Raw genomic sequence first — 69,824 nt, 5'->3', positions numbered from 1 at the left:
ATCGACAAGGAGGTCGCCCGCCTCTTACATCCGGTGGCGCTGACACTGACGCGAAGGCCGTTGGCCATCTGGGACCTGGCAGAGGGAGAAGGAGGAGAAGGAGGAGGAGGAAGAGGAGGAGGAGGAGGAGGAGGAGGAGGAGGAGGAAGAGGAGGAGGAAGAGGAGGAGGAGAAGGAGGAGGAGAAGGAGGAGGAGAAGGAAGAGGAGAAGGAAGAGGAAGAGGAGGAGGGGAAGGAGCAGGAGGAGGAGCAGAAGGAGGAGAAGGAGGAGGAGGAAGAAGAGGAGGAGGAGGAGGAAGAGGAGGAGGGGGAAGAGGAGGAGGAGAAGGAGAAGGAGGAGGAAGTGGAGGAGGAAGAGGAGGAGGAGGAGAAGGAGCAGGAGGAGGAGCAGAAGGAGGAGAAGGAGGAGGAGGAAGAAGAGGAGGAGGAGGAGGAGGAGGGGGAAGAGGAGGAGGAGAAGGAGAAGGAGGAGGAAGAGGAGGAGGAAGAGGAGGAGGAGGAGGAGGAGGAGAAGGAGGAGGAGGAGGGGGAAGAGATGAAAACACAGCGACACGGAAGGCGCTCGGGGTCCCTGCGGAGGAAACCTTCTAACGCTGGGCGGACGGGCGGACGGGAGACGCCCCTAATCAGGGCAGCTGCCCCTCCGTCCCGACACCAGTAAGTCCCCGATCCTGTCGCGAGTTCACTGTGTCGCTCACGGGCACCTCCTACTGGATTCCACGCTTTTGATTTCCTCATGTCGGTTCATTTCTCTTTAGAGTAAAAAAAAAAAGACGGCCGAGATCCTGTCTCCCTGTTCTGTGAGGAGCTATAATTAGCTCCAAAAATAACTACCCCTCAGCCGCTCTGGCTTTGGCAGCCACCGGGCGACCATCGGCGCTGTGCGATAGATCTGCCTTAAATCCCAGTGAGAGAGTGTGATTTGGTGACAAGTTTTAAGCAGCAAGCTTGTGTGTGTGTATATATATATATATATATATTTTTTTTTAATTGGTTTCAGAGAGGAAGGGAGAGGGAGGGACAGAAACGCCAACGATGAGAGAGACTCATGCATCGGCTGCCTCCCGCAAGCCCCCCACTGGGGATGGAGCCCGCAACCCGGGCCTGTGTCCTTGACCGGGAATCGAACCGTGACCTCCTGGTTCCTGGGTCGTCGCTCAATCACTGAGCCCCGCGGGTCTGGCCGGCCCGTGTTCTGAGGGTGTCGCTAGGTGAGGCTCAGATATCTCCTCTTCACTGGAACTCCCTCCCCCACACCCCCCGCCCGGGCAGCCATGGCGTCGTTTAAACCAGCTCAGCCACTGTGACCACCGCCCGGGGTCTGGGGGTGCGTTCCTGATGGGGGTGAAGGGCGAGCCCGATGGTTCACAGGTGCCGACGGTACGCGCTGCCCACCGCTGTCTGTGTGTCTCCCCTCAGACAGGACAGTGAATGGTGGTCAGTCTGGCTGCAAGGACACTTCTGACACAGCGTCCACTACAGGGAGACGGACACACGCGTGCACTGGGCACTGCGTGGGAGGGGTCCGCACGCCGGCCGGAGTCCTGCTCCCAGCGACTCTCTCTCCAATTTGCAGGGGGCCGGGCGGGGGGAGGCCGTCCTACCTTACGCCCAAGCACAACTTCAACTCTTCAAATCACCCTCCAGTCGATCCCGACCAATTCCAAAGGGTCACTTCGCTGGCTTCCTGAAATGTCCCGAAGAAACCGCCTCGTGTGGGTCCCGGCCCCCGACCCCCAGGGCAGGTGGCTCTGTCCTTACCCCCCCCCCCTCCGCCCCCCAGCGGAGCCCGGGTCCTGCTCCCAGGTTTTGATTTCCGGGGCGAGGGAGAGCGCAGGTGTGTTTATTAGTATGAAATGCAGGCCCATCGCCAGGGCGGCATCAGAAATCACCGCTGGGACCCGGCGGTCGGGGGAGATTTGGTGCAGAATTTCCAACCGGATCCAATTCAACCGAGACTTCAGGGGTCTTAGCCGAGCCCAGCCCCGCGCTGCAGCGGCAGAAACGCCAGAACCACGGGATCCAGGTGACGGGCCCAGGTTCAGATCCGGTCTGGAGTTTTGAATAAAATCGAAAGAGAACAGCCCTAGGTGGTGTGCTCAGTGGATAGCGCGTCGGCCTGCGGACTGAAGGGTCCCGGGTTTGATTCCAGTCAAGGGCACAGGCCCAGATTGTGGGCTCAGTCCCCAGTGGGGGGCGTGCAGGAGGCACCCGATCCATGGTTCTCTCTCATCATTGCTGTTTCTATCTCTCCCTCCCTCTCCCTTCTTCTCTGAAATCAATAAAAATATATTTTAAAGAGAGAGAACAAAGAAGAGGGTGTGAATGTCTGTTTGCAGAGGGCTTTGCGGATTTAGACAGTGACTCCAAAGCCAGGCACGTTTGCATAATTAAAATACCTAATTCCATGATTAGGGATTATCGATTGTGACAGCATGTAATACATTATCCCCTTCCTTGCTCTCGCTGAGCGATCTTTGAAGTCATCTGTCTAAATGACAGGGAGCAACAATTAACCTACGCAGGACAGAAGTGAGAGGGGATTTGATGGAATTAACAGAGAGAGGTGTACTCCGTTTATAGAAGAAACCCAATGCGATCGTCACCAAACAGTGCCTCTCTCATTGGGGTTTTTTAAGTACTTTGTGTGCCTGACTTCGTGCTGACTCTTTGCATTTTTTTTTTAAGAATTGCTTACCACACAAATCATTGCTAAGAAACTATAGAAAGTAGAAAAATGGAATCAAATGCAATAATGTGACATTTCTACTTGGCAGACAGTTGGCTTTTTATTTGCTGGGGGATTTTTTTTAATTAAAAAAAAACTTCTAAAGTGAGCAAAAAAAGGGTTTCTTGGAAAAATGCCCACGGAAAACTGAGAAGTTCTTCCAGGCCCTTGGGAAGTGATGTGGATGGTGGATGGATGGTGGATGGATGGTGGATGGATGGTGGATGGATGGTGGATGGATGGTGGATGGTGGATGGATGGATGATGGATGGATGGATGGATGGGTGGTGGGTGGATGGATAGGTGAACAATGGATGGATGGTGGATGGTGGATGATGGGTGGGTGGTGGCCGGGGTGTGTCTGTGTGTCTGTGTGTCCGTGGGTACATGGGTACATGGGCTGGCACGCAGATGTATGCTCCCAGCTCCCGCTCACGAGTGGGCTCAGGAGCAGTGATGCCTCCGTAGCAGCCAGCCGCCTGGTGCTGAGCCTGAGAGATGAGCCACGCTAGACAGCATCCCCCGAAGCCCTGGTGCCGCAGGAGAAAACTCTCCATGTGTCGCGCGTGGGCGCACAGGCAGCCAGGCCTGAGGGCGAACCTCGGGTTCCCCTGAGGGTGCGGAGCAGATCGGACCTTCTCAGTTACCCTTACACCCTGCATGAGCCTCACACACACAGGGAAACCAAAGGAAACACACGTCCTCCGTGCCTGTTCACTACGATTGGCCTGTTGGCGCCTCCTGCAGACGGGTTTACGGGAAGTTCAAGGCCGACAGTGTCCTCTCTCGGGGACTGAGGCTCGGCTCCCAGGGAGTCCCGGGCTGATGCTTCCGTGTCACCAAACCTCAAGCGAAACGCAGGACGGATCTTGCCTGAACGTTTATAAGGAAAGTCAAACGTCGGCCGGCAGGGCGGCATTTTGTCCTCGAACCAACGGACCGAACTGCCATCTCAGGATCTCGGCGCGTGTGAGGAGCCACGGGGACCTGTCCGGGTAAACGCCTCGTGCCCGGACGAGCCGTCATCCCTGTTTAACCTCGACGCTCAGGGTGGCGGCCGTCTTTCTCCATCGGTCGGGGTCCTGCCGGTGTCCCTGGGCGGGAGGAGCGGTGAAGCTGTATCGGGGCCCATGTGTCCCGAGGTGGCTTTCACCTCCCACGGCCCCACGCTGTCCCCAGAGGAGCCCGCCCTCAGGACACCCAGCTCCCCGTGGGCTCGTGTCACCACAGTCCTTGGGAGCCAGGTTGGGAGCCACGGAGAGAGCCGAGACCGGAGTTCCTGTGAGAGAACCGGAGCCCATGACGTCCACAGACGGAGCAGCGTCCAAACAACGCCACTCTGAGCAGTCCCGGGCAGGGTCTAGGTCAGCGATGGTGAACCTATGACACGCGTGTCAGAGGTGACACGCGAACTCATTTTTTTTTTGGTTGATTTTTCTATGTTAAATGGCATTTAAATATATAAAATAAATATAAAAAATATAAGTGTTTTACGATGGTTGCAAATATCAAAAAATTTCTCTATGTGACACGGCACCAGAGTTAAGTTAGGGATTTTCAAAATGCTGACACGCCGAGCTCGAAGGTCCGCCACCACTGGGCTAGTTGGACCTGCGCTTCCCTCTCTCTGGGGCCAGTGCCCAGGGCGCCCTTGCTGGCCGGCGTGGTGCCCGTGTGGGAATCGGCGAGGTACTGCCCGCCTGCGCTCTGACAGTTTGAACGTGTGGGCACAAGCCAAGCAGGTTCATCAACTTTAAACAAAGACAACGGTTCCCAACCTTCCGGCCCTTTCAATACGGTTCCTCGTGTTGTGACCCAACCATAACATTATTTTCGTGGCTACTTCATAACTGTCATGCTGCTACTGTGATGACTCATCATGTAAATATCTGATATGCAGGATGGTCTTAGGCGACCCCTGTGAAAGGGTCGTTCGACCGCCAAAGGGGTCGCGACCCACAGGTTGAGAACCGCCGCCCTAAGAGGCCATTCGAGGTGGGAGACTCCTGTAGGAAATATCCCCCTTAGAAGCTCGGGCTGCTCCTGAGGCGGGGAAGGAGCGAGAGGAATTCGATTATTGTTACTTTTTTTATTCCGTGGAAATTTCCGCGCAGATCTGCTCTGAGAAGACACGCCAATCACAGGGCCGCTTCCTTATCGCGTATCCCGGTCCCTCGAGGGAATGTCGTGGGGTTGTGAGTTTTAATGCAACAGACTTGAAACCAAGGGCCGATAAGAAAGCATCTTTTCTCTCCAAAGCTCTCAAAAAAGGAGAGACATCTGCAGCCGAAACACTGGTAATTGGGTTCGCATGGCCGCCGGGGAGTGTAGTCCTCTTCTGAGATCAAAGAGGAGAGAGGCTGCTAATGATTCACACCCCAGAGACACTAGTTCGAAATCTCCAAACGTTTTTCTCGTAAACGCAGGGGTCAGGCTCTGAGTCACCGACACTCACCCTCCTTTTAACATCTTTAAAAGGAATGAGAAGTTATCCCATCCATCCAGAACCCCCCGGGCCTTCGGGCGTCTTTCCTGTATCCACTCACCAGCCGCTCGGGGCCGGGCCGCGTCCCCCGGTAATTACCCTTGAGTTACGGGTGTCCAGCTGGGGAGCGAGCTTACGGGCAATGAGATGACTCACACCCCAGCTGGGTCCAACGCCGAGAGGACGTGAAGTGTCCGCGCTTGCCCTTGGAGAGGGAACGCATTCCCGGCGAGATCCCCTCTCCCGCCGTAACCGTTGGCTCTCCTGTTCCCCACGTCGTATTGTGTTTGCTGACGGATCGGGAGCTATGCCAGCCGAGCCCAGGCCGCCGCCGCCCACGCTGTCGGAGTGGGATTTGGAAGCTGGGTTAGGCAGGCACAGGAGCCGAGAAGCTAAATGTCAGGTTTGCCTTGGAGATTAAAAGACGAGGGTGACATTTCATGTTAACGTGGAGAAGGGGGAGAGGGATGATCACACGGGCCTCCCGGGGCCGCCGGGTGTGCCTGTGGCATTCAGTGACCCGGGCTCCTTGATTGAAAGGAAAACAGAAATTAAAGGGATGGACGCCCGTCCCCCAGGCACTCCTTTGGGTGGTTGTTTTTGGCCCCAAGAAAAATGGAGGAGTGGGCGGTGAGCGCGGGGGCCGAGGAGCCACGGACACAGCACAGGGGTCCCTCCACACTCCCCTCCCCTCCGTCCCTTCCTGCCTCCCTCCCTTTCCTCTGAGGCTCGCTTGGCCGAGGACTGGCCAGGCCAAATTTGGGCCGGTCCGAAGCAGAAGTCTCAGAACCTGCTCTCATTGTTCTGGCCTTTTCTTTCTTTTCAAAGTTCTGTTTACTCACTAGAGTCCCGGTGCACGAATTCGTGCACACATGGGGTCCCTGGGCCTGGCTGGCGATCCGGGCCGATCAGGGCCATCTCACCCAGTCCCAATCGGGGCCGATCAGGGCCGGCCTCCCGCGGGAGGTTGGCTATGGGAGCACACTGACCACCAGGGGGCAGCTCCTGCATTGAGCATCTGCCCGCTGGTGGTTATAGCTACTGGCCGGTCATCCGGTCGTCTGGTTGACCGGTCGTAACAGTCGCTTAGGCTTTTATATATATAGATTTGTTTTAAATATATTTTTATTGATTTCAGAGAGAAAGGGGGAGAGAGAGAAACATCAGTGATGGGAGAGAATCGCGGATCAGCTGCCTCCTGCACGCCCCCCACTGGTGGGGATGGACTCTGCCCTGACCTGGAGTCCACCACGGCCTCCTGGTTCATAGTCCACGCTCAACCCCTGAGCCGCGCCGAGCGGGCTGTTCCGGGCCCTCCTGCGCGTGGAAGGCGGTGAGCGGCAGCAGGACGGTCTCCAGGTTCTCCTCTGCCGCTTTCCAAACGGGCTGCCCTCGGGGAAGCAGAACATGAGGAACAGGCTCCCCCAAGAGCAGCGACTGCCCGGCCGTCACCTCCCTGCAGCACCCAGCCGTTCCTGCGACGCCTCAGTAGGCAGCAGCTAATTCGAAACACACAATTAGCAATCACGTTAATTACAATCTGCTCTCCCCAAAGGGACTTGGAAATACCGTCACCCGGGAGGCAGCTCGGCAGCGGGATTTCCGGGAAACACAAAGGAACGGAGAAGGGGCTCTCGTCCAAAGTCGGGGTACGGATGGGTCTGCAGGTCACGAAGGACAAGTGGGTGTTTCTGCTCGGGGGCTTTGCTGCCAAGAGGCGTATGCTTCTTTTGTCTTTGTTTTTATTTTTTTGTTAATCCTGACCCGAGGATACTTTTCCATTGACTTTTAGAGGGAGCGGAAGGGAGGGGGAGAGACAGGGAGAGGGAAACATGGATGTGAGAGAGAACCATCGATGGGTTGCCTCCCACACGCACCCGGACCAGGGCCAGGGGTAGAGCCCACAACCGAGGTCCGTGCCCTTAACTGGAATCGAACCTGCTCAGTGGTTGAATGTCAACCCATGGACCAGGAAGCCAATAAAAACATATTTTCTTTAAAAAAAAATAGCCCATCAAAATTGGATTCTGGTGTGTCAGCTCTGAAGAGGGCACGGGAAGGTGTATATTCAAGCCTATATTTAATCATACACGGAGTGACTCACAGCTAGCTTCCGACGCCATACTTTTATATTGTTTTGACATATTTATTGTTGCCTGGAAGGATTTTTTGGACACATAACCCATTTATTGGGTCAGAAAATATTGATGGGACCTAAATTTTACATACGGTTTTGTTACGTCTGTGGTTGGTGCAAGATATTGGAATAATTTAAGGTCCTGCTGGGTGGGAAAATCCAGAGGAAAATGACAGGAAGGATGGCTGCCTCTTTTTTTAATTCTAACTAAATAATTCAAGGGAGTTTGGGTAAAATGTATGATACAAAATGAAACGCCCCGGAACACGCTCGAGGCCGTCCATCATCGAAGACCAACGTACGTGACTCAGAGCGTCAGTGAGCTGGTGCCAGGCGGGATCTGCTCCCACGGGGTCACCAAAGGCGCCGAGTCCCGAATGAATAAATCCTTCGCCAGACATTCTCGTCCGGACCGCCCTCTTCTCAGAGGCAGAGCAGGGCCCGAGGAGCCTGAGGTGAGGGGAGACGCCCGCTGGGAGCCTGGCTTCCGCCTTCACTTCTTGTAGCTGCGAACGTGCTAAATAAGCGTCATTGAAAAAGCAAACAAAGCCAAGAACACATATTAGAATTTTCTCCCCATTTCTGTATTTCTCGTGTCTTCTCAGGCTCTTGGAAACCTTAAAAGTAATTAGGGCTAGAGGTAGGGTTAGGGTTAGGGTTAGGGCTAAGATTAGGGTTAGGGTTAGGGCTAGTGTTAGGGTTAGGGTTAGGGTTAGGGCTAAGATTAGGGTTAGGGTTAGGGTTAGGGTTAGGGCTAGTGTTAGGGTTAGGGTTAGGGTTAGGATTAGGGTTAGGGTTAGGGTTAGGGTTAGGGCTACGGCTGGGGTTAGGGTTAGGCATTGTCTGTGGTCACAGGAGAGCAGGTGTTTGAATGCCCTGTGGTGGGGAGTGGCACAGCATGAAGATGCCTTCATGGGTTGGTGGACGTGATGATGCGAATGCCTACCCAGATCAACACCAGAGAAGCAGGGCCAGCCACAGACACGAGTTCGAATCAAGGAGATCGTGGAAAATGGTTTCAGATGCCGCTCTGCAGCTTCTGACCATGGGAGGCTAATGCCACAGCACAGAGATTCCTTACAGACAGAAACGTGTGGCCCAGTGGTCGGCCCAGGAACCAGGCGGTCACGGTTGGACTCCCAGTCGGACTCCCGGTCGGACTCCCGGTCGGACTCCCAGTCAGGGCACACGCCCAGGTTTCAGGCTCGATCCCCAGTGTGGGGTGTGCAAGAGGCAGCCAGTCCATGACTCTCTCTCATCATGGATGCTTCTATCTCTCTCTCCCCCTCCCTTCCTTTCTGAGATCAATAAAATATTTATATCTACGTTAAAAATATATAGTTTTTAACAAAACCAAGGGGGAGGAGGGGTCGGCTGGCACGCAGCTTACAGAAAGTGAGGGCTTTGCCAAAGCCCATCCGTCATCACAGGCCAACTGCGTGTCCCCCCCCCCCCCCCCCCACAATAACCTGCGACGGGAGCCCCAAGCCGGGAGCCTAATCTCCGTCTACAAAGTGCCTGCGGTTAATAAAAGATGCGCATTTTCACGCAGCCGCTCGGCCGTCCAAACACTCATGACAGGTCTCCCTTTGTGTTCACGCAGAGGTTTTCCATCGGAACATCACGGGCTCAGTAAACCCGCGGCCGCGTGTGGGACAGGGACGGTGTGGGTCCCACCTCCCCTCAGACTCGCAAAGCCTCCCATTAACCCGGTGCCCCGCCCACCTTCCCCCGCCTCCACCCCCGTCCCAGGCGGCTGGGCGGACGCTGCGCCCTGAAATGAAATGTGGGGTGTCCAGGCCCTGGCGCCGCCTAAATCCCTCGTGAGCGGCTGTAATACACCTGCCGCCGTGGCATTTCCTGGTTTCAGACTTTATCGGACTGGCTGCTTCCCTAGTTCACCTGCTAAGCTGTGTGTGTTGTCTTGATATTTTGCCTGAGCTTTTGGACAAGGAAGGATTACCTGGCCCTTGAATCTGGGTGAAGGACTGAAGTTCCCTGGTCTCAGTTGTAATTAAATTACAGGAGGATTTTGTTCGTTCTTTTTATTTTCAAAATTACTTCGCTTTAAAAATGACATTTCTGACAGCGAGTGTGCCCCTTAATAATTCTTTCGTAAGCACCGTCGGGAATGAGGTGTCCTATTCGGACAGAGGACTCGCACAGAGAACCCATAGAAGGAGAACAGAACACGTGGAAGACGCCGCTACTCGAATCAGTCTTACGATTAGCCAAATCCCTGTGTTTTTTCAATTACCTTTTCCCTATTCACCCTTCGTGTGCCATGAGCGTCCATGGCGTGTGGAGATGGTTTCCGTTTTGGACGCATGGCAGTTAACTGGTTAAATAAATAGATAAATAAAACATTTAAAAATCAATGCTGTTTTTAAATTATTTACCACGGCTGTGAGAAAATAATAAATGTGATAATAATGGCCAGATAAATCCCTTATAAGGTCCTGGGCTCTTTTTTTTAATATATTTTATTGATTTTTGCAGAGAGGAAGGGAGAGGGATAGAGAGTTAGAAACATCGATGAGAGAGAAACATCGATCAGCTGCCTCCTGCACACCCCCTACTGGGGATGTGCCCGCAACCAAGGTACATGCCCTTGACCAGAATCGAACCCGGGACCCTTCCGTCCGCAGGCCGACGCTCTATCCACTGAGCCACACCGGTCAGGGCGGGTTCTGGGCTCTTCCCTGCACTCTGAGCTCTCTCTGCAGTCACTCCCTTCACCTGAGCCGCCGTCCAGTGAGAACCCGGGCTGGCCTTAGCCTGGGCGCCCGTTTGTGTGAGCGACGCGCGAGCTGCTCTCTGCATCTCGGGCGTCCGGGTGCTCCTTGTCCTGAAACTTAAAAACGCCGCCCGTCATGGGGAGTGGGGCCGTCCAGGGAGAGGTCACCCCGCTGTCGCCTGGAGGACGGTCCGCTAACACTCCAAGGAGAGGCCGCGGCTACCTCCCCGCGTGTCACCGCATCCGGGTCTCACACGTTCCTGTAACCAGCAGGGCTGAGAAAGTTGTAAAGGCTTTTAAAATATTATTGGTCAATATCAAACCCTGTCATCAATTGGCCCTGACTTTGGGAGGAAGCCCGGGAGCTAATTTTGCCTCCCTCCCTGCCAGCGACCCATAATTCATGGTTACCGTCGCCTTCCCAAAACAAGGTAATCAGTCCTGTTAAGCGCAAGTTGGTTGGAATAAAAAATGATTCCCCTTTAATTATAAGCGTTGATTAAGCTAATTTCACTGTGCCGTTCGCAGATTGCCGCGGCGTCGGCTGCAACGCTTTTTTTTTTTAATGAATGTGGGTGAGGAGGGCCTTTTATTTTTTTTATCCTCACCTGAAGATATCTTTCCATTGATTTTTAGAGAGTGGAAGAGAGAGGGAGAGACAGAGAGAAACATCGATGTGAGAGAAACACATCGATTGGCTGCCTCCTGCACGAGCCCTGACCAGGGCCCTGGCCGGGGAGGAGCCTGCAACCGAGGTGCCCTTGGCCGGAATCGAACCCGGGACCCTTCAGTCCGCAGACCGACGCGCTATCCACTGAGCAAACCAGCCAGGGCTCTCTTTCTTCTTTCTTTTTTTTTTAAAGAGAAATACCAAGGCAAGTCGGCAGAAACTGTGGAGTATTGATTGTAAATATTGACATTCTCTAAGTAAATATTGTCAACACTTGCAATAACACTGTGATGTAATGGTCCCAGTCACGAGATAATGACAGCGTTTTTTCAAAATGTTGCTTGACAGCAAGTGCAGACTTAATATTGGAGTCATGAGCCCTGACCGGTTTGGCTCAGTGGATAGAGCGTCGGCCTGCGGACTCCAGGGTCCCCGGTTCGATTCTGGTCAGGGGCATGTACCTTGGTTTCGGGCACATCCCCGGTGGGGGGTGTGCAGGAGGCACCTGATCGATGTTTCTAACTCTCTATCCCTCTCCCTTTCTCTCTGTAAAAAATCAATAAAATATATTTTTAAAAAATATTGGAGTCATGAGAGACGGAAGCTTAAAGCCACTTAATGACCATCTGTCCTCTTCCCATCGTTCGCTGGGCTCTTCCATGGTGTCACAGCTTCCCTGACCTTAAAGATAAAAGTTACCTTACCAGCCAAAACGGGCTTATTCAGGACGAGGAAAGACTCCGAGCTGGGAACATGGGAACTAAGGCAAAACCAGGCAAGTCCAGAGGCCCAAGGGGAGGAGCTTGGTTTTATAGAAGAAAGCGGGGAGCTGGGGGGAGCAGTTGTAAACAAGGAGTCCAGCGGGGGAAACTGGGAGTTCACAGAACAGCGGCTTTTCATTGGCTGGGCTGTGGCAGTCTCTCATTGGCTGGGCTGTTGCCAGGGGAGGAGAAAATCTTCCTCCTACTGGATGAGCAGACAGGCGCGAGAGCTCCCCCTGCAGGCCCTCCACACTGCAGCCCCGGTTGAGGTCTCCTTTATTTATTTTTCCCAACGATGCTGACGGTAGACACCTGAGGCCCTTGTGAGATGAAGGGGGGAGACAAAATGGACCTGCCGCTCCCACGCTCCCCCTCACACCCACACTCACCCCCATCCCATGGGAAGACCCCGTGGTGCGTCCTCCGGGTGACCAGCAGGCCCTTCCGGTCAGAGGACCGAGTCTCATTCCTGACTCTGAGCCTCTCCAGGGAAACGCTTATGTCCTGGAGGATGCCTTGGAGATGTCAGTCCCTGGTCCGGCGGGTTGTCGGGAGAATATAGGAGGTTCGGAAGGTGATTAGCGCCACCCGTGTCTCTTCAGTATACTTCTCGGTAACCGCCCTCATTGCTATGAAACGGTAGTATCGGGTGTCCCAAAATTCACGCGAGATTTGAATTTTGCGTGAGCATTAACAACAACAACATAAAATACAAGCCTAATTTTACTTGGTTTATTGGATCAGATTCTAATACCTGTTGCCCTTTGATGTCAATCCCTTCAATTTGATCAGCATGACCAAGTACCAATGATGGCCCAGGAGCAGGGACAAGGAAGACCCATGAAGACCGCGGCTTCGCGTCTGTGCCAGCAAAGCCGTGGAGGCCATTGACCCGATGTGCTATTCCATACATAACCCTAGACTGTCTACTTTATGAATCAATAAAAAAAGTTGCAATTTTTAATTATAAACCTGTGTTTTCTATCAAAATTACTTCTTGCGTGAATTTTGGGACACCCTATGTTAAAACTGTTCCAACAGTCAGAGTTATTATTAAGAACTAGAGGCCGGGTGCACGAAGTTCGTGCACAGGTAGGGTTCCTAGGCCTGGCGGGCTATCAGGGCTGATCGGGACTTCCGGCTGCCAGCCGGGGCCTTCCCTCGTTTCGCACCGCCCCCTGGCGGTCAGCACACGTCATAGCAAGCGATCGCACTCCCAGTCTCTGAGTTGAACTCCTGGGGGGACACTTTGCGAATTAGCCTTTTATATATATTATAGGTGACTTCTACTCTGCGCTTTGGCTGTGAGTGTCTGAGGATAGAGGGCTGGCTTTGTCTTCACTGCTGGTCCCGGCCCTGCACTGTTGGTGGTATCGGAAACTTGCGATCCGAGAGCAAAACATACCAGCACACCCACCGTATTATGTCTCTAAAAATAGTTAGGTGGCAGACAAAAATCTTCTAATTATCTAATCAAAATATGTACGAAAATGTAAGTAACTTCCCACCCCAAACTGAACTCATGCGGTAGTTACGGCTGACGGCAGAGCGGGAAAACCGTTATTATTTTATTGTCAACGATAATGCTTCTCACTTTGTTCAACCACAGAGGCGATAATCACTCCTATAGGTTTGTTTTTTTATTTTTATTGATTTCAGAGAAGAAGGGAGAGGGAGAGAGAGAGAGAAAAACATCAATGATGAGGATCGATCGGCTGCCTCCTGAACGGCCCACACTGGGATGGAGCCCGCAACCCAGGCACGTGCCCCGACTGGGATTCAAACTGTGACCTGGTTCGTAGGTTGACGCTCAACCACTGAGCCACGCTGGCCGGGCTATGGATCTTTTTTTAAAACTAGAGAACGTTGTAATTCTTTAGTGTTTTTTTGGGGGGGGAGGGGGGCGTTAAGTCTGGGGAGGATGCCATTGCAGTGGGCCAGTTCGAAGGAGGAAAAAGGGGCCGTATTCTGGGCTTTATCCTTCGTAACAGAGCCCATTGAGCAGAATGGTCTCTGCACCCCCAGCTCCCACGCCGGCTAACCGTGCAGGGGAACGCGGCGGAGCTGGGCCGACCGAGGCCTACGCCCCTCCCTCCGTGTCTCGGGTCTCGTTCAAAGCAGAGAACACTCGGGCTGCAAATGCTGAGGCTGGAAACGAAAGGCTAGATGTGGGAGTTTAGGCGTGTCGTAGGCTCCGACGCACCACAGTTCCTGTGTGAGTTTGTCTCAAATATCGCTTTGGGTGAGCTCTCATTAAAAGGATCGATTCTTGCCCGGCTGGCGTGGCTCAGTGCTTGAGTGTCAGCGTATGAACCAGGAGGTCAGGGGTTCGATTCCTGGTCAGGGCACATGCCCGGGTTGCCATCAGTGATTCTCATCATCGATGTTGCTATCTCTTTTCCTCTCCCTTCCTCTCTGAAATCAATAAAATATATATTTTTTAAAAAAATTATTGATTCTTTATCTGACATTTAAAGTGATTGATTACTGATCTGATATTTACATTTCACGGGGGCCCTGCATTGTTCCTGGGTAAATTCCACCTACTCACAACCCACCTCTCCTCCCTCCTCCTCCCCCTCCTCTGCCCTCCTTCTTCTCCTCCTCCTCCCCCTCCCCCTCCTCCCCCCCCTCCCCTTCCTCCTCCTCTCCCTCCTCCTCCCCCTCTTCTGCCCTCCTCCCCCTCCCCCTCCTCTGCCCTTCTTCTTCTCCTCCTCCTCCCCCTCCCCTCCTCCTCTCCCTCCTCCTCCCCCTCTTCTGCCCTCCTTCTTCTCCTCCTCCCCCTCCTCTGGCCCTCCTTCTTCTCCTCCTCCTCCCCCCTCCCCCTCCTCCTCTCCCTCCTCCTCCCCCCTCCTCCTCCTCCTCAGAGAGGCCTGCATAGCATCTACATAATTATCCTCATTTTACAAACTGATACGGGAATGAAAAGCTGGGGGAAGGTTTTAAATAATTTCTTACTCACGCCGCCAGTCCCAACAGGGAAAGAACGATCAGACTGTGCTGTTACCGCTTATTCAAACGCCCGACGCAGAACCGCGCTGGCTTCCTCTCACAAAGGCCACTGGAGAGAACGGGATCTGGGGGGGGGGGGGGGGGGGGGGGGGGGGCTGAAGGCCCTGAGAGGCCGGCGCAGGGCTTGAGGCTCCCGTCTCCAGAAATGAAGTTGGGGACGGAAAAGACAAAGGCAGCCGCCCACTGTGAGCGACAGAACAGGACGCGTCTCATACAAGTGCCTCCGGGCCGCTCCGCAGCGTCTGCAGGACAGAGACGGTGGGGACGGGGAAACACGGGGCCTATCAGCGCCCCCCAGCCCCTTAATCGTCCTAAACGGCTTCTAAAGCCGCTCATCACATTGAGGGGAAATAATGAGATTGTGGCGGGCGCCGTGGGGGCGGGGCGGCCTTCCCCTCCAGAGGAAATACAACGGGGAGGGGAGGGCCGGCTCATCTCCATCAGAAGATTAAGAACTTGAAGGTGAGTTATTTTCCTGCTGAAGGAACGGAAATACAAACCGTTGTGCCTCTCACCGCCCGCCCTACAGGGGTGGGAGGAAAGATAAGCGATGGGGTGGGTGGCGGGGGGGAGCCCAGCCCTTACACTGACTCTTAAACCAACACCCCCATGGCCACAGGCCCCCACTTCACTGGGGGGGTCCCCTGGCCTTGCTGGACTGGAGATGTCTGATTGGGTGTGAGCAGCTGTCAGTCACGCACCCGGCCAGCCCTCGGGGACCTTCCCCAGGAGGGGGGTCCGAAGAGACCAGAAGGAGCTGCAGGAGCAGAGATGGGGCATTATTGTGGGTTAATCCTCACCCTCCGGTATTTCCCCCATTGATTTTTTTTCTTTTTTTAGAGAGAGTGGAAGGGAGGGAGGGGGAGAGAGAGAAACGTCCATGAGAGAGAGCCATGTGGCCTCCCACACGTGCCCCCACCCGGCGGGAATGGAGCCCTGCAGCCCAGGTAAGTGCCCTTGACCAGGCATCGAACCCACCACCCTTTGGTGCGGGGGGGGCAATGCTCTAACCACTGAGATCACCAGCCAGGGCTGGGGTCCTCCTTTTTTGGAAAGCTTTGTCCTCCTAGTCTGTCCGCACAGTAAAACCCAACACCCTGAAGCATCCGAACCTTCCAGGTAGTTGTGAAGCCCAGGCGGGGGTGGCTCAGGGGCTGAGCATCCACCTAGGAACCAGGAGGTCAGGGATCGATTCCCGGTCGGGGCACAGACCCGGGTTGTAGGCTTGACCCCCTGTAGGGGGCGTGCAGGAGGCACCTGACCGGCGATTCTCTCTCCTCATCGATGTCTCTCCCTCTCCTTCTCCCTTCCTCTCTGAAATCAGTAAAGATATATGTATATATTTTTTAAAGTGTTCCTTCTGTGACGGAAAATGCGTGTCAAGTTGTTGGGTGACATTTCTCTGCAGACGGATGGGCAGGCAAATGCACCGCGTGGGGAGGGGGCTGGCCTCAGGGCGGCGCCTCCTGGGAGCCCACGTGGGGACGCGGAAGCGAGGGTTCCCGTGTCCCACAGCCCCCCCACCCCCACCCCCCCTACCCCCCGCCCCCTGGCACCCCCCGTGGGACCAGGCTGCACGCGCCTGTGTTTGTGCAGGAAAAAGAAGAGAATTCAGTTCAGACGCTGCAGGGCCGTCCGAGCTCACAGGACCTCCCTTCTCCCGGCCCTCGGAGGAGGGGAGAGCAATCAGGCAGGTGATGGATGCCCTCAGCGATCGGCAGGCACCGATGGAAGCACACGCCTGGCGTTTTGACTCATCATCGGCTTTGATCCCTGGTCTCCACGGTAGCAAGTGGCGGTTCTCAGAGGAAGGCGCCGCCCGTCTCTTGCAGGCGGTTCCGCGGGCTTTCCACCCACTTGAGCTGGTTGGGCTCCTGCATTAAAGCCTTTTAATAACACCCGCCGAGCGCCTCTCCCCTGCGGCACAGCGACGAGACGTCATCGCACCGCCGGCCAGCCGAGCCCGGCCCAGGGCAGCTGTGCAGGGCTGCGAAGCGCGCAGACACTGCAAACCCAGGAGGCCCCCGGCTCTGGCAACGTTACTTTCCCTGCCCCCGACATCAGATGCAAGAGCAAAGGCAGGCCTGGCTGGTGTGGCTCAGTGCATAGAGCCTCGGCCTGCGGGCTGAAGGGTCCCGGGTTCGATTTCCGCTCAGGGCACAGGCCCGGGTTGCGGGCTCGATCCCCAGTGTGGGGCGTGCAGGAGGCAGCCGGTCCATGACTCTCTCTCGTCGTTGATGGGTTTTTCTCTCTCTCCCTCTCCCTTCCTCTCTGAAATAAAAAATATTTCTTTTAAAAAAAAGAAAAGGCAGAATAGTGCCTACAGGTGACTCTCATTAGGAGGGTGTTTTTCTATTGCACGTGGGCCGTGAGGGAGCGGAGATGAATGGAGTCGTTTAACCGATGGGCTTCCCGTGGCTGCTCGTTCTCCGGCTCCGGCGTGGCCTGTGCTGGGAGCAGCAGGGGCGCGGGAACCTTCCGGTGGTAAAAGCTCGGCGCTGAGCCCCTGGGCCGTGTGCTCGCTGGTTTCCCCGCGTCCCCCGAGCTGCCTCTCCGGGCGCCGAGCCTCCCGCCAACGTCCTGAAATGGCTCATCCCCCACATACACTGGCTTTGATCAGAGCGTTTGGTTCCTAAACCTTCTCCTTCTGACGGGGCCCACTGACCCCCCACCCCCACCCCTTCCCCAGCTCGCTTCCCAGGGCCCCTGGTTCGGCTCTACCGACCCACAGCTGTGTGTCAGCAGCAGGGAGCCCGCGGGCCGCGTGGGAGGGAGGCGGCGCCCTAAGGTCACTCCATCCACACCCCCAGCGTCTCACCGCATCCGGACCTTCATTTCCCCGAACACTGGCGATGCTGCAACACAGTAGAACCTGCTTTTTATTTATTTATCCTCACCTGGGGATATTTTTTATTAATTTTTAGAGAGAATAGAAGGGAGGGATGGAAGGGGAGAGAAAGAGAGAGAGAGAGAGAGAGAGAGAGAGAGAGAGAGAGAGAAACATCGATGTGAGAGACATATATTCATTGCCTCCCACACACCCCCCAGCCGGGGCCAGGGATGGAACCTGCAGCCCAGGCACGTGCCCCTGTCGGTACCAGGTGACCTGGGCAGTGATCGAACCAGCGGCCCTTCGGTGCTCGGCCAGAGGCTCTCACCACCTGGACGCCCGGGCCAGAGCCTGACCTGCATTTGTAACGGGCCTCACCCGCCGCCCTCCAGGTGCGCGACGAGGTGCGTTAGGGCCTCCATCGGTGGGAGACAGAAATAAGCGAATAATGAGATAATAAAGAATTCATTCATTGCCCCGGCCGGCGGGGCTCAGGGTGTGAGCATTGACCTGTGAACCCAGAGGTCACGGTTCGATTCCCGGTCAGGGCACAGGCCCGGGTTGGGGGCTGGATCCCCAGTGGGGGGCGTGCGGGAGGCGGCCGGTCCGTGATTCTCTCTCATCATGGATGTTTCTCTCTCTCTCCCTCTCCCTTCCTCTCTGAAGTCAATAAAATTATGTATTTTTTTAAAGGTAAAGTGTTTTGTTTGTTTTGTTTGTTTGTTTTCAACTTTGGAGCAACGTTTTCCTTTGGTTCCCGTGCGCTGCTGTACCCGAAGGACTTGAAATCTCGGCTAAAAAGAAAAAAGAAATAGATCCCCGAGCCCGTCCCACAGACGCCGAGCTTGAGAAGGGAACGCGGGTAAAGCCAGGCCACCAGAGGAAGGTCTCAGTGTTTATTCCGTGTTAAAAAGGGGCGCTACCCTGTGGTTAGAATATACTTGATGCTGGAAGATGGAGTCACTTTATTTCTGAAATCATCCCAGAAAAAAAGAAAAGGAAACGGGAAAAACAATCCAGAAGTCGTGACGCGTGAGATTAAAGTGTCCCCGCGACCGTCCACGCGCGCCCCCCCTCCCCGCACCTTCCGGACCCCGCGGCCCTCGCGGCGCTGCCCGTGTCGGCTCCGGCTCTGCACGCGCGTGTGTTGGAAGGTGCGCGTGTGTTGGAAGGTGCGCGTGTGTTGGAAGGTGCGCGTGTGTTGGAAGGTGCGCGTGTGTTGGAAGGTGCGCGTGTGTTGGAAGGTGCGCGTGCCCACACGCCCAGAGCGTCCGCGTGCTGCTGACAGGACAGACAGACATCTCTGCGGCCCCTCCCACACCTGGGAACACGGTCGCCCCACACGCGTGTGCGTTGTCGGGGGACGGCTGCGGGGCGCGCAGGCCACCTGGGACGCGGTGGACAGAGACCAGAACGGAGAATGGAGACCGTTTTTGAGGTGATCGGAGCAGAAAACCCGGGGGGGGGGGGCGACGACGACAGGGGGGACCCACCGAGGGCAGCCGGGGTGTCCCCGCCGACAGACAGACAGACAGACGGAGCCTGGGCGGGGGCCGGCACCCCGACATCGGAGGCGCCGCTCTAACACAGCGGACGGGACAGCGGAGGACACCCACAGAAACGGACTTGGTGACACTGACACGGAGCCAGGCGCCTCCTGCGGTGGACGGTGTCGGGGGGCAGACGCGAACCCCACTTCCCCGCGCGGGGGTCTGTGCATAGACACCCCGTCCGTGTGGAGGGGTCATCCCAGCCGGCCCGGGGGGTGAGATGCCACAGCCGGGAGGTCGGGGTCCCCTCCTGGGCCGGAGCTGGGGGACCCCCGCCTCCCCCGTAGCTGCTCCTGCTTCTCTCACGGCCGCTCCCCCGGCGTCTGGGAACCGGGTCACCTCCCGGCTGTCAGGTCACCTGGGCCTCGGGGAGCACGTACCCCCCTCCCCACCCCCGACTCAGAGTCCACAGCCCGAGGCCCCTCCCGAGCCGCTGGCGTCTGGGTTTGGGGGGATGTGGGGGGCGGAGGGAGGGGGGGGGCCGAGGGAGGGACTCGCCCATCGCGGGCGCCTGGGCCGCAAACCCCGGACCCCGGGCCCGGCCGCTGTGCTTCCGGCTTCACGGGCGGGGCCGGCTTCCCGTCGGTGAAACGGCGCCGCTGGGACCCCCGCGGGGCGGACGTGGCTTCCGGTCACCGTCACCGGGACCTGAGCGCAGGGAGGGCTGCGGGGCCCCCCGCTCGGCGCGGTCACTGTTGCCCCCCCGCCCCCCCCCCACGTCCCCGTCCGCGCGCACCTGGGGGCTCGCAGGTCCCCCCCGCGGTGGGTCAGGGGACCCCCCTCCTCTCGCTTTTGACCTTTATTTGTACCATCTCGGCCTCGAGGTGAAGCAGGCGGTGAGGCACGGCCCGCGTCCCGTGGGGGGGTGGGGGGTGGGGGGTGGGGGGGCCCTCGCGGGCCCTGGGCGTCTTCCCCACGTGGCGGGGCGCCCTGCTCCGCCCCTGACAGCCCAGCGGGATTCTGGGGGTTCCATGAGCACGTGACCTTCCCCGCCCCTCCCGCCGAGGAGCAGGGCCCCCCTTCGCTCCGGAGCAGCTGGTCCGGCCTGGGGTGTCCCGGCTGTCTCCTCCCAACCCCGCTTCGCTCCCTCACCCCCATTTCCAACGCAAGACTGCCGGCCCCGGGACGCAGGTGACGTCATCCGTGACGTCATCGGTGACCTCTGCCCCGAGTCCCGTGGGCAGAACCCAGTGGCCGCTGTGTCGCGAGTGGGTGGGCCGTGCGGTCACCTGCCGACCTCAAGCCAGCGCCGCCCTTTTGAACAGTCGGTCCTCGGCCTCCCGGGGTCCAGGCCCCGCCCCAGGGCCCCCCCCCCCGGAGGTGCGCCCCCCGCAGGTGCGAGCTGCTCCCGCCTCTGCACGTCCATCTCCCCGGGAGGCACCCCCTCTCCGCCTGGACTTCGCAGTGACTGGGTTCCACCGTGGCTGCTCCCGAGCTCTGAAGTCGCCACTTGTTTGCATGAATTTGGGGGGACCCCCTGCTGTTCCCCGCAGGGCGCACCCTGTGGGCTCTGCTCTCCACCGGAGTCATGGCTGGGGACATGCTGGGGGAGGGCGGTCTAGGGAGGATTCCTTCATGTCGCTGAGTTAAAACGTCACCCCGCCTGTTAAAAATGGTTTTTCCGGGAAAATGGGAAGCTGAATCTGACGCGAGCTCCTTGACGTGTCTGTCGGTTTCACATGTGGGGTCAGTGTGGCCGCTGCACCGTGTGGAGCTCTTCTTGCCCCAGAGATGCGCTGGGGGGGCTCCCCGCGAACCCCGACTCGCAGGAGACAGAAGCGCTGTTTGCGGGTCACGACTGTTCTGCAAAGCGTTCGGTTCCGGGTAGAAAACCAGGAGGACGCGGCCGCCCCGCACAGCACAGTCCCAGCTTCCTCGAACCCGTGTCCGGCGACACCAGAAGGTCCACAGCGAAACGGAGGGAAGACGAGGGAGGGGAAGCGTCCGGGGCCCCAGGGGGTGGAGCGTGGGGGACGGAGAGACAGGGAACCAGACGCGGGGGACCTCCCGGACCCCACGCGGGAAGCACGGGCGTGACTGAGACGCATGGAAATCGAACGGATGTCAGAGGGGAAATAAAGACATTTCTTTTCTTCCTGTTTCCCAAAGGCCGGCAAGGTCCGAGGAGGGGCTGCAGAGGCGGGTGGAGATGCGCGCAGGCCATGTGCCCCAGGCGGCACATCAGCAGCTTCCGGGCGTCCATCCCAGGCCGGGCCAGGGGGCGTCCATCCCAGGCCAGGGCAGGCCACGGCGTGTCCATCCCAGGCCCGGGCAGGGCGTGTCCATCCCAGGCCGGGGCAGGGGGCGTCCATCCCAGGCCCGGGCAGGGCGTGTCCATCCCAGGCCAGGCCAGGGGGCGTCCATCCCAGGCCCGGGCAGGGCGTGTCCATCCCAGGCCAGGCCAGGGGGCGTCCATCCCAGGCCCGGGCAGGGCGTGTCCATCCCAGGCCGGGGCAGGGGGCGTCCATCCCAGGCCAGGCCAGGGGGCGTCCATCCCAGGCCGGGGCAGGGGGCGTCCATCCCAGGCCCGGGCAGGGCGTGTCCATCCCAGGCCAGGCCAGGGCGCCCGCTGTGCTTCAGAGGGTCCAGGGCTGGACAAGTCACACTGAGTCCTCCCCGCATCGCCGGCCCAGCATGCGTCCAGGGTGACAGGCCGTGTCCTCTGGGCTGGGTCTGTCCGGTCGGAACGGAGCCGGGACCAGGCGGCGGGTAAGACTCGTGGGAGCATTTCTCCGGGACCCACGGGCGGCCGTTTCAGAGACATTTCCCAGCTTAAACCCCAGGAGGTCAGGGTTCGATTCCCCATCAGGGCACCCGCCCCGGCTGCAGGCTCGATCCCCAGTGCGGGGCCTGCAGGAGGCAGCCGATCCATGCTTCTCTCATCATTGATGTTTCTCTCTCCCGCTCCCTCTAAAATCAATAAAAATTTATTTTTAAAAAAGAAAACAAACAAAAACAAAAAACACCCCAGCGGCTCTCCTCCCCGCGCTCTGACCTGCTCCGGGCGGGACCCCCCTGCAGACACTGCGCCCTCCCATCCCCTGCGCCCGCCGCCCTCCCTGCTCCCCACCGCGAAAACAGAAGGCATAAAGGTGAATCCCACGCACGCACCGCTGTGCTCACATCTGGTCCCGCAGCCTCTCCACGTAGTCCCGGAAGTCCCGGGGGTCCCCCCGCCCCAGGTCCGGGCACACCCACTGGATGCCTTCCTCGCCGTGGAACAGGATGGAGTCCGTGTAGGGGCCGCCCTCCTCGGGCAGGATGGTGGTGTAGGACGTGAACTTGACCCGCTTCCTCTTGGGGCCCGAGGGGGTGGGGGGCGGGCGCCGCGGGTCCTTCTCGTAGACGTACTCGGGGGGCCGGAGCAGCTGGCTGGGGAGCGCCTCCTGGGACCCCCCGTTCAGGAGGAAGCTCCCCTCCTCGAAGGGCAGCCCCCGGTCCAGCCCCGGGGCGCACTCCTCCGACGGCAGCGTGACGTCCACCGGGCTCTCCAGCAGCTCCACCTCGTGGCCCAGCCACACCCAGTCGTGGGAGTGCGGGAGGGCGCCCTGCTCGCTCACGGCGAACCGCTTGTGCCGGTACTTCCAGGCGAACGCCACGCAGTTCACCAGGAAGACGAGGATGGCCAGGCAGAAGACGCCCAGCAGCGCGTACATGCCGATCTCCAGGTCGGTGAGCCCCCGGGAGGCCACCGTGAGCTCGCCGGCCGCCGGGTTGGGTCCCTGCGACCGCCCTTGCGTGGGGAAGCTCGTGAAGGCGTCGGGACTGCCGCTCTGGAGCCGCTTGGCGTCCTTCCTCCCCAGGGGGGACGGCGGCGGGGTGGCGCTCCGGTTGGCGCTGTCCCGGTGGCCGGCCGGGGCGCCGTGGGGGGGCCACCCCGGGGCCGCCCCGTCCCGGCCTCCCCCGCGCGGGATGGAGTTGCTCAGGGGGTCCTGGTACTCCCGGCTCACGCCCTCGATGTCGTTGGTGCCTCCGTGGCCCCGGTCCACGTGGGGGTCGAACTTGACCTTGACGTGGCCCTTGCCCGCGGCGAGGACGCTCTTCCTCTTGGTCTTCTGGCAGGGCTCGCTGATCAGCATCTCCAGCTTCACCAGGGGCCCCTGGCCCTCGCCCTCCGCCGCCACCACCGGCCACTGGGGCTGCAGGTTCGCCCGCACGGATGCCACCATCTCGTCCAGCGACGAGACGGACACGGAGAAGTCCTGGGGGTCGTAGATGTCCAGCGGGGTCACCGCGCCGTCGCTGAACAGGATCCAGGAGCTGACGATCGCCTCCTGGGGGAAACGAGACCAGAGCGTCCGTTACCGCCCGAGGTCCCTTCAGGTCGCGGCCGTGAACTGAGCTCCTGCCGGGCGCCCCTTAAATGTGCAAACCCGGGAAAGGAAACTTCCGGAGGGACGCTGTGGTCAGTTGGTTTTGTATTTTTTTTTTCTAATCATTTTCAGAGAGAACGGAAGGGAGGCGGGGGGTGGGGAGACATCGATGTGAGGGACACGGGGACTGGTTGCCTCCCGACTGCAGCCGGGGATCAAACCTGCCACCCTCCGGTGGGAGAGCCGGCGCTCTAACCACTGGGCACGCTGGCCGGGGAGGAACCTCTATGCTTTATCGCTTTGCACAGCCCCGGGCACGCCCGGCCCGCTGGCATGAGGAGCGAATGCCATGCTCTCATTAACATGCAAAGTGCATGCTAATTCATGCGTCCAGGCCGCGGGATTCGGCTCTGACCTTTCAGAAAACACTGGGAAAGGTCAGGCGATTGATGGAGCCAAACTCAGGTGCCGCCCGTCAGCCTCCTGGGCAGCCACACACACACACATACACACACACACACACACCCCGCACAACCTGCCTTGTCAGGAAGCCACACAGTGGGGCGAAGGCAGTGGCGTTGGCGGGAGGAGCCGGGAAGAGGCTCCGATGCCCACAGGGCCCTGGTGCCCTCGCCCAGGACGGGGGGAGGGGGGGGCGGTTTAAAGGCGGGGAGCGGGTCAGAGGTGACGATGCAGTAAAGACGCGAGGCGCACGGTAGCGCTCCCCGGCCGCCGCGCTCGCTCAGGAAGCTGCCGGGAGCGTCCGGCACCGACAACCACGCGCTTTAGGCGCAAGTGAAACACGTGACCCTCGGGTCGAGGTCTAGCAGGGACGGCAAAGCAGACGGCACACGGCACAGGCGATGGATGGAAACAGATACGAGGATGCCCGGCCGCTGGCTCAGTGGTTGAGCATCGACCTGTGAACCAGGAGGTCACGGTTCGATTCCCGGTCAGGGCACAGGCCTGGGTTGCGGGCTTGATCCCCAGTGCGGGGCGTGCAGGAGGCAGCCGATCCGTGGCTCTCTCTCATCATTGATGTTTCTCTCTCCCTCTCCCTTCCTCTCTGAAGTCAATAAAAACGTGTTTTTTAACAAACCACGTAGGACAAACGTGTCTGCCCTGAGCACTGCGGACAGAACCGGCGGGTGGGAAGGGGGGCAGCTCGGGCGCCTGGCCCCGGCTCTGAGGGCGGCGCTGACCGCCGGGGGGACGGGGGGACAGGGAGGTGGTCTCCGCTGACCGCGGACACACGGGCTCCGGGGCTCACCTGCCCGGGGGCCTGGAGGAGGTCCTGGGCCGTCACCGTGGCGACGATGGCTCGGCGGTCGTCCCGGTGCGGCTGCAGGGAGAGCGACAGCCCGGCCACCAGCTGCACGCCCAGGTCAGCGATGGCCACGCGGTCCTCCAGCACCGTCACCGTCTTCTCGGCCAGGATGGAGTCCGACAGGGGCGAGAGGACCTGCGGCGGCGAGAGCGCTGCCGTCTGGGCCCCACGCTCCATGTGAACGCCCCCCCCCCACATCCTCCACCAACGGAAGGCTGATGGGGACCCTGTGCAGCCAAGCGCTCGCCCCACCTGCTGCCTGGAGGCCTGAGAGGCACCACCCTGGTCTGCTTTCCTCCCTTTCGCTCGGGCCCTGGGAGCAGCGGGGTGACCTCCCAGGGGGGCTTCCTGAGCTGGAAGGCAGCACGGAGCCCTGGCCGTGTGGATCAGTGGTTAGAGCATCGCCCGGTGCACCAAAGGGTCAAAGGTTAGAAATCCCCTGGTTGGGCACATGCAGGAGGCAACCAATCGATCACACTCTTTCTCTCTCCCTCCCTCTCTCTCTTTCTCTCCCTCCCTCTCTCTCTCTCTTTCTCTCTCTCTCTCTCTCCTCCCTCTCTCCCTTCCACTCTCTCTAAAAATCAATGAGAAAATATCCTCAGGGGAGGACTAACCAAACAAAACAAAGCAGCAGCACCCTCCCTGGCTGTGGCCGGAGAGTCCGTGTGAGCAGGGCTGGATCGGGCTGGATTGGGCTGGATCGGGCGTCGCTGACGGAACGGCCGCAGGAGGGGCAGAGGGCGGCCTCGGGAGCAGAGAGGGACTCTGGGCCAACAGGCCACACGGACACCCCCGTCCCACCCGGAGGAATTCGCCTTCCAGCAGCCTGAGCCGGAAGGAAACCTCCGCCAAAGCCCACAGGTGCCCGCCCGGCCCCCACCTCCACCTGAGCCTTGGGGGACCCTGAGCACGGACCAGAGCCAGGGCCGGACCAGAACTCAAGACCAGGCCAGAGCCCAGCCCCGGGACCCTGAGAATCAGTGGGGCTTAAACTGCTCAGTTTCCGGGAATCTGTGCACAGTGACGGGAAAGTGACACAGAGTAGAACACGCCCCTTGGGCTGCGTCACCTGTAACCCTGGAACATCTAAGATGGCGTCGCTGTGAGCAGTCACGGTTTACATCTTTATGAGACACGCCTCGCCCTGTCCCCATAACTACCCGCCAACACGGGCGCGAACACGGCTGTACTGGAGCTGCAGTGCAGAGGAGAGCATTGCGCCGTAAGGCTTTCTTATTTTTAATGCGTGTTTTTAATACTTTTCTGTCTGCTGCACGAGGTCTGCCCTCCGGGTTTGGAAAAGAGAACCGGCTCGCACAGGTCCTGCCGTCTCCTCCAGCGACATGCAGAACGCCAGCCGCCCTGGGGGAACTGCTCACGCCGGGGGCTTGATGTAGCTCAGGTAAAAGAAATTCTGTATTTCCCCTGAAACTCCCCAAGATGCAAAAATTGATTAGGTTTCCAGTGACTGAAATTGGTAAATAGAGCGCCGGCCTCAGCACTGAAGGGTCTTGGGTTCGATTCCTGGTAAAGGGCAAGGGCCTGGGTTGTGGGTTCGATCCCCACCCCGTGTTGGGGTGCGTGCAGAGGGCAACCAATCGATGTGCCTCCCTCACATCGAAGTTTCTCTCTTCTCTCCCTTCCGTTCCCTCTCTAAAAGCCAATGGGAAAATGTCCTCGGATCCCGTTTTTTTAAAAAATTGGTGAGCACAGAACAGAGGGCAGAATCTCCGAGGGAAGGCAGGGAGGGCGCGTGGGTGGGAGGTAATCAACCGAAGACCTGTGTGCACACATGCGTCACCCCTGGACACAGACAGTAGGGAGGTGAAGGCCTGGGGGCGGGGCCTGGAGGGGTCAACGGGGAGGGAAAAGGGCATAAAAAAATAAAAATAAAAAATTGGTGACTACACGTGCACACACGCACACGCTCACATACGCACGCGCTCACACACATGCACACGCTCACACACATGCACACGCTCACACACACGTGCGCTCACACACACGCGCGCTCACACACATGCACACACGCACACGCTCACACACGCACGCACTCACACACATGCACACACGCTCATGCACACGCTCGCACACATGCACACACGCACACCTGCACCTACCAGGCGGGGCCGGCAGGGGCGCGTACCTGCACGGAGGTGATGCCCGGCTCGCGGCCCGCCAGCGTCCGGCCGCCCTGCAGCTGCGCGACCCGCGGCTCCTCCACCTTCAGGAAGCCCGCCACCAGGTCGGTGATGTCCAGCTGCCAGTCGGGGCCCAGCAGGTGGCTCAGCCGGCCCAGGTCGGGCGCCTCGGCCACGAACTGCGTGAGGACGCGCACCAGGGCGTGCTGGTACTGCAGCGAGCACCCGCGCCCCTTCCTCTCCTCGTCCTCCTCGTCCTCGCTCTCCCGCGTGGGCCTGGGCACGAGCGGACGCAGAGCGTCAGCGGGCGCGGAGGCCCGTCCGGCTCACGGTCCCCTGACCACCTGCCCCTGCTCCCGCGGGCTCTTCCTGGCGGCCCTGCACTGCCGCCGGCGTGGACACGGGAGGGAGCACAGGCCCTGCCCTGCCGCCCACATAGGTGGGAGCTCTCTAACCTGTAGTTTCGAAAGCATCGCCCGCAGATGATGCAAGACTGCAGCCCAGTGGGGGGCGACGGGGGGGGGGGCCTGAGGTCTGGGCCGGGAGCACTGTTGGCAGCCGATTTCCTCTCCTGCGGCCGCAAGCAGGTGCCCAGTCCCCTCACCAGGAAGTGGGCACAGCGGCTGCCCCAGGCCTGGCCAGTGTGGCTCGGTGGTTAGAGTATAGGCCGGAACACCAAAGGGTCTCGGGTTCGATTTCCAATCAAGGGCTCCTCCCTGGGTTGCAGGTTCCATCCCCGGCCCCAGGCAAGACTCAACCCATCTATGTGTCTCTCTCACATTGATGTCTCCTCTCTCTCTCTCTCTCTCTCCCACATATCCGCGGGTGAGAATTAACAACAACAACAAGAATGACTGCCCTGCCCTGGCCGGTGTGGCTCTGTGGACAGAGCTTCCCCCTGGGGATTGAAGGGTCCCGGGTTCGATTCTGGTCAAGGGCACGTACCCGGGTTGCAGGCTTAATCCCCGACTCTGGTTAGGGTGCATGTGGGAGGCAACCAATGGGTGTGTCGCTCTCACAGCGATGTCTCTCTCTCTCTCTCTCTCTCTCCCCCACTCCCATCCTCTCTCTTTAAAATTCAATGGAAAAATACCCTCGGGCGAGGATGAACAAAAATAAGTAAATAAACAAACAAATAAAGAGAAGGGTGCCCCTCGCCTTCCTCCAGGTGCGAGGGACTCGGGCGGTCGTGGCGGAGACCGGCGCCCCCTCCGCTCGGCCCGCCCTTCAGAGCCCCCTGCCCGGGGCCCTCCTCTCGGAGGCCCCGCCTGGGGCTGCTGACCAGCCTACAGCCACCAGTGGACGGGGACACGTGTCCGGGGGAGGGGCAGCCACGCGGAGGCATTGTTTTTAATGTTTTTAATGTTTTCTTCTTAAAAATATGTGTTTATTGACCTTTTAGAGAGAGAGGAAGGGAGAGGGGGAGAGAGAGACAGAAACATCGATGATGAGAGAGAACCATCGAGCAGCCGCCTCCTGCAGGCGGCCAGGCCCGTGTCCTGCCCGGGAATCGAACCCGGCCCCCTGGTTCCTGGGCCGATGCTCAACCACTGAGCCCTGCCGGCCGGGCGCTTCCGAGGCAATTTCCCATTTCCTTTCCGGTCCTGAGGCCCCAGCACGGGAGGGTCTCTGTTGGGTCCGTTTGCCTCCCGCCAGGATGGGCCCCGGACCGGGCCCTGCATCCCGCCCACCGGCGGCCCTCCCGGCTCCTCACCTCTGGTTAGGGGCCACGGGGACCCGCCAGCCCTTGACCTGGCTCAGCTCCGTGTCCGAGATCTCGATCTGCAGGGGCAGCCGGGGCGCCCAGACCGTGACCTCCAACTGGGCGGTGAAGTGCTGGTGGGTGAAGCTCACGGGCGTGTCCACGCGGCCCCTCATCTCCTTGCCGTTCACAAACACGGAGTCGCAGCGCTCGGAGACCTGGGGAAACGGGGCGAGCAGGAATCCCGAGACAGATCAGCGGGAAAGACAGGGAACGCTGGGGACCCTGACAGGACAAGGGGCCCCAAGGGGCGAACCCCAAAGGGCCGGGCTCCGGGGAGAGCGGGGTGAGGGGGGCGTGGGCAGCACCTTCACGATGTCCTCGTCCGCGGACCTGCACTCCAGGGCCTCGGCCACGGCCACCACCGAGCCATCCTCCTCCACGGCCACCACCTTGACGGGCACTGAGACCGCCTTGCCGGTCAGGATGGCCGTGTTCAGGATCTCCGTGTCCTGCGGAGGGAGACACGTGTCAGCAGGCGGGACGTGGGCGAGGGAGCCGTGCGGGGGGGGGGGGGGGGGGCGCGGAGCGGGCCACCTCCGCCCTGAGGTCTCCTTCTGCGACTTCCACCGTCCGTGCCCCGCAGGCTCACCTCGCCCAGCCCAGGGGGCCCCCCCTCGCCCCCCATGTTCATCAGGGCTCGGGGCTCATTGGGTGAGCAGCTTAATGGCTTTTCACTGAGATTAAGTCTGAATAGAACAGCTCTTGTCCATAGAAAACATCAACTTTGTAATGAATATTTGAAAACAATCTAAATACATTTAAAAAAAAAAAAGCCAGGCCAGCGTACTCAGTGATTGAGCGTCGACCTATGAACCAGGAGGTCAGGGTTCGATTCCCGGTCAGGGCACAGGCCCAGGTTGCGGGCTCGATCCCCAGGGAGGGGCGTGCAGGAGGCAGCGGGTCCACGATTCTCTCTCATCATTGATGTTTCTCTCTCTCTCCCTCCCTCTCTGACATCAATGAAAACATCTCTTTTTTAAAAAGAAGTAAAACAGGACCAGCACATTATCAACAACAAGACGCGAGGAGAGAAGCTGGAGCCGGTCCGTCCCCGTGAGCCTCCATGCCAGCGGTTCTCAACCTGTGGGTCACGACCCCTTTGGCGGTGGAAGGACCCTTTCACAGGGGTCGCCTAAGATCATCCTGCATATCAGATATTTACATGACAATTCATCACAGCAGCAACATGACAGTGATGAAGTAGCAACGGAAATAATGTTATGGTTGGGTCACAACATGAGGAACTGTATTGAAAGGGCCAGAAGGTTGAGAACCGCTGCTCCGGGCAGGGAAGGCGGGAGAGACGGCGTTTCGTTTTCCTGTGTCTGTGTCTGCGTTTAACCAATGTTCCGCACCGAGAACACATGTTTGGGGGGAGGGACTCGTCCGCCCGCGTCCAGTTCCTCGTCCCCGGCCCCGAGCACAGGAGGCTCCTTCGATGCCAGGAGAGCCGGGTGCGGAGCAGGAGCAGGCGCGGGCGGGCGGGAGGGAGAGTGTGGTGTGCGGCCGCCAGGCAGGAATCCACATTGCCAACCAGCCCCCTTGCGATTCTGAAGCTAATGGGTAAGGATCTCCGGTTAAATTATCAAAAAATAACTTATTTTTTTAAAAAAAAGAAGAAGAATGGCCCCAATCCTCGGCTCGTTTCCACCACAAACTCCCCCCTGGCCACGGCGCGGTGCTTTAAAGACCAGGATCCCGGGGAGTGAGTCATGGTTTTTGAGGTTCAGAAACCCCAGGCGAGAACCCGTCTTCTCTGTGTCGGAGTAAAAGGGGGGGGGTTCCCGCGTAGGAGGCGGCGCACAGTGTGGCCTCGTGTCACAGCGTCTGCTCTCTGTCCAGCCAGCTCTCCGCACCCGCGCGGCCTTAGAGCAGTTCCTCCAACGATGGTTCCACAGCCCCACGCAGGCCTGTGGGGGCCGGGATCTGTGTTTCTCCTCACGTTGTTTAAACATTTATAATGAACGTACATCCTTTTCAATGAAAACTATAAAACCTTCCAAGGAAACAAAAGCCACCGCAGGCACCCATCCAGCCACAGGGCAGGCAGAGGTGTTGGCTGAGGGAGGCTGCACCTTTCCAGGCTGCCAGGTTCCAGGTGCAGGTGCAGGTCCCAGGTTCTAGGTTCCAGGTGCAGGTTCCAGGTGCAGGTGCAGGTGCAGGAGCAGGTGCAGGAGCAGGAGCAGGTGCAGGAGCAGGTGCAGGAGCAGGAGCAGGAGCAGGTGCAGGTGCAGGAGCAGGAGCAGGAGCAGGAGCAGGAGCAGGAGCAGGAGCAGGAGCAGGTGCAGGAGCAGGAGCAGGAGCAGGTGCAGGTGCAGGAGCAGGAGCAGGTGCAGGAGCAGGAGCAGGTGCAGGAGCAGGTGCAGGAGCAGGAGCAGGTGCAGGAGCAGGTGCAGGAGCAGGAGCAGGAGCAGGTGCAGGTGCAGGAGCAGGAGCAGGAGCAGGAGCAGGTACAAGTTCCAGGTGCAGGAGCAGGTGCAGGAGCAGGAGCAGGTGCAGGAGCAGGAGCAGGAGCAGGTACAAGTTCCAAGTGCAGGAGCAAGTGCAGGAGCAGGAGCAGGTGCAGGAGCAGGAGCAGGAGCAGGTACAAGTTCCAGGTGCAGGAGCAGGTGCAGGAGCAGGAGCAGGAGCAGGAGCAGGTACAAGTTCCAGGTGCAGGAGCAAGTGCAGGAGCAGGTGCAGGAGCAGGAGCAGGAGCAGGAGCAGGTGCAGGTGCAGGAGCAGGAGCAGGAGCAGGAGCAGGAGCAGGTGCAGGTGCAGGTGCAGTAGCAGGAGCAGGAGCAGGAGCAGGTGCAGGTGCAGGAGCAGGAGCAGGAGCAGGAGCAGGAGCAGGTGCAGGAGCAGGTGCAGGAGCAGGAGCAGGAGCAGGTGCAGGTGCAGGAGCAGGAGCAGGTGCAGGAGCAAGAGCAGGTGCAGGAGCAGGTACAAGTTCCAGGAGCAGGTGCAGGAGCAGGAGCAGGTGCAGGAGCAGGAGCAGGAGCAGGTACAAGTTTCAGGTGCAGGAGCAGGAGCAGGAGCAGGAGCAGGTACAAGTTCCAGGTGCAGGAGCAGGTGCAGGTGCAGGAGCAGGAGCAGGTGCAGGAGCAGGAGCAGGAGCAGGAGCAGGTACAAGTTCCAGGTGCAGGAGCAAGTGCAGGAGCAGGTGCAGGTGCAGGAGCAGGAGCAGGTGCAGGAGCAGGAGCAGGAGCAGGTGCAGGAGCAGGAGCAGGTGCAGGAGCAGGAGCAGGTGCAGGAGCAGGAGCAGGAGCAGGTGCTGGGAGGAGCGCTGGGCGGGGCTGCAGGACGGAGCCTCCGTTCCTCACACATGGAGGAGTCGGGAATCCCAGGTGCACGTGGTTTGAGGGGCAGTCGGTTAACTGGGACAGGTCGGGCCAGGGGCAGGTGTCCAGGGAGCCCGCTGGGGAGGGGAGCCGAGGCAAGTACGGCCAGAGGCTGGTCTGTGAGCGCCATCTAGTGGACGCCCCAGGAAGAGTCGCCTGTGAATCCCTCTCCCAGGAAAAGGAAGTTCCAGCCAGCGCTGCCCCTGCCCAATCAGTCGGGGTCTGGGCATCTGGGATTTGTTCAGATGAGGTCACACTGGATGAGCAAGGGTGGGCCCTAAGCCCAAAGGCTGGTGTCTGGCTGGTGTCCTCGTACAGAGAGGAGACAGAGGCAGGCGCACAGGGTCAGCTGGTCAGGTCCAGCTGGGCTGGTCCCTCAGCAGAGAGGCTCTGTCCCTTGGAGCCACTTCGGAACCACTCTTCAGAGTGGTCAAGAGTTACATTGTGACACACGACCCCACCAACCAATCCAACCCTGGCACTTCCCAGCCAATGGGAATTAAACCCAAATGCAAGAAACCGCCCCCACGGGCAGCGCAGCCAGCCCGGGAGACACTGACGGCCAGACGTGTGCCGTGTGCACAGCACACGTAACCACCCCAGGCACGTGCCCGGGTTGTGGGTTCGATCCCCTGTGGCGGGGGGGGGAGGGGAGCGTGCAGGAGGCAGCCGATCCATGATTCTCTCTCATCATGGATGTTTCTCTCTCTCCCTCCCTCCCTCTCCTTTCCTCTCTGAAATCAATAAAAAACATGTATTTTGGAAAGCGCTCGAAGAAAACTGCGTCGCTCACCATCGCAAGGGGGACGATGCCCACGAAGCTGGTCTGGCTGACGAAGATCTCTGAGACCACGAGCTCGCCCGCCGCGTCCTCCGCCGGGTACTCCACCTGCCACGTGACGGGCTGGGCCCCGGCCAGGTCGCTGCTGTTGTCCACCCCCAGGTCCACCTGCAGGATCTCCGCGAGGGAGCCGTTCACCCTGGAAGGGAGACGCGTGTCAAAGGGCTCCTCCACCGGGAGAACAAGAGTGCGCTAAACGGCCACCTCCTCTTGGCCAGCACGGAGAAAGGCCGCCAAGCCCTGGCCGGTGCGGCTCAGTGGATAGAGCCTCGGCCTGTACACCGAAGGGTCCCGGGTTCGATTCCAGTCAGGGGCACAGGCCCAGGGTGCAGGCTCGATCCCCAGTGGGGGGCGTGCAGGAGGCAGCCGATCAGTGATCCTCTGTCATCACTGATGTTCCTATCTCTCTCTCCCTCGCCCTTCCTCTCTGAAATCAATAAAAATATATTAAAGGAGAAAAAAAGAGTCACACACAGCGACTGGGCCCACTTTCCCCAGAGTCCGCTCTGTCCTGCCTTCTCCTGGGGGAGCGGGGGGGAAAGGGCCTCATTAGAGGGGACCCTGCGCTGCCTGGCGGGCTGCCGGGCGCCCCAGTGAGAGCGGCGGCTAATGAAGCTGGTCCAGGGTCACGCACGGGCACGCTGGCCGGCTGGGCTCCCCCGGGGGCCGCAGGGGGCACAGAGAGGCCAGGCCCGGCCAGCACCCGGGTCGCGGGGTCGGCGAGGCCTGTCATTAGCCCCAGTTGATTCCCGTCCCCGAGTTCGCTGCTGAGGCGCCGAGCAAGGTCCTCGGCCAGGACACGGGCGTCCATCCAGGGGCTGCGCGGTGGCCGACCCCACAGAGGTCAGGCCTCAGGGGAGCTGCTCGCTGAACACACAGCGGAGGGAGGTCGTGCCCCGCCCCCCCCGCCCCCCCCCCCCCCCCCCCCCCGCCCAGCAGAGTGTAAAGCGGCCGGCACCTGGGGGTGAGGGGCGGCCCCTGCTCCCAGAGGGGCAGGTAGGAGGGGCAAGAAGGATGATGACGGGGCAAGAAAGGGGCCGGCGTGGCTCAGTGGTTAGAGCGTGGCCCACACACCAAAGGGTCTTGGGTTCGATTCCACGTGCTGGGTTGCAGGTGTGGTCCCTGGCCCCATGCGGGATGGAGGCAACCAGTTGATATTTCTTTCTCTCTCTCTCTCTCTCTCTCTCTGTCTCCCCAACCCTTCCATTCTCTCTAAAAATCAATGGAAAAGAAATATGGTTGGGTGCAGATTCTTAAAAAAAGAGAGAGACTACGCCATGGCTGGTGTGGCTCACTGGATAGACTGTTGGCCCACCGACTGGAGGGTCCTGGGTTCGATTCCAGTCAAGGGCACGTGCCTGGATTGCAGGCTCGATTGCCAGCCCCAGTTGGGAGCGTAGAGGAGGCGGTGAGTCACTGTGTCTCTCTCACAGCGACGTTTCCCTCTCTCTGTCTCTCCCCCTTCCTTCCACTCTCTAAACATCAATGGAAAAATATGCCCAGGTGAGGACTAACCAAAATAAAAGAGAGAGAGAGAGAGAGAGAGAGAGAGACTAACTTGGCGCAGAGGACAGGAGAACCGGGACCGCGCATGACGTCCAGGGAACAGGGGTGGGGGTGGGGGGTTGGGGGGGGGCGGGGGGAAGACTGGGGTTGCCTGTCTCAGGAGGCGGCTCCCAGGCCGGGCACAGGAAGCAGGAATTAGAGGGCCCAGGACAGGGCCCAGGACGCCCACGCGTGGGTCCCGGGGACACGGACACGGAGCTGACACGGACCCGCACCAGCCTCGGGAACGGGCGGTGCTCACGGCACCTCCATCCCCAATCACCGCCGGGTCCGCGGGGCATGTTCTCGGGAAGGAACGCATCTGGGTCAGGAGGGGACAGATGGGAGTCGGCGCCAGGCCAGCCTGGGGGGGGGGGGGGGGGCGGGGAAGGAGCCACTAACAGGCCGGAACCGGCAGAGTGAGCGACGGCCGCCCCGAGGCCCAGCGGCTGCAGGAATGAGCGCTGTGGCCGCAGATGGATGGCACCACCGACCTCGGGCATCGCCGCTGTGTCCCTGCGTCCCTCCTCCCCCCCGACCCCCACCGCCGGGAGGGGCGCAGCTGCCTGGGAGCCCGCACAGCTCGGGCCGGGGGGGCTGGGCAGGCTTTGGTCTCGGGCCTGACCTTGGAGCCAAGAGAGACCCCTTCAAGGTCACAGCCTGCATTGTCGTAAGGCAATGGTTTGTTCTCTCTGATGTCGGCCAGCTGATCCCCCCCACTCCACCCCCCCCACCCCCACCCCCGTGAGCAGCGCCAGGTGAAGATGTGTGAGCGCCCGGCCGCATGGCTCAGCGGTTGAGCGTCAACCTATGTCCCAGGAGGTCAGGGTTCGATTCCCGCTCAGGGCACAGGCCCGGGTTGCGGGCTCCATCCCCAGTGGGGGGCGTGCAGGAGGCGGCCGGTCCATGGATGTTTCTATCTCTCTCTTCCTCTCTCTCCTTTTCTCCCTAAAAAAATCAGTGGGAAAATATCGCCGGGTGAGGATTTAAAGAAAATTACACGCGACTTCACGCGGCCCCACCGCCTCGCAGGGGCGGCAGGAGCTCAGGTTGCCAGCTCCATGCGCTCCCTCCCCGGAGTCTGTGTCACGGATCCCACGTGCCCGTCCAGACGCCCCGGAGGCCACGTGTGGACGTGGGCGGGTCCAACAGCCTTTTCAGAAAACTCAGAAAACAGTCGAGAGAGAACAAGGACATCCCTCAAAACAACAGCGCACACCACTTCCTCTCTGTGTTCCTGCTGCTTCTTCTTCGAACCCCCGGGGCCGCCCTCTCCCTGCACGTCCCTCTCAGCCCCTGGAGAGCCCGTGTGCCTGCCGCCGCCCGGCAGCCGTTCAAACCTCGTCTGTTCTCGTGGCTGAGCACACACTGTGGTTCCCACCACCGTCCCCGGCGATGGCGCCCTCCCGTCAGCGGCTGCGCGGCTCTGAACCCGGCCTCGCTCCCGAGGTAGCACCCGCCCCGCCTGCGTCCTGGTCTCCAGTCCTCCCCCCTTCTACCCCCCTCCCACCATCGGGTCTTTATTCCCCCACCACCACCCCTCCCATGTCCCCGCCCCCCCCCCCCCCCCCCCGCTCCCGAAATGTGAAATGCACATGGCCTCCCACCCTTCACCCCCCAATTAGGAGCCACTCCAGCTCCCGGGCCGCCCGCCAGCGGCCGATTGTGGCCTCCCATTAGCGGCGGCTCGTTCCTTCCTCCAGCCGTCAGCACCTCGTTCCCGCCGCAGGGCCTGGGTGACGGGGTGTATGTTCAGGTTTTAATGAGTCCGATTCCGCACAGGCTCCGTGTGAGTTCTACTTGGCAAATGGCAAATTGTCTCCTTTGCCTGAGGGGGGGAGAGGAGGGTGGGGGGGAGCCCATCGCATTTAAAAGTTGGTTTCTCAGCCCAGAGATGGCGCCGTCTCTGTCCTGATGAAAAACAAGCATCAGAGGAAACGCCAGGGCCACTGGGGAGAAAGAGAGAGAGGCGCCCGGGAATTCGGCGGAACTCGAACCCGAGCTGCCGCTCCCGCAGCTGCTCGTACTGTTTCCCTGCAAGGAACACAACAGGCTCCCGCTGGAGCTGTTCTCTCATTCCCGCCGGAAGCAGGATGCTGGCCCCCACGCGCCCTCCCTGCCCATGGCTGTGGGTCAGGCTGGCACCGGGGAGGCACCGGGCCGCCATGGCATCGGCCTCCAAACCCATGGAGGGCGCTGTCCCCTCCGCGCCAGGGGGTGCTGGGGACGACCACAAACATCACACGCATTCACACGCACACACCTGTGCTTGCACATGTGTGCACACACGCAATGTGTGCGCTCATGCAGCACGCATGCACACGTATGCACACACTCGCATGTGCCCATGTACATGCACACATATGCACTCTCACTCTCGCCCACATACATGCACCCATATGTGTGCGCACACTCGCACGAGCGTGCATGCAAACACACGTGTGTGTGGTCATACGTGTGTGTGCACACGTGTGGCACCTGGCTCGTGCAGGTGCCCCTCCCCCTCTCCCTGCACACTCTGCCTGCAAAGGCTCCGGGGGAGCCCTGAGCCCGGGAGAGGGAGGCGGGGGACTACCCGCGCACCCACAGTGCACTTCCTCTCTCGTTCCACACGCAGACCGAGGTGTCTGCCTGCCCCGCCCTCACGGTGCCCGGCGCTGCTGCTTCTGGCAGCGGAACCTGGCGCCCTCCCAGGCCTGGCGGGCACAGCGGCCGCAGCCGGAGCCGGGCCCTGCGCTCCGAGGAGCCCCCCTTAAAAGCGCCATTCAGCACCCCAGCCACCGGCGGAAGCCGGGACAAGAGGCGGCTCTGTGGGGCCTGGCCCCGGGCCCGGGGCGGGGGGTTCGGACAAGCTGCCCAGACCGGGCCTGACCAGCAGGGAAGACCCGAGGGCAGCGCGACTGGCCGGGCGCAGGGGCGGGGCGGGGAGCGGCCACCTGCCCCCGGACCCGCAGGGTAAAGAGGCGACTGTGCCCGTGGATCGCCACGGCGGAGCGTGGACAGAGGACGCGAGAGGAAGCCTTTCCCCGCGCTCGGCCCCCCGCCTGGACACCTCCAGACAGACCGGACTCGGCCCTCGACCTTCGGGAAACGTTCCCGTGGGGAAGCGTCTCAATCACGCGGGGTTTCTGTGTGTTTTTGTTTATTGTTGTTTTTTAGATCCTCACACGGGGATGTTTTTCCCATTGATTTCTTCTTTTTTTTAATATATTTTTATTGATTTCAGAGAGGAAGGGAGGGAGAGATAGAAACACCAATGTTGAGAGAGATTAATGGATCGGCTGCCTCCTGCACGCCCCCCCATTGGGGATGGAGCCCACAACCCGGGCGTGTGCCCTTGACTGGGAATCAAACCTGGGACCCTTCAGTCCTCAGGCTGATGCTCTATCCACTGAGCAACACCGGCCAGGGCTCAATAACGTGGTTTTGCCCCTGGTTTTCAATGTATAATTTACTTTCAGGCCAAAGGTCTCCGTCAACACTGATATGAACCTTTGGAGAGATTAGATTTCATCTTGACGGGATTATAAAATGGGAGAGCCGGGAGGGGAAAAACATAGAGACTGCCAATGTGAGGTTGAGGAGCGGCGGCCCACGGAGATCCACGTGTGTGCGTGGACACACCCACAGCGAGCCGGGGTCCCCCAGGGCGCCCACCCGGCGGCCCCCGGTGCCGGGCCCGGTTCTGTCGTCATCACATGCTGAGGGTCCTGCCCTCCTGCCATCGGGGGAGCTGGGGAAGGGGGGGGGGTGCGAGGGACACGCGCCTCCTCTAGCAGCGCACGGAAAGGCCACCCGTCCGCGCACTTACCACGCGGCCCACGGCATTTGGAAGTGAAATGCAAGCCGCGTGCTTCCGAAACGTGAGGGAACCAAAAACATAAAAGTCGGAAGTCCGATTGCCTCTCCATGCGAGTCCCTGCGATCAGAGCGAGGGACGGGCTGGTAGGGAAATTACAGGAGACGAGGTTTGGGGGAGATCTGGGTGTAAGAGAGAACACAGAGGCAGGGGACAGGAGGCCGGGCCGTGGACGACCACACCACCCGAAACACCCCGAGACGAAGACGCCCTAAAAGGGGAGGAGAGGGGCCGGCTGACGGCGGCCGGAGGCAGGAATGCAGCATCCCAGCCTGAGACGCGGGATGAGCATCTCTACAGCGAGCGAGAGGTACCAACTCGCAGCCACAGGGCAGGGAAGGGTGCCCGCGGACACGGAGAGCGGGACGGCCCGCGGGCGTGTGGATGGATGCGTCCCCGGAATGAAAACCAGAGCAATAGAGAGATGCTGCCGTCACGCATCAGCCCTGGCGTGGGAAAGCACCCAGCGCTCCCAAGCCCGGAGGCAGGGGAGGGGAATGAGGACGCTCGGGCGCGGCCGGGAGGGTTTGATTAGCAAAGCCGATTCGGAAAGCAATTGACCGCTTGCAATTGACGGCTTCAGAATATTCCAAACAGCCCTGGCCTGTGTGGCTCAGTGGATTGAGCATCATCCCGTACACCGAGAGGCGCCGGTTCCATTCCCGGTCAGGGCACAGGCCCGGGTTGTGGGCTCCATCCCCAGTGTGGGATGTGCACGAGGCAGCCGGTCCATGATTCTCTCTCATCATTGATGTTTCTCTCTCTCTCTCTCTCTCTCTCTCTTTCTCTCTCCGTATCCCTTCCCCTTTGAAATCAATAAACATATTTTTTGAAAAACAAAAAAGAGAAGGGGGAGGCGGGCACCTCTGATGTACAGCCGGCTGGTCAGCGGCCCGGCGACACCCTGGGCTTGTGATCGGCGCCTGAGGCGGAGGCCAGTCTTGGGGGACCGCGCCCTCCACCTGTGAGCCCATCTCGTGCCCCTCCGGGTGGCCGGCGTCAGGATCACGTTGGATTGTGGGACACAGCCCGCTGGTGTCAGGGACTGAACCCACACACACACAAACACACTGGACCCGGGGTCAGAATTCTTACCCAGCTTTTGGGGGGCAGTGAGGCGTGGAGGGGGCCACGGTAAACCAGAGAGCGGGGCCCCTTCTACTTTGAACTCCCGCCTCCCTCCCCTGGCAGCACAGAATTCGGAGGAGCCTGGTCCCACATCACCGGACCTTCCGGAGGAAGGAGAGGGAGAGAGAGAGAAACACCCATGAGGAGAGAGCATCACGGATCGGCTGCCTCCTGCTCGGCCCACCCTGGGGATGGAGCCTGCAACCCGGGCCTGTGCCCTGAGCGGGAGTCGAACCCTGACCTCCTGGTTCACAGGTCAGTGCTCAACCACTGAGCCACCCCGGCTGGGCAGAAACATGTGGTTTTAAGTCAAATCTCCCGATGGGTTCAATGTTGGCCCACATTGAAGTGCGGGGGGGGGGGGGACACTCTCCAAGTCGAACAAAACGGGTTCGTGGGCGGCCAATTAGCCACCCGGATACGGCGACTCCACCTGCCCCAGCGCCGGGCAGCAACTGTTGTGCGAGACACAGGTCGGAGCCCGGCGAGCTCTGGGACCAAACCTTCGTCTTCAGCGTCTAATCGAGGGGCGACGCGCGGGCCCTGCACCCCCGGGAACCGGCGCGGCCTCGCGAGGGACTCGCTCAGCGTCCAAACGCCTCCCATTCATCACGGCTGCTTTCATGTTCTGAAAATAATTAAATAGCATTTTCCTTCCCTTTCCAGCAGGAGGCCGGTGACAGCTGATCCGTCAGCCAATTGGCTGGCGTTTAACGCAGCCCTGTGCATCCATCATTTCCGACTGAAGTCACTGTGGCGGGCGGAGTGACTCAGTCAGCCTGGTGACGGCACAGGCACGGCACACCGGGTGCTCGTGGTGAGCCTTCCTCCGGCGCACGGCAAACTCCCCCTCCCGCGGGGGCCTCTGAGCTTCCGCCACCTCTGTTCCAGCTGACAACGCCCTCCGGGCTCCCGACAACAGACAAGGTTGCAGCTTACCTCTCAGGTCTGGGTCCCCCCCGCCCCGCCCCCCACCGCCTTCGGGGGAAACCCTCCCACGAGCAACCTCGGCCCAAGCCCTTGGGCCACACATGGCCCCCGGGCAAACGGCCCGCCGTCTGCTCTCTCCTCCGGTTCCGTGTTATCTGCTCGGAACACGCTCCCATCGGCCGATTTTTCTCATCGCCGCTCTCCTCGCGCGGCAGCGCCCGTCCTTATCGGCCGGCTGTCATCTTCCCTCCTCGCAGGCCCTCGCCACGCGCGCTCATTAAAATGCTCCAAATTAAGACCTTCCCCGCCTCACCCGCTGCGCGCGTCGGGGGCCCCCCCCCCCACGACACATTTTTAATTCTTATCGCAGGATTTCAGGCCGCTGGTACCTTCTGTTCTGTTCAAAGGCCGACTGCACCCAAGGTTGTCACCACCCCGAGATCACCGCGCTCCGTGGCGGGTTCTGTTAGGGATGTATTCACGCCGCTGTATTTCACACCTCATTGATATCACAATCCAACAGGAAAGCATCTGAAGAAGCAATTATTTATGCAGATGACGGAGCGGGTGTTGGAGGGACAGGGGGGAGCGTAGATCCCCGAGCATCCTCCCCCGCCCCCCCCCGGGGGGTCAGGGACCGAAGGAGACGAGCTGTCTAGGAATTATGTAACCACTCACACAACCACTTCGCTTCCCTTGTAACCGTTTATCTCTTCTGAAGGGAATGCAGAACCGATGCCTGCAGAACCCAGAGTGGCAGCCACGGCCTGCACAGCCCCACCGACCTCCCCATTTCTCACGCTCCCCGCACCCGCCCTGTCCCTCATTCATTCGTTCATTCATTCATTCCCTCTGAGCCTGACACCATGACTTCAAAGAGTTCAGAGAATCGAGAAGAAGGAAGAGAGAGCCAGTTACGAGAGTAGGTGATGAGCAACAGATAGTACACTCGGCAAAGAGCCTGCAGAGGGGAGCCCAGCTGGCACGGTGGGGCGTCGACCTGTGAACCAGGAGGTCAGGGTTCAATTCCCCGCTCAGGGCACAGGCCCGGGTTGTGGGCTCCATCCCCAGTGGGGGGCGTGCCGGAGGCGGCCGATCGGTGATTCTCTCTCATCATGGATGTTTCTATCTCTCTCTCCCTCTCCCTTCCTTTCTGAAATCAATAAAATATTTTTTTAATTTATTGTTTTTTAAGCGAAGGCTGGAGAAGACCAGTGCCACCATCCTCACCAAATTCACCCAACTCCACGTTCTGAAGCCACAGGCCCCTACCCAGGGGTGAGGTCCCCGAAATGACGGCGCTGACGCACCCAGGGACGATGACTCCGCGGCCGGGCCACCGTGGGCTGCTCCTAAAGGAAGGACACCCTCCCTTGCCTCTTAAATCCTTCCTGCCCTCCCCATTTCGTCCTTTAAACTCATCAGGGCAAACAGTAGCAATAATGAAAATAATGGCTTTCCAATGTTTTTGTGTGAATCCTCACCCCAGGAGATTTCTCCGCTGATGTTTAGAGCGAGTGGAAGGGGGGGGGGGGGGGGAGACGGATTGCTTTCCCCACGCCTGTTGATCGAGCCTGCAACCAAGCTACATGCCCTTGACCAGAATGGAACCCGGGACCCTTCCGTCGTTCTCAGGCCGACGCTCTATCCACTGAGCCACACTGGCCAGGGCACAATAACACCACAAGATTCTTAAAGGGCAGCTGTCAACGCCGGCCCGGTGACCAGGGGGGGCTCAGGGCATTTCTGAGCTGTCGCTCCCGAGGGCCAAGCACAGAGAGAACACACGCCCCCCCACCCCACACCCCGCAAGGCACCCCGCAGCCCCCCGGCCGCTCGAGGCTGCGGCTGGTGACTGGTGATGGGCCCCGCGGAGCGCGTCCCTCCCACAGGCGGGCGTGGCCGCACGGACATCTGTTTGCCGCCAGCTCTGCAGCCGCGCCCGCCCCCGCCCCCGCCCCCACGCCCGCTGCCCAGGAGCCGAGGCCCCAGCGGGCACTGACCTGCCCTGCGGGTCCGGGCGGGGGCCCGCACAGGTGAGGGTGGCGGTGGCCTGAGCGCCGCTGTTGTCGATTTCCTCCTGGACGGCCCACTGCTCCTCGCTGCTGACCCTCACGGCCACGATCTTCACACCTGCTGCCGCCTTGATCCTGTGGGGCGGGAGGCACGTGAGCACTTCCGCTCGGAACAGGGGGCGGGAGGCACGTGAGCACTTCCGGAGGGGGGGCACGTGAGCACTTCCGCTCCAAACAGGGGGCGGGAGACACGTGAGCACTTCCGCTCCAAACAGGGGGCGGGAGACACGGGAGCACTTCCGCTCCGAACAGGGGGCGGGAGGCACGTGAGCACTTCCGCCCCGAACAGGGGGCGGGAGGCAGGTGAGCACTTCCGCTCCAAACAGGTGGCGGGAGGCACGTGAGCACTTCCGCTCCAAACAGGTGGCGGGAGGCAGGTGAGCACTTCCGCTCCAAACAGGTGGCGGGAGGCACGTGAGCACTTCCGCTCCAAACAGGTGGCGGGAGGCAGCAGGTGAGCACTTCCGCTCCAAACAGGTGGCGGGAGGCACGTGAGCACTTCCGCTCCAAACAGGTGGCGGGAATGTGTCGGTAGAGCCCGGCCGTTGTGGCTCAGTGGTTGAGCGTCCACCTCTGAACCAGGAGGTCAGGGTTCGATTGCCCGTCAGGGCACAGGCCCGGGTTGCAGGCTCCATCCCCAGTAGGGGGCGTGCAGGAGGCAGCGGATCCATGATTCTTATCATTAATGTGTTTTTTTTAATATATTTTTATTGATTTCAGGAAGGAAGGGAGAGATAGAAACATCAATGATGAGAGAGAATCACGGTGGGCTGCCTCCTGCACGTTCCCCACCGGGGATGGGGCCCACAACCCGGGCCTGTGCCCCGACCGGGAATCGAACCCTGACCCCCTGGTTCCTAGGTTGATGCTCAGCCACTGAGCTGCACTGGCCGGGGCACAAATACTAGGTGCACTGGTTAATAATGCGGGTTTTTTTTCAATAGACAGTGTCACACGTGTGCTGATCTACATGTGATTTGATGTGTGTGCTATGTTGTTGTATTGCTCCCTCCGATGACCACCTGTTCCGATCGATGGCACACGCGCTCTCTGAGCGGCACTTCAACACGTGCGACGACGTGGGAAACTGGGTCTCTGAGTGTCCTGCCTCAAAACAAGGAAAGTTCTATTGGGACGGTCTCCACCGATCACCTGAGAGATGGGGAATGGGTAGCCAGCGATGGACATGACTTGGAATAAAGCACTTTGGATGTTTCTCTTGAAATTATCGTGTTTTCTTTGATTATAAAATCTGAATTTTTAGCCGAAACCGGTTTGGCTCAGTGGATGGAGCGTCGGCCTGCGGACTGAAGGGTCCCGGGTTCGATTCCGGTCAAGGGCATGTACCTGGGTTGCGGGCACATCCCCAGGAGGGGGTGTGCAGGAGGCGGCTGATCGATGTTTTTAACTCTCTATCTCTCTCCCTTCCTCTCTGTAAAAAATCAATAAAATATATTTTTTTTTAAAAAATCTGAATTTTTAACGGTATCCACTTTTAACCGGTTAATGGATAATCCGCATTTTTAACCGGTTAATAGCTAATCTGCATACCAGTTAAAAACACGGATTAGCTATTAACCAGTTTAAAATTCGGAGGAGCGGGAGGAGGAAGAGGGGGTGGAGGAGGAGGAGGAGGAGATAATACCCTGCCTGCCTCCCTCTGCCCCCCCCCCCCGTGTCTATTTCTTGCCTGAACGTGCCCTCACCCCCCCCCCCCACACTCAGCACACGACCCCCACCCGCCGAGCCACGGACCCGCGCCCCCACCTGAGCGTGAAGTGGTCGGCCACGGCGCCGCCGGCCAGCGAGACCAGGAAGGTGGCCGTGCCGCCCTCGCGGACCAGGTTCAGCGGGACGGAGAGGACCACGTTGCGGTCCAGGCGCAGCGGCGACCAGCGCAGGTCGTCCTGGGTCGGGTAGACCACCACGCTGCCGATGCGCTGCCGGGCGGGCGGCGCGGGCGGGGGCGCCTCGGGGCCCGCGTGGATGTGGTTGGCCCACGTGGCCTCCGCGTCCAGCGGGCAGCGGCCGGCCGGGTCGGCGGGGTAGAGCGAGAAGAACAGCTCGAGGGCGGTGCCGCCCAGCAGGGCCGGGACCTCCTCCTCGGGCTCCAGGTCCAGCCCCGAGCTGAACCACTCGGGCAGCAGCTCCAGCTCGGCCACGCACAGCCCGGGCGCCCCGCGCAGCCGGCAGCTGGCCGCCACCTCGCGGGCCTCGGGGAAGGCGAACATCTTGACGCAGGGCAGGGTGTCGGCGGGGTCCCCGGCGCCCCAGTCCCGGCCGGTGACGTAGAACAGGGTCTGCACCTTGGGCCGGTTGGAGTAGATGGCGCTGCCCAGGACGTGGGCTCGGAGCCTCCAGTTCAAGGGGAAGCCGTCGGGGGGGCCGGGGAAGGCCGGGGGGCTCAGCAGCAGCGCCCGCGGCACCGGCTGCTCGGCGGAGAACGGGCCGTAGCTGGCGTTGACGGCCGGGGCCGAGCGGGCGCGGTACACGAAGAAGGGCTCCGCGCGCGCCTGCAGGCTGGCGTTGCTGGTCACGTCCTGGTGGGCCTCCTTGAGGAAGAAGGCCTGGTCGGCGCCCGCCAGCTGGACGCGGGCGGGGAGGTAGGCGGGCAGCGAGGAGAAGCGCTGCAGGCTGTCGGCCACCCCGCGGCCCTCCGTCCCTGCGGACAAGGACAGAGAGGGAGCGTGAAAGCCGGTCCCGACGGGGAAGGAAATAAACGTCACGCCACCTCCCCCCGACCTACCCCCCCTACTCGGCACAGACAAGTCCTGGCATCCAGGGGGACTGGAGGAGCCCCGTCTGCCACGGATCCAGCGGTCCTGTGGCTGCCCTGGCCGGTGTGGCTCAGTGGATAGAGCATCAGCCTGCGGATTGAAGGGTCCCGGGTTCGATTCCCGGTCAAGGGCACAGGCCCGGGTTGCGGGCTCCATCCCCAGTCAGGGGCGTGCAGGAGGCGGCCGATCGGTGATTCTCTCTCATCATGGATGTTTCTCTCTCTCTCGCTCTCCCTTCCTCTCTGAAATCAATAGAAATATATTTTTAACTTAAATCTTCCCTCCACTCGCCTGCCCTGGTCCCTGTCAAGGGCAAGTACCTGGGATGCAGGTTCGATCCCCAGCCCCAGCCGGGGAGCGTGCAGGAGGCAACCACTCGACGTGTCTCTCGCATCGATGTCTCTCTCTGCCTCCCTCCTCCCTCCCTTCTATTCTCCCTACAATTCAGTGGGAAAACGCCCTCAGGGGAGGAGTGACAAACAGTGAAAGACATAAACACGTATGCCCCTCGCACAGATGATCGACGCCTAAACACACAAGCGGCGTGTTCCCTTCCCTCACAGACACACGGTTCCTGCCGCGAGGACCCCGTGGACGGGGCGGGACCTCCTTCGAGGCAGAGGAGGCAGATGGCTTTGAGGGGTCGCATCGCCCCAAGAAGAGTCCCAGCTGCGGCCGCCACCGGCACAGCGCCTCCCGGAGCACATCCACTCGTGCTCTGGGGCTTGTCTCCCCTTCTCCTTCCCGGAAGTCGCTTCCAGGTGAGCTGCCCGGGACCTAATCGGCGACGAGGGAAACAGCCGCCGAGAGCAGCGTGGCGATGCCCTGCGGCCGGCGGGGGTGAGAAGCCCCGACTGTCCTGCTCAGCCCACCCCGGGCAGCCTGGGCAGGCCTGCGATCCCAGCTCAGGTTCCGCTGCGGGGACAGAAATGAGAACACGCGCGATGCATGTGGGCTCCGCGTTCGGTGCGGACTGGTCTCTTGTCTCTTTTATTCTCTCTGTCACGGGCATGGATGGGTTAGACCCCCCGGGAACTGGTGACAAGGAAGTTAGAGCCCTGCCTTCTCCCTTCCTCACTGCGGCAGATCCCTCCCCCCAACCCCTTCAGCCGAGAGAACACCAAACTCAAGCCACATGCAGGACAAATGTTGTCTGGACGCCATGCATCTCAGCTGCCTGGGCCTCGTTTGGTCCTCGGGCCCGATTGCAACCACACGTGACGCCCGTTCCTGCCGCGGGGCTCAGGGCTGAGCGTGGACTAGGAACCAGGAGGTCCCCGTGCGACTCCCGGTCGGGGCACAGGCCCGGGCTGCAGGCTCAGTCCCCACAGGGGCGTGCAGGAGGCAGCCGGTCCATGATGTTTCTCTCTCATTGATGTTTCTCTCTCTCTCTTCCTCTCCCTTCCACTCTCTGAAATCAATTTTAAAAAATTTTTTAGTCCTAGCCGGTTTGGCTCAGTGGATAGAGCGTCGGCCTGTAGACTGAAAGGTCCCGGGTTCGATTCTGGTCAAGGGCACAGGCCTGGGTTTCGGGCTCGATCCCCAGTGTGGGGTGTGCAGGAGGCAGCCGGTCCATGATCCTCTCTCATCATTGATGTTTCTATCTCTCTCTCCCTTCCTCTCTGAAATTAATAAAAATATATTTAAAAAAAATTTTTTAGCCAAAACTGGTGTGGCTCAGTGGATAGAGCGTCGGCCTGCGGACTGAACGGTCCCAGGTTCGATTCCGGTCAAGGGCATGTACCTGGGTTGCGGGCACATCCCCGGTAGGGGATGTGCAGGAGGCAGCAGGTCGATGTTTCTCTCTCATCGATGTTTCTAACTCTCTATCCCTCTCCCTTCCTCTCTGTGAAAAATCAATAAAATATATTTTAAAAAATTTTTTAAATAGGATATCCAGATCTAGGAGCAGTTTATGAAGCCGTGAGACTGTGTCCTGAGACTACACCCATGGTCCTGCCTGGCCGGTGTGGCTGAGCCTTGACCTAAGAACCTGGAGGTCACAGTTCGATTCCCGGTTTGGGGGCTCGATCCCCAGTACTCTCTCTCTCATCATTGATGTTTCTCTCTTTCGCTCCCTCTCCCTTCCTCTCTTAAATCAATAAAAAATATATTTAAAAAAACAAAAAAGAATATATCCGCGGTCCGAAACGCTGACGCCCCTCCCTCTCACCCCCCATCACGCTCCCACACTGCGCCCCCCACCGGCAGGTGGACCAGCTGGCCCGTCTTATCACGTCCCAGAACACTCTCCCATCCCCACGGTGCCTCCTGGCGCCCACGTCGGCATCCCAGTCCCCCTCACCCCACCCCCCCAGGAACGGCTTCCCTCTATGGAGTTCCCTCTGTGGCAACAGCTCCAGTGGTTCCTGGTTTATGGGCTGGCGCCTGATCCCGCCACTAATCACTTCATCCCACTCCGTTTCCCCAAAGCCACCCTCGCCGCTGCCTGAAACGGCCTTTGTGGTTTCGCCTGTTTACTCATCGACTCTCCGCTTTCCCTGCTAACAGCCTCACTCAGCTCCCTGAGCGCAGAGGCATGAACGGCCGGTTTAGGGCTGGGTCTCCAGCACCCGGGGAGGAGACGGAGCAACGCCTGCGGAAGGGACATCCGCCCATTAGGAGGCCTGGCCTCACGCCTGAGGGGATAAATCTCTCCGGTGCCTCCCGGCCTCTCGTCGGCCTCTCCCCAAGGTTGTTAACAGACACCGTGAGCATGAACAAACCCTGTGCCCATCCCATTGTGGCTCCGTTCACTTCCTGCTCGGACGGACGTCGCCTCGCCGTGGTCATGGCCGGTGGCTAGGTTTGCTGAGCCGAGCCCCGTCTCTCCCACACGGAGCAGAAAATAGCATGTCAGGGAGAGACACGCCGCCCATGTTGCACCTGCTGGCGTCCACACGCCTGGGCCCACCGCCTGCGGCTCTACAAGGCCCAGGGGTCAGCACGATGCTCACAGCCAGTTCCTGGCGCCCTCCCTGGACGCCCGGCAAGGTTCCCATTGCTCTGCGGTCACAGGTGACTCTGCCTCCCACCCCGGTACAGCCCGGACTCCCAAGCAGAACAAGAAAATCGGCACTCAGGGCATCTCAGCCCCGTTTCTGCCAAAACAGCCAGCGATCCATACCTTTGAGGTCGTGGGTGATGAATAGGGAAAGAATAGGATCATCATCACATCGCTACAATCACCACCATCACCATCATCTCCATCACCACCATCATCATTGTCACCGTCATCATCTCTATCATCACCATCATCTTCATCATCATTTCCACCTCCATCCTCATCACCATTGTCACCATCATCATCTCTATCACCACTATCATCACTACAATCATCACCATCATTGTTACCATCACCATCACCACCATCATCACCACCATCACCATCACCATCACCACCATCACCATCACCACCATCACCATCACCACCATCACCACCATCATCACCATCACCATCACCATCACCACCATCACCATCACCATCATCACCACCATCGCCACCATCACCACCACCATCATCACCACCATCACCATCACCACCATCACCGTCACCACCATCATCACTACCATCACCACCACCATCACCACCACCACCACCATCACCATCCTCATCACCATTGTCACCACCACCATCATCACCACCATCATCACCACCATCACCATCCTCATCACCATTGTCACCACCACCATCATCACCACCATCATCACCACCATCACCATCCTCATCATCACCATCACCATCACCACCATCACCATCACCACCATCATCACCATCACCACCATCATCACCATCATCACCACCATCACCATCCTCACCATCACCACCACCATCATCATCGTCGTCATTTATAGAATCCTACGAAACAGCAAGCACTATGTTAATCCCTGTACAGGTATGCGCTCTCTCAATCTTCACAATAGTCTTGACCCTGAGGAGACAATTATTACCACGACTCATAGATCACCTGAGGCTCAGGGACGGCCTCCCATCCCCCAGTGCGTGAGGGGCAGGGGTGGGATTCAAGCCGCACCGTCCAGCCCCAGCCACGCTGACCCGCTGCCAGAGGAACGCTCAGCCAGCCACGTCCCTCTTGTGAGAGCTCAGACAATGACCCCGGGGGACGGCCAGCGTGCCTCTGAACGCCCGGCTCTCACAGCCCCCGATGAGGTCACGGCTGGACACGGGCCATGCGATGAGAGCAAGTCGCCAACGCTGCTCCTGGCTCTGCGAGCAGCCCCTCCGGCGGGCGCTCCTGGGGGGCTCTGGGGACACAGCCTCCCCGAGTGAGTCTATCCGCGTCCTTCCGACCGAGCCCCTCCCTGCAAGGCGGGACGTAGCAACAGAAAACCAGCCAGAGCCATTCTGCCGAGGACGCGGGAGTGGGAGCCAAGACAGCTGGCGGCTCTTGGAAGGTCTGTCCTGGTAGAAAAATAAAATCCGGAAGATGATCCCAGAGAACGCCGCCTCCCCCGCCCCCTCCATGAATGCACTTTCCTCCCGAAACAGCCGAGGTCTCGGCAAGAGGGGAGTGGCTGAGTCTTGAATTATATTTTCTGGCAAGATCTGGGGGGGTCCGAAGGTTCTCCGTAGACAATCAAGGCCCAGGCACAAGACTGAAAACATAGCAAAGAGCCCAGCCAGTGTGGCTCAGTGGTTGGGCGTTGACCTGTGAACCAGGAGGTCACAGTTCTATTCCCGGTCAGGGCACAGGCCTGGGTTGAGGGCTGGATCCCCAGTGGGGGGCGTGCAGGAGGCAGCCGATCCATGATTCTCTCTCATCATCGATGTTTCTATCTCTTTCTCTCTCTCTCGCTCTCTCTCTCTCTCTCTCTCTCTCATCAATAAAAACATATTTGCAAAGTTCTATGAGGTTAGTCTTGCCTCTGGCTTCAGATGGACTTAAGAATCCTGTGGTCAAGTTGTCCAGGCCATCGAAACCCAGCCGGGCCCTCACCTGAGGCCCGCGGCTACCTGCAGGGGTCAGTGGGTGCCTTTCAACCCTCCCCGCTGTGCTTTCCCAGGTGGTTCCTACTTTTCCAGAGTACACGCCTCTTGCTTATTCAGTCTAAGGGAAATATTGACATTTCTCCCTGAAAAAGGAAGATTCGGAATTGGATTTTAAGTGGCAGCCTGAGTACATGCGTCTCCTCGCATCACCGCGGAAATGAAAGCATCAAACACAACAAGGAACAAAGCCATTATCCCAGGAAGTGGGGGAAAACGGGTGGAAGAAAAGTGTGTTGATGGGCAAGACGGGCGGAGGAAACCGTGAGCGAGGACGTTCTGTGCGCCCGGCAGAGAGGGTCCGGGCGGCTCGGCCCACAGGGACCCCAGACAACGCGCCTCGACGGCGAGCACCGGGCCGAGAGCAGGGAGAGTGACTACTCTCTGGGGGCGGGAGGTGGGACACCGCCTCCAGGCAGGCCTCCTCCCCATGCCCCCATCCGAGTACAGGGAAGAAGCTTGGTACTTGCGCCCCGTCAAAACTCAGCTCTCCTCTGAGGAGCTTGGACTCACCCAGGAGAGAAATGCCAGGCGCCCGCGTGTGGGCGCCGGTCCCCACATCGCGAGAGAGGGGGTGGGCGTGGAGCAGCCACCGTGGAACCTCGGGGACCCACGTCACCCACCGAGAAGGAAGGCGGGAAGTCAGAAGGCGCTGGCCACCGCGAGATTACAGAGCAAATCCCATAAAACAGGCTCCTACGGGCCTGAGCCACTGCGGCCGGATGCACTGTCAACCGGTGAGAACGGAGGCAGGAGGTGCGTCCAGGAACTCAGTCCTCATCGTTCCTAAGGAAGCCCTGGGGTCTGAGTGCGCTAACTCCAGCCCGGCCGGCCTGGCTCAGGGGTTGAGCGTCAACCTAGGAACCAGGAGGTCAGGGTTCGATTCCCGGTCAGGGCACAGGCCCGGGTTGCGGGCTCGATCCCCAGTGTGAGGTGTGCAGGCGGCAGCCGATCCATGATTCTCTCTCATCATGGATGTTTCTATTTCTCCCCCTCCCTTCCTCTCCGAAATCAATAAAAATTTAAAAATTAAGAAGTCGAATCGAATGGCTCGGCTGCTCCCTAAGGTCCGCTGTGCTCGTTAGCGAGGCGGCAAGGAAGACACTCAGCACACGAGCATGGAGAGCGGTGCGAGGGGCTTCCGCGGGCACCAGATGTCCGGGCGCGGGATGGATGGATGGCCGGTGTGGATCTCGGTGACAGCACTGCCGACCCCCACAGGCACGTCAGCTGGTAAAACCGCAGGAACTGGGGGTGACCTTGTCTGATTCCGTGTATGTTTCTTCTAACTTGGACGCCTCGGCGAGGGCGTAGCTGAGACGGAAATGCACCGAGCAGCCCTGGCAGCTCCACCGCCCCCTCCCCACCCCCCCCCCCCCCCCGCCCCCGGCCAGCGGGGAGGCCGTGGAGGCTCGAGGGGAGCACCGGGGCCAGAGTCCCGGTCGGCCGGGCTGGATGCATGGACCGAGACCCCTCCCCATGGCCCCTGAGGTCCCATTTCCATCAGCGCCAAACGGGGTCCCCCCCCGGCCACCCCTCGGGGACACACCCTGAGGGAACCGGGCTGCAGGGACGTAATAGGCGGAGAGCGCTGCCTTTGGACTTTCCGCTAACTCAGACCGGCCTCCCCTCCATCCGTCCTTGCTGAGGTCAACAATGCTCTTTTGTGCTGCCGGCCAGTGTGGCTCAGTGGTTGAGCGTCGACCTATGAACCAGGAGGTCAGGGTTCCCGGTCAGGGCACAGGCCCGGGTTGCGGGCTCGATCCCCAGTGGGGGGCGCGCAGGAGGCAGCCAGTCCATGATTCTCTCTCATCACTGATGTTTCTCTCTCCCTCTCCCTCTCCCTTCCTCTCTGAAATCAATAAAAATAGGCATTTTTTTTTAATCCACCTCGAATGTGAGGAGAGATAGAACCCTCTTCACCACACCGGCCCAGGCCACGCAGGAGCCCCCGTCACAGGTGAAATCGCTTCCCAACAGCAGCTTAGGGGAAGCCAGTCCTTTTTTTTAAATCAAATTTCATTCACAGCTTATTCCGTGCGGGACAGGATCAGCCCGAAGGCAGGGGCCGGGAGGACAGCATTCTGGGAGGCGGAGTGAGCGCCCAGACCCAGGCAGGGCCCCCGGGTTCAGGCACGGGGCTCACCCCCAGCCACCCCCTGACCCTGACCCTGTCCCCTCTCCTGTGGCCCCGAGCACAGCAGCACTGCCACCCAGTGGCCAAGGCCATCATCACCATGTGAGCCACGGGTGGTCCGTTTGGGGGCAATTGGTGGCGATTCGGGGACTTGAACCCAGACCCACTGCTGCTTTCAAAAGAAAACCAGCCCGGCCGCCTGGCTCAGGGGTTGAGCATCGACCTATGAACCAGGAGGTCAGGGTTCGATTCCCGGTCAGGGCACAGGCCCGGGTTGCGGGCTCCATCCCCAGTGTGGGGCGTGCAGGGGGCAGCTGGTCCATGATTCTCTCTTCAGGGATTTTTCTCTCTCTCTCCCTCTCCCTGTCCTCTCTGAAATCAATAAAAATATATTTAAGAAAGAAGCCATTAGTTCAAACACAATGACGTCATCGGCCCGGATTCTTTGTTGGCGATAGAAACCCCGCCCGCCCGGGGAGCCCTCCGTGAGAACGGGCGTCCCTGCCCCCCGGCCTCCGTCGGGGCAGATAGAACCCAGGCAGCAGGGGGCGGAAGCACCCACCATGGCCAGCTTCCCTGTGCACCCCGAATGGAGGAGACACCACATCCCCCCCCACACCCCACCCCCAGGACCCGAGACACAGCTGGGCTTCCAGGCGATGGCTGGCGGCTGACCGCAGGGCGTCCTGAGCTCCAGGCCGCCCCCCTCCACCCCCCACAACCCTCCAATCCCTCCCGTGCTGGCAGCCCTTGTCCCCTCCCCTTGGCACCCCGAGAAATCTCCAAGCGGGGGAGGGGGGTGACTGTCGCCTGAATCACTCCCGTTCCCTGAGGCATGTTTTATGAAAAGGGCTTTTCTTCCCTTGGCTCAGCTGCACTCGTGGGGGGGGGGGGGGGGGGGCGGGCGGGGAGCGGCTCTGATGGAAACTGTTCATCCTTCCCTCTCAGGGACCGCAGGGGGCAGAGGACCCGGAAAAGCCACCCTAACAGGGACAGGTCCAGCCGGCGTGGTGGCAGAGCGAGACTCGGGACTGAGGTGTCTCTTAGGAACTGTGCCCATGGACACAGCCAGCCCGTCACCTGCTCACCCACCCGCCGGCCGGGGGTCCCCGAGGCCCTGCCCAGGTCCCTGCGTCCTCCAAGCTCCCCAGACCCGAGGGGGGAGGAGCCTGGTCCCAGAGCAGAGTTTTGTGGGTTTGGGTTTGGGCCAGAGGGAGGGACCGTCTCTGAGACGAAGATGGGGGGATGGGGGCGTTGGGAGAGAGACGATGAGTTCCGCTCGGGCCTGAGTTCAAGACCCGTGTGGGCCATTCAGTGCAGACGCCCGTGAGCCCCTGAGCTGGAAGCTGAAGCTCAGGCCCGGCCGGTGTGGCTCAGTGGTTGAGCACCGACCTATGAACCAGGAGGTCAGGGCTCGGTTGCGGGCTCGATCCCCAGTGCGGGGCGGGCAGGAGGCCGCCGATCGGTGATTCTCTCTCATCACTGATGTTTCTCTCTCTCCCTCTCCCTTCCTCTCTGACATCAATAAAGAAAATATTGTTTAAAAAAGGGAATAGGCGTTAGAGGGCCCTCCCCCTGAGTCCGGTCCCCAGCCCCCTCCGCCGCCCCCTGCTGGACACAGCCGGCTGCCCCTTGCGGACACCCGCCGGCTGACCATCTCCTGCAGGCCTGAGCGGAGGGGAGGGCTCCAGCCTGAGCCTGTCTAATCCCCCCAGTCCCTCATCCCCGCCGCTCCCAGCAGCATCCGGCCGTGTTTACCACCTGGGTTGCTATGGCGACGGGATGTCAGCGTGCGCTCCGTGGTGAGCTTGCACACACCGGCTTTACCGAAAACAGGTCAATGAGGAGGGTGGGAGCTTTTTCAGCAGAAAATAAAACACTGAAACCGAGACGGTGGCAAACCACGGCCGGGAAGAGGACGCCGCCCGCCCCTCAGCGTGAGCAGCCGCACCCAGGACCCCCCCACACCAGGTCCGGGGCACGGGCGGGGCCAAGGGCGGGGCCGGGAGGAGTCCTCCTTCTTTTTTTATTTTTTTTAAATAAGGTTCGCCTGATTCTCTTTTTCTTCTTTTTTGAAAATCTATTTTCATTGATTCCAGAGAGGAAGGGAGGGAGAGAGAGAGAGAAAATCAGTGATGAGAGAGGACCATGGAGCAGCTGCCTTCTGCACCCCCCACACTGGGGATGGAGCCCACAACCCGGGCACGTGCCCTTGACCAGAAATCGAACCCGGGACCCTTCAGTCCGCAGGCAGACGTTCTATCCACTGAGCCACACCGGCCGGGGCTTTTTCTTATTATTGAGGCATTTGCTGCTGCCATCACTCCCACCCCCAATACCAGGAGGTGAGTGCTTCTCTTTCGAGGGACGGTGCCCACCCAGAGTCCCCGGCCCCCCCACCCCCACCCCGGGAGCAGGGTGCTCGAGTGGGCGGGCTCGGGGTTCCTTCCCGTGGATTTGTTGCCACTGAAGTCGGTCAATGACACGGGGATCTGCTCGGCCTCCCGCCCCCGGAGCCTCCGGTCCTTACAGGCGGGAATGAATCTGAACGCATCGCAGAGCAAACACCCCTGTCCCTCCAGCACAAGCCGGGCGGCCCCGGGCTAATGAAAGCGGACGGTTTCAAAGCCCCCTGGCAAATCTCATTACGGCGGCCCCCCTCCCCGAGCCCAGATGATTGCCGCCACCTTTATGGCAGAATAAAAATTAATTTTCTCAGCTATAATAAGAACGATAAGAATGAATCACTCGGGAGCAAATAAAGATTACAATTAACTCCGACAGGATAAATCTACCTTTCACGTCGGCTGCAATTTCCCGCCCGACGTCCTTCTCTGGGGGCTGGCGAGAAGGAGGCCTCCGGGTCAGACTCCCTGGCCATTGGGCGCTCCTGCGAGGGGTTGGGGGCGGGGGGGGGGGGAGGACCAGGAGCCAAGCCAAAGCCCCAAAGTCTGGAGGCGTAACCCAGGGCTCAGAGACAGGACAGAGAGAGGCCTGGTGGTCAGCAGTGGCCGTGGGCCCCGAGACCGGCAGCCCCTGGGGTCCCTGTCAACGTGCGTGCTCACTCAGCCACCCACAGCCATCCTTCTGCCGGTCACCGCACCCCACTTTTCCTAGGGGAACGACCTCCTCCCTCGCTCCATATTCCAGGCCCTGATTCCGTTCTCATTTCCAGGAATGCGTCCTTGACCCAGGCCCGGCCACTCGGAGACCCGGCGCAGGCCCACGATAACACGGCATGGGATTCGCGTTTGAAATATTTGACAAAAACTCTTCCCTCTGGGCTTGCCCACACCCCGGGTGGATGAACAGAATTAAACCAATCCTCGGGGGAGATCCGAGACAGGGAGAATGACCAGGTCCTGGTAACACCATTGGAACTGCTGGATCAAGCCGCACCTGAAGCTTCCTCAGGCGGAACGTTTTCTGTCTCTTGAACCCAAAAATGCACATGTCACACGCCAGGTTCCCCGGCGGAAGAAAGAAGTCATTGCGAATACGGCTGAAGGCCCCCCGTGCTCCCTCCCCAGCCGCATCCCCCTCCTGAACTTGGGGTTCCTGAACTGGGGGTTCACCATGGCAGTGTCTGCTTCCCCTCACGGTATATGGTGTCTGCCTCACCTACGCTACCTGGGGCCGTTTCTAGAACAGCAGACTTCGCATCGATCCATCCTACTCCCTTCTTCCGCAGCCGGCCTCTTCCCACCGTCTCAGCCGTGAAGTTCACGCCCAGGGAGGGTCCGCGGTGACAGAGCCGAGAGTTGTGTGCAAACCCCACCTGGACCCTCTCCGGCCGAGCTGGTCCCAGGCCCCGCGGTGAGACACGTTGTTTCAGGAAACACTTCTCACACGTGTCTCCCGCCGGTTCTAGGATTTGCATTCACATCTGAGCTGTTAAGGGGAGAACTAAACGGGAAGGGAAGGTCCCTCGCGGTAAAGCCCGCCCACCCCTCCTGCCGGCCCCAGAGGCGACTGGCCAGCGGCCACAGGTCGGGCAAATGGCAGGACCAGGCCCTGGCTCCCAGCCCAGGACCAGAGGCCGAGAGAGGACGCGGCCCACCTCCCGGGTCTGCCCGGCTGGCCACCCCGTGAACACGCCGCCTGGAGCTACTGCACATCAGCTCCCTATGGGAGGTGAAGGCCGGGCGCCAGATCAACGGACCCCCTTCCCCCACAAGTCCAGCGCCCACCGCGTCCAGAGCCCACCCCTTCCCCCGCCCCCCACCCCCCCAGCGGGTGGCGGCCACCGGTCCAGCCTCCAGCCGGGGGTGCAGAGCTCCCCGCAGCGACCAGGCCCAGGATAGACTCGGCACAAGTTCAAGTCCGCTCTCCCCTGGGGAAGAACCGGGCGGCCTGGCCATGAGCGCCAAAGAAAGAAAAGTCCGCCCAGCGCCTGACCCCTGGGCCTCGGGACTGTCCCTCCTTCTGGCTGAAGAAAAGGCCTTTGTGCCTCTCGCCCGAGTGCGTGACCTCGTGCTGTTCCCATCCAGCCCGCGCTGTTCCCTTCCCAGTTCCCAGGACTTGCCGGGTTTGGGTTCGGGTTCGGGTTCGGGCCCTCACAGGGGCTGCCCACGGGGCAGACGCTTACAGGAGTCAGTTCTGGTCCATGAGCTGGGGAACCCCCATTCCCGACCCCGACCCCCTCCCAGTCCACCCGCAGCTCCGTGGGGACGGCCGTGGCCACAGCCCAGCACAGAAATGTCTGTTTTCTGCCCCAGATCAGCCCAATGGAGATCAGCGTGTCCATAAACGCAGGGAGATGTTAAGGAAAACCTTAAAACAGAGCAAACGCGTTGGATCTCAGTCGTGGGAAAACCTAACGAGGAATTAGCACCACGAGTTTCCCTCGGGCTTTCACTTTATGCCGGGACTGCTCAGGCCGTTCGCGTCCAACGGACAGGAAGCCTGTGTTGTCAGGGACCATCCTACGGGCCCCAGCACAGACCCGGGTCCACCCCAAAGACCCCGAGTTTCTCCGGAAAAAGCCACCTTCACGTTGGAGTTGACGTTGGCCCCTGCGTCTCCCTTCAGACCCACACCAGGGCCCCAGGTTCCCACACGCAAATGCCTCCGGGGGGCCGGGCAGGGGAGCTCCGTGAGGGAGCGGCCAGCGGCGAGGCGAAAGGGAGCGGCGGGGACTGCGGCTGAGCACAGAGCTCGCGGCACCTCCAGGCGGGCGGCTCTTCAGCCCCAGCCCCTGGTTGCCAAGCGGAGAGATCCGCCCAGCGTGGCTCCAACGCATGCTTGTCTCCGAGAGAAGCTAGAGATCTGGATTTTTATTGGAAACCTCTCTATTTTTAAAGTTTGGCAACTAACTCCTTTTTTTTTTTTCTTTCTTTCTTTCTTTCCAATTTTCTGTGGACCAAACAGTCAGCAAGCCAAACGGAACTCAAGCGCAGGCAGGATCGGGCACACTCCGACCAGCGCACGCCTCTTCCTCCAGCGCCAGGGCTAGGGGTGCTTCTGAGGGTTTTCCACCTGAATTATCACCCAGAGCAGGCGGGAGGGGGCGATGGCTTCGGCTACGAGGAGAAAAAATAAAGGGTCAGCCCTAACCGGTTTGGCTCAGTGGATAGAGCGTCAGCCTGCAGACTGAAGGGTCCCGGGTTCGATTCCGGTCCAGGTTGTGGGCTCGATCCCCAGTAGGGGGCGTGCAGGAGGCCACCGATTCATGATTCTCTCTTACCAGTGATGTCTCTCTCTCCCTCTCTCTCTCTCTCTCTCTCTCTCCCTCCCTCTCCCTTCCTCTCTGAGATCAATAAAAATATATATTTTTTAAAAAGGCGTCAATTCACACATTTGGCAAAGCCCTGGTGCAGGTCCCTTTACCGATCGCATCGTGCGCCCGGCCCCGGGCCTGGGGCTTTGGGTTCGTCCTCCGGCTCCAGGAAGTGCTGAGGGGCTCAGAGAGGGTAAGGAGCTCACCCCCGGTCACACAGCAGGGGCGCGGGAAAGACAGAACCCAGGCTGGCAGGTGCTGGCGCCCACAGGGATCCCCTCCAACCCTGTGCCGTCCAGCTGCCTCCTGCCCACGCCCCACACTGGGGATCGAGCCTGCCACCCGGGCCTGTGCCCTGACCGGGAATCGAACCCTGACCTCCTGGTTCCTAGGTGGACGCTCAACCACTGAGCCGTGGTGGCTGGGCTCCATTGATTTTTAGAGAGAGTAGAAGGGCGGGCGAGAGAGAGAGAGAGAGAGAGAGAGAGAGAGAGAGAGAGAAACATCGATGTGAGAGAGACACAGCGATTGGTTGCCTCCCACACGCACCCTGACCAGGGCCGGGGATCGAGCCTGCAACCGAGGCCCGGGCCCTTGACCGGAATCGAACCTGGGACCCTTCTGTCCAAGGGTGGACGCTCTGTCCCCTGAGCCACACCGGCCAGGGCTGAGGAGCACGGAGCCCACACCTTCCCACGGGAGGAGCCAGTCATGTGCACAGATCGACTCCAGAGAGGCAGGGAGAGGGAGGGAGAGAGACACCTCAACGCCGAGACCGTCCTGATGACCCATGGGAGCCCCTGGATCCAGCCTCGCCTGAAGCTGTCCTCCCGGGAGGGAGTTTGGGAGCCGCCCATCGTTCCCTGAAGCCCGTTCTGGGCTGAGCGTCTGTCCATGGCGAGCCCCTTCTCTGCCCCATCGTAGTCATTTTTTGGATCTTGGTCTCAGATGCAGCAGCAGCCAATAAAGAACGGCTTCCGCACAAATACATTCAGGAAGGAGACACGAACCCTCCCCCCGGGAGGCCCCCGGCCCAGGAGGGAGACACGGAGACTCCGAGTTTGTGGCAGTTTCGTAAGAGCTTTCACAGGAGCCCCTCCACCCCCCTCCACCCCCCTCCACCCCCCTCCGGTCCATCCTGCCACGGGGGCCTACCAGGTAGGACGGGGCCGGAACGTGTTTCTAAGCAACGAATTATACACGTCAGGGAGGGGGGGGAGCTAGAGGGAGGAATCTGGCGAGAAACCCTTTCCTTTTCTTCCCGAAGTCGCTACGGCGAGGAGCCTCCGCGGGAGACAGAGGCCGAGCTGTTTTAATTCTTCCCGTAAACGCAGCCCGCAGCCTCACAGCCTGGGACGCTGTCTCCACCTTCTTCTCATATTTTTTTATTGATTTCAGAGAGGAAGGGAGAGGAAGAGAGAGAAACATCGATGATGAGAGAGAATCATGGGCCGGCTGCCTCCCGCACACCCCACACTGGGGATGGAGCCCGCAACCCGGGCACATGCCCTTGACTGGAATCGAACCCAGGACCCTTCAGTCCACAGGCTGATGCTCTACCCACTGGGCCACACCGGCCAGGGCCCACCGTTGCTGTTGTTGTTTAAATGCTAAATCCGGCAGCAAATCCTCGGGTAGAGAAAGGAATGAGACTCAGCTGCCGTCTACAGAAGCATCGACTGTGACGGCCCCGGCGTGTTCCTCCCGCTGGGAGCTGGGTGCTGGGAGCTGGGTGCTGGGAGCTGGGTGCTGGGAGCTGGGTGCTCCTCAGGGTACTTCTCCGCCCCTCGAGCTCTGCTGGGCGTATTGCACGGTCTTGGGGGGTGAGGTTCCTGCATCGGGTGGAACAGATCGAGGAGACGGAACTGCCCGCCGCTCGGACGCCGCGGCCGGTGGCGCTTCCCACGCAATGAGCTGCGCGGAGGAGTTAGGGCCCCGCCGGCCAGGGTGCTCACTGCCCCCCAGGCTGCCTCCTGCGGACGGGGCGTCTGCGACTCAAGGATGAGCCGCGGGATTACAACCGGGAATCGAAGAGCGCCCGAGCCCTGGCCGGCGTGGCTCAGTGGATGGAGCGTCGGCCTGCGGACGAAGGGTCCCGGGTTCGAGTCCGGTCAAGGGCAGGCTCCTCCCCGGCCCAGGCCCTGGCCGGGCTCCTGCAGGAGGCAACCCATCAATGTGTGTCTCTCACATCCATGTTCCTCTCTGTCCCTCCCTCTCCCTTCCTCGCTCCCTAAAAATCAACGGGAAAAATCCCCGGGGGAGGATTAGAAACAAGGAAGCGAAGGGGAGAGTGCACAGTCCTCCCGCCACACCCGGGGCCTCCTCTTCTCCCCGCGCCTCGGGACGCTGGTTCTGTGGGAAGACACGTCCCCGCCGCGTCTGCAACCCTCCCAGCCCCCCAAAAGCCAAACGCGGCCCCTCCTGAGTCACTGGCCGTCCCTGCTGCTCTGCCCTCCCCCCCCCCCGCCGTGGCCCCTCCCGCGCCCTCCACGCCCGCTGGCCTGGGGGGAGCCGGGGGCCTCCCCCACAGGGGCGTGTGGGCACCGGGACAGCCGGGGTGCCCGCTGGGCCATGTCCCGTCCCCTCGCGGCCTCCAGGCCAGGCCCCGCCCGCCCGGTTCACGGGGCCACATCCCTGGGTCCCCCACTCGGAGAACTGGTGTCGCTCTAATGGGATTGTTGTCATGGAAATCACTTTCCTTCTGGAAGGACGTCAGCGCACGGCCTCCTGCGCTCACTTGCGCCCTCGACAATGACACGCTCCCGCCACCCCTACCCCCCCCACCCCCCCGAGTCCCCTCTCCTCTGAGCAACCGTCACCCAAACAGTCACGGCAAATGAGTCTCTTTTTTTCTTTCTAATCCCGCTGTGCTATTCCATGCGCTGCTCTGCTCGCTAAGTAGTTTTCCTCGGCCCTCAGGGCCCTGGCAGGGTCATGTCCTGCTCCCTCGTGGGGGGCGGGCTCCCGGGACTCCCTGGCCAATGGGAGGTGAGTGGTCCTCCCTCTCCAGGGCGCCCAGCAGCCCGGAGGCACCTAGAGGCTGGGCAGGGGATGAACCGCTGAGAATTCGGGGTGACGCGTCCCGGCTGATCCTCGCTGACACCCCCTCCGTCGGAAAAGGTGAAGGTGTCCCCCAGGACCAGGCCAGCCAGGGGGCCCCCTCCCAGCACCGGGCGTTAGGACTCGGACCTGCCCTTTGGGGGGGCCCCATCATCCCACAACCCCACCATCCCGCTGCGGGTCCATCCAGCAACTCCCCTCGAATCGAACGTGGGAGCCCGTGCGACGAAAGACGAGGCACCAAAGTCGTGTCCAAATCGGAGTCGGGGCGGCCCGTGCCGTGCCCGCCACTCGCCCACCCATCCCGCCCTCCTTCCTCTGTCCAGACTGAAACATCACGGCCCCTGTGGGGGGACGCCCCGACGTCCTGACACTGGCCAGTCCCACTGAGCCAGCCGTCAGCGGAGCGGCCGGCGCCTCTGTCCGCTTGAGTGACAGCCCAGGAGGTCAGCTCAGGGCCCAGGACGAGGCGGCATCCTTCACAGACGGGCAGGCCCCCGCCTTCCACCTGGACCCCCACCCCACACGGCCCGGAGGTGCTGGGGCCCGGCCCGGCCAGCTCTTCCCAGATCCCCTCAGACGGACAAGCGTCCGGCGAGGCGGGGACAGACGGCCATCCCGCCGGACGGCTGTTTCCTTAGCGAACACGACTGCGGTTCCAGCCGCTGGGATCAGACCCGGAGTCAGAGCTAAAGAGCTGGGAACACTGGGGGGGGGGGGTGCGCCTCGCAGGGACGGCGGGGCCCCAGAGGAGCCGTCTGCCCCCCAGCGAGGGCCCCGGCAGCCGCAGTGCGACCACGCGGTTTGTGCCGTTCTCCTCGATGTTTGATCCCAAAAGCGGCGGGGCGAGCGGTGTGATCACACACAAGGCGGCCGGTTTCTCGTTCACGCCCAGTGAATGCACCCGGTCAACACCCATGGACACAGACGGACGCTGTCCAGTGTCCGTGAACAGTCGCCTGTAAAGCGTTTCCTAGTCACAGGTCACAGAGGCTGCGAACTCCCGGCCCCCAAAGCCCCCCCCCCCCCCCCCGGAGCCGGGAGGTGGGAGCCTGAAGCCAGCGGGCCAGCCGTGAAACTCCTACACACCCTTCAAAACCCACCTCCGAGTCACCTTTCCTCCGGGAAACGTTACCCACTTCTCCAGTCCCCTCGGTCACTGGTTCCTGCTCTCCAAACCGACATCGAGTCGCCGCGTGTGTGTCCTTCACCCGACCCAGGAAGCGCCCCTGACAAAGGCCAACGATCTGTCTTCTTATCGTTGTGGTCACCGCCCTCGTCCTCAGCCCTGACCAGCAGGCCTGGCACCCGATGGGCTCTGCCAAGCGTTTCCTGGAAGAATGAGCTCAGGGCTGGGCATCGACCTGTGAACCAGGGGGTCAGGGTTCGATTCCCGGTCGGGGCACATGCCCAGTGGGGGGCGTGCAGGAGGCAGCCGGTCCACGATTCTCTCTATCATTGGTGTTTCTATCTCTCTCCCTTCCTCTCTGAAATCCATGAAAAAAAATAATATGTATATTTTTTCATCCTCATCCAAGGGTGTTTTTTCATTGATTTTTAGGGAGAGAGGAAGAGAGAGGGAAAGACAGAGAAACATCGATGTGAGAGAAACACATCAATTCCTTGCCTCCTGCACGTGCACCAACCAGGGTCCCAGGCATGGGACCTGGACCAGAATCAAACCCGGGAGCCTTCGGTCCACAGGCCAACGCTCTATCCATGAGCCAAACCGGCCAGGGCAAAATATATATTTTTTTTAAGTCATTATAAATCTATGATTTTGTATGTATCCAATTGTGCTTTTAAAAAGATATTTGTGTATATATACACACACGTTGCTATGTATATATACAAACTCACATTGAAAACAGCACCTTCCTGAATGTTCCGTGGCAGAGAGCACCTCCCGGTGGGGCCACGGCGGCCCCCTGGCCCCCGGCACCGGCTGCATCTCCGCCAAGCGTGACGGTCGCCTGCGCGTGGAGGAGCCCCGCTCTGTTCGCCCGCCCTGGACGGGGAACTCGGACGTCGGTGGCGGGACGGGCACGGAGCCGGGCGAGGCACCGAGTTAACTTAAGCCCTGGTGAGCGGGAGGCTTCCTCCCGTCGTCGGTCAGTTAATAAGGCCCCGACTCGCCTCTCCCTTCCGCCTCCAGCTTCCCCATCGCCATGGCGACGGTCGTGAATCAGCGACCATAAATAAAAATAACCCGCCCGCCCGCCCGCTCGCCGGCGCCACATGCCATGGAGAGGGTGCCAGCTCGGGCGATGTCCCGTGTGCCCGGCCTCACGGGAACTCACACAGCCCCCGCGCCTCCGGGAGCGGACGCCCTGGGGCACCTGTGGGCAGGCGGGCGGGGCCGTCGGTCATCGCACCCTGGACCACGGGCGTCGGTCACCTGAACGGGAACATCTCCGTGGGGACCCGGGAGCTCCAGTCCTCGAGATCGTCTCTATGGGAACAAACACGCCTCTGCCCCCCAGGCCACCCCTACCCCCACCCTGTCCGGAAGCTGCCCACCTCTGCTGGCCTGGCACCCAGCGCCCTCCCCAAGCTGCCCTCGCCAGCCTGCCCAGGGGCCTCCGCTGCGGGAGGACCAGCTGCCACAGGTGCTCCAGGCGGCGGTCAGGAAGCTGTGCCAGCCCGGCTGGTGTCCGTCGGCCCGGGAACCAGGAGGTCACCGTTCGACTCCCGGTCAGGGCACAGGCCCGGGTTGCGGGCTCGATCCCCAGCGTGGGGCGTGCAGGAGGCAGCCGGTCCATGATGCTCTCTCATCGTGGATGTTTCTCTCTTTCCTTCTCCCTTCCTCTCCGAAATCAATTTAAAAACATACATTAAAAAAGAAAAAAAGAAGAAGGCAACTCGCTTCTTAGGTCTCCAGCAACCCTGCTCCTAAGGGTCAGGAAGCCGCCGTTTCGCGCTCGCAAGCTCGCACCCTGGCCACCGCCCTCGCTGGCCAGGAGGCCGCGGGCCTCGGTCTGGGAGTCTCTGGCGAGCGGCGGTGCCGGCTGGCGCGTGAGACCGCGGTCTTGTTTCCATTGTCTTTATCTCGGAGTTTCCGTCTGTTTGTGGCGAGCGGTACTGCCTTCCCGTGTGTGATGCATAGAGAGGTGCTTTTAAAATAAACATGTTGAAGTAAAACCAACGAGCCCGTTTTAAAAGGATGCGTCGCGTTCCGTTGAAAATAGCACAGGAATATCCCAGAGGGGGCGGGAAAACAGCCGCGATGGAGATACGATACAGCAAAGACCAACGTGGAGGCGACCCAGCCCTCCTTTCTGGTCTTCTGTTGACCCGGGGGCTAGCGGCGCACACAGTAGGTCTGCAGTTCCAGCTGCTGGAAATACAGGGGAAGGTGAGCCGGAGGCGGCAGGAAAGGGAGGCGTGGCTCCAGGTGAGCTCACCGTTGGGGGGCGGGGAGGGAGGGGAGAGGTGGAGGTCTCTCCCCACTTCTCGCTGACCGATTTCTTAAACCTGCTTCACTGGACGCTGGCCTAGAGCTCCACACAGCCCTCCCAGCCCCACAGCTGTGCCCACGGCGGACACTCCCGACCACGCGTGAAACTCTCCCACAACACCGGGCCCCGTGATCGCCAGGGGGACGCGAATGTTAACAGCTGAGAATGTTCTTTTGTTTGTTTGTTTGTTGTATATATTTTATTGATTTTTTTACAGAGAGGAAGGGAGAGGGATAGAGAGTTAGAAACATCGATGGGAAACACTGAAGAGCTGAGAATGTTTTAATGCACCGGTTGGGGCATTCTTCTTCTATTTTTTTTTTTAATTCGTTGGGTGACCCTGGTTAACACATTAGACGGGTGTCAGGTGCACGGCCTCCGTGCACTGTGCTGTGTGTTCACCTGCAACAACCTTTTATGGACCAACAACCAGGGGTGGGGAGCTGTCCTTGGTCCTGACGTTACACACTTGACCCAGGCTGCTCTGAGGGCGGGAACGGTGGATAAACAAGCACACACCAAGCCCGGCCGGCGTGGCTCGGTGGTTGAGCGTCGACCTAGGAACCAGGAGGTCACGGTTCAATTCCCAGTCAGGGCACAGGCCCGGGTTGCAGACTCCATCTCCAGTGGGGGGTGTGCAGGAGGCAGCCGATCCGTGATTCTCTTTTATCATTGTTTCTGTCTCTCTCTCCCTCTCCCTTCCTCCCTGAAATCAACAGGAATATTTGCTTGAAGAACGAAAGAAACGTGAAGCCACCGTGGGGACCACCAGACCCACCATCCTCCCCTGGGTGCTGACCCTCAGCTCCTGGCAGGACGCGCGTTCCCACAAACGGACAGGAGCCGGACGGCAGTGGCGAGCGCTGGCACGCGGCTTCCGCCGTGAACAAGCGAGATGGATGCCTTCCCGGGCCCGGGTCCAGCCCATTTGTCTCTATTTCTGTGCATGAGTAACAGGCGCGAAGCCACCGCCGCGGGTGCCGGGGGATTAATTACGGACACCATTTACCGGGGCCCCTTAGGCCCTGTTCCCTCCCGGTTTCAATCCAGGGAAAGAGGACTCCGTGTGAGTGACCAGGGGCCTGTGTGAGCAGCGTCATTCCCGGCTTCAACGCGGCCAGTGACAGGTTCCCAGCATCCAGTGGGAGGCCCGCATTCTTGGCTCTTCGCTAACGACTCCATCTCCGGACGGTCCCTGCGGCCACTCGCCCACATGAGGAGGGACTCAGAGCCCGGCCGGCGTGGCTCCGTGGGTGAGCGCTGACCTAGGAACCAGGAGGTCACGGTTCGATTCCCGGTCGGAGCACATGATCAGGTTGTGGGCTCCATCCCCAGTGGGGGGCGTGCAGGAGGCAGTCGGTCCATGATTCCCTCTCACCATTGCTGTTTCTCTCTCTCTCCCTCTCCCTTCCTCTCTGACATCCATAAAAATGTATTTTTTTAAAAAACAGGATGGGGGCCCGTGCAGCTCAGGGGTCTTCGCTCGCCAAGCTCAGCTCTAAGGGAAGGTTTTGGACTTCCACCGGAAAAACCTGCGGGAGCTTTGCAGCAGACACATGCACGGGCACACCTGCATGTACGCACGTGCACACACATGCACGCATACGCACACCCATACACACGCATGCATACACGTGCACGCGCACACATGCATGCACATGTGCACACACCCATACGCATATGCACACACGCATGCACACACATATGCCAGACCTTCCTGGGGACACTGCACACGCTTCCCCGTTGCCGTCAGAGAGGCCGCATTAAAAATATATGAAGCCTGGTGACTGACAGCCTCCTCCACAGGCTCCGCCGCGATGGCCACGCGGCCGCCCTGTCTCCCAGCCCGGCTGTCAGAGGAGAGCGCGCAGCGGCTCCGACCGCCCTCCTCCCGGCGGCGGGAGCTCATCATTTTTCAGCCTCGAGATCTGTGGGCTGTGATGACAGGTGCCAGGCCCGGAATGAACCGCCTGACCCAGAATCGCTGCTGTGAGATCGAGAGATCAGACCTTCCAGCGCCGCTTTCATAACACAGACACACGCGCGCGCTCACACACTCACACACACTCATACACCCACTCTCACACACTCACACACACACACACACACACCACACACACACACACACACACGCTCACTCACACATCACACACTCACACACTCACACATCACACATGCTCACACTCACACACTCTCACACACTCACACACTCTCACAACACACTCACACACCCACTCACACACACTCACACGCTCACTCACACATCACACACACACCCACTCTCACACACTCACACACTCTCACACACTCTCACACACTCACACACTCACACATCACACACTCACACTCACACACACACACGCTCACTCACACACTCATACACACTCTCACACACTCACACACTCACTCAGACACTCATACACACAGTCACACACTCACACACTCAGACTCTCACACTCACACACACTCACACTCTCACACACACACTCACACTCACACACACACAGAACTCAAAACGCAGTGATGAGGGTTGACGACAGGAGCCTAACACGGGGCCCAGGTGACTCCCTAATTGTCCCCCAGCTCGAGAGACATGAGTTTCACCTGGGCCACCATCCGTCGCCATGACAACTTCGACCAAAGGAAGGCCTTCCCAGCCGCCTTCGCATCCTCACTTGTGGGAAGGTGATCTTTTTCTGTCCGACACACCGGCTCCCAAGAAACTGCATTTCACCCGCCGGCGGGCTCAGGGGTGAGTGTCCACCTAGGAACCTGGAGGTCATGGGTCGAGTCCCGGTCAGGGCCCAGGCCCGGGGTGTGGGCTCGATCCCAGTGGGGGGCGTGCAGGAGGCAGCCGGTCCATGACTCTCTCTCCTCACTGATGTTTCTCTCTCTTTCCCCCTCTCCCTTCTTCTCGGAAATCAATACGAATATATTTTTAAAAAAGAAGAGAGAGGCCGAAACCGGTTTGGCTCAGTGGATGGAGCGTCGGCCTGCGGACTGAAGGGTCCCGGGTTCGATTCCGGTCAAGGGCATGTACCTGGGTTGCGGGCACATCCCCAGTGGGGGGTGTGCAAGAGGCAGCTGATCGATGTTTCTCTCTCATCGATGTTTCTGACTCTCTGTCCCTCTCCCTTCCTCTCTGTAAAAAATCAATAAAATATATTTAAAAAAAAAAAAAAAAAAAAGAAGAGAGAGAACGTATCTGAATATGGCTCAGCTGCGCTCCGCTGGGTGACCCTCAGAAGGGAGCCTGTCCGGGGTGTGAGAGGCTCCGTGTCCTTGGACGCGGCTCCCGCCAGCTCCTCCGTTTCCCCTGAAGGAAGACAAGAGAGGGGCCCCAGATCTGAGCTCCCTCGGCTGCAGCTCCCAGCCACCGTCCGACATGCCTGCGGGGGGTGGAACAGCCTCTCTCCGCCGCTCTCCCCGCCACCAGCTCCAAGATCTGCTTCTGGGAATGAGAGCCGGGCGGCTGGGACTCATGTCAAGGCAGCTGTGCCTCTGAGGCTGCACAGAACCTGCGAGCAAATCCAAGGGGCCTGAGGCTGTGCCCTGGGCGCCGTGTCTGGGGATGAGGCTGAGCCTCGAATCACAGGACCCAGCGCAGCCTTGTTAGTGGGAGCGGGAGCGCGTTGCCTACAGGAAAAGGGAAGGGAGGGGGACCCCATGCCCGCACTGTCCTACACGAATTCTTGGTTTTTTTAATACATTTTTATTCAGAGAGGAAGGGAGAGGGAGAGAGAGAGAAACATCCATGATGAGAGAGAATCGTGGACCTGCTGCCTCCTGCACGCCCCCAGTGGGGATCGAGCCCGCAACACGGGCCTGTGCCCTGACCGGGAATCGATCCCTGACCTCCGGGTTCACAGGTCAGCGCTCAACCCGAGCCCCACCCCGGGGCCCAGCACAAGCTCTGAGATGAGGACCAAGGTCACGCCTATGCCAGAGCCAATGGCAGCAGCTGGGGGAGAAGCTGTGCTCTGATTGGCCAGGATGTTACCTCTGATTGGTCACGTGCCTCGCTGAGGCTAAAGGTAAGTCAGCTGCCCCAGAACCAAACCTGATCCTCGGGGCAGGGGAACCCGCCTTCCGGCAAAATCTCCAAGAATCGTCTCCACAAAGTGCAGACAGGAGGGACTTGGCCGGGCCTAGAAGCCGAACCCCGATCCTATCTTCTGCGAACAGGCAGAATCTGGGGGACCAATCCCCGCCCCATGAGTCCCCGGGAACCTGTCTCACGGGAGGTTTTGGACTTACACGGAGCCTCCGGTATGAAACTGACGGAGACTAGATATCATCCAGCCAAAAGCGGAAAGAACACGGAAAGGTTAGCCTGGGAGTGGATGTGATGCCTGTTCGTCACATAGGTAAGCAGACGTGTTCTGAACAAGGCCCGCAGCTCAAAGGGCATGGGTGGTTATGGACACAGAGAAAGAAAGAAAGAAAGAAAGAAAGAAAGAAAGAAAGAAAGAAAGAAAGAAAGAAAGAAAGAAAGAAAGAAAGAAAGAAAGAAAGAAAGAAGGGAGGGAGGGAGGGAGGGAGGGAGGAAGGGAGGGAGGGAGGGAGGGAGGGAGGGAGGGAGGAAGGAAGGAGCTGCAGCAATCAGATCTGCGCTGTGATGCAATGAGTCACCTCTCTGGGTAGTGAGTGTCTCGTCGCTGGGAGCAATCAAGCAGCACCAGAAGGCGATCCCTGCACAGGGCAGGGCGGGGGCCTCTCCGATTCCCGTCACTCGGTTTACTGTCCCCTAAAGATGCCCCTGCCAGGCCCGGAGAGTAATACCTCGAAAGGAGAGGAACAGCCGCCATGCACCGGGCCACGCGGGGAGGCGTGATAAATGCGGCCACACCGGGCAGTGGCCCCTCAGACACCGGAGCTGCCTCACGGGCAGATGCGTCAAGATGACGGATCCCTCCAGAAGAGGAGCCGTCACTCTCCTCCCGGGAGCCAAGGGCCAGATGACGCGCCTCCAAGCCACCCGGGTTCAGGAATCAGAGCGCTTGCCCGTCTCACAGCAGAGCCCCAAGTGGAAGCCTCGGGATGTGCGGGGCCACCGAGGCCGCCCTGGGGCCTGGGGCTGCCGACATCACGGCACAAATCTGCACGGTCGTCGCTGTCCTGGCGTCGGCACGGGTTCCGCCTCCACGCGGCAGTGGCGTGTTAACAAACGGGGCGCGCCCGCCGCCGGCTCATGGTTGAGTGGGACCTAAGGTTTTTTTCTTTTTAAATCCTCCCTCCAGGATATCTTCCCACTGATTTCCCAGAGAGAGTGGGAGAGAGCGGGAGAGACAGAGAGAAGCGTCGAGGTGAGAGAGACACATCGGTGGGTTGTTGCCTCCTGCACGCGCCCGACGGGGATGGAACGGTGACCTCCTGGCTCACAGGTCGATGCTCAACCGCCGAGCCCCGCCGGCCGGGCCACATTCTCAGCGCTTTCCAAGGCGAACGGCCAGCGTTTTGAAAAGAACCGAATCCAAATTGGTCTGGAAAACTGCACCGTCCCGGCCTGGG

At 60.1% G+C, this 69,824-nt stretch overlaps 1 protein-coding gene across 1 annotated transcript; it reads right to left on the bottom strand.

The window, feature by feature from the left end:
* Window positions 1-17,249: 17,249 nt before the first annotated feature.
* Window positions 17,250-44,471, bottom strand: TMEM132B (transmembrane protein 132B). The gene is made up of 8 exons (XM_070399961.1): window positions 43,922-44,471; window positions 42,083-42,229; window positions 32,570-32,756; window positions 28,762-28,905; window positions 28,406-28,611; window positions 26,697-26,967; window positions 24,494-24,685; window positions 17,250-23,184 (listed from the first exon to the last, which is right to left on the bottom strand). Exons 1-8 carry the CDS (start codon window positions 44,383-44,385, stop codon window positions 22,030-22,032), a joined length of 2,766 nt encoding a protein of 921 aa, XP_070256062.1. The 5' UTR covers window positions 44,386-44,471; the 3' UTR covers window positions 17,250-22,029.
* Between the last annotated feature and the right edge of the window lie 25,353 nt (window positions 44,472-69,824).

The sequence above is a fragment of the Myotis yumanensis genome, unplaced genomic scaffold, assembly GCF_028538775.1.
Source record: "Myotis yumanensis isolate MYYU_CA2020_CCGP unplaced genomic scaffold, mMyoYum1.0.hap1 SCAF_19, whole genome shotgun sequence".
NCBI classification, from domain to species: domain Eukaryota; kingdom Metazoa; phylum Chordata; class Mammalia; order Chiroptera; family Vespertilionidae; genus Myotis; species Myotis yumanensis.
Note: the sequence above shows the minus strand (reverse complement) of the source record. Positions and strands in the feature narration are given on the sequence as shown.

Coding starts and splice junctions, on each gene's coding strand:
- TMEM132B (XM_070399961.1), bottom strand. CDS start 44,385: ATGTTCGCCTTCCCCGAGGCCCGCGAGGTGGCGGCCAGCTGCCGGCTG. Junction 32,757..42,082: donor CGCCCGGACCCGCAGGGCAG/GTCAGTGCCCGC, acceptor TCTCCCTTCCAG/GGTGAACGGCTCCCTCGCGG. Junction 24,686..26,696: donor CGGGCATCACCTCCGTGCAG/GTACGCGCCCCT, acceptor TCGCCGCCGCAG/GTCCTCTCGCCCCTGTCGGA.